The sequence below is a fragment of the Callospermophilus lateralis genome, chromosome 2 (genome assembly GCF_048772815.1).
Source record: "Callospermophilus lateralis isolate mCalLat2 chromosome 2, mCalLat2.hap1, whole genome shotgun sequence".
NCBI lineage: Eukaryota > Metazoa > Chordata > Mammalia > Rodentia > Sciuridae > Callospermophilus > Callospermophilus lateralis.
In genome coordinates, this window is record NC_135306.1 from 128136134 (window position 1) to 128208222 (window position 72089).

General features: G+C 32.1%; 1 pseudogene; it reads right to left on the bottom strand.

Moving 5' to 3' along the window:
- Window positions 1-16120: 16120 nt before the first annotated feature.
- LOC143392077 (transcription initiation factor TFIID subunit 13 pseudogene) lies at window positions 16121-16494 on the bottom strand (annotated as a pseudogene).
- Window positions 16495-72089: the final 55595 nt, after the last annotated feature.

Here is a 72089-nt window from a genome sequence, read left to right on the forward strand (position 1 = left end):
AAAGGTTGTTTCTGTATTAATTAGATCATGGTTATCAAAATTATTTTATTACTGGAATGATTAGAATTCAGTTAGTAAATGAGAATGTTGTGTAGTTGAATGTACCATCAGGATGCCAGTTGCATCTAAACTGCCAAAACCTGTTTATGAAGTATGAAATATTGGAAAATAAAATTAATGTGCCATGCAGCAATTTTTTTTTTTTTTTTTTTTTTTTAGATTATGGGGGTGGAAACAAATTTGAATACAATTTTGTCTTCAGGGAAGGTATGCATTTAGTCATAGATACATTGTGATTTTTGATACCATTACTAAAGTCATTCATCCCAGTTTTTGAATGGTATAGTCATAACAAGAATTTTAAATTACTTTTTTCGATTATTTTGTTTATTAACTGGCAAATTAAGTTAGAGTCATCAGAAAGACAGTTATGTTCATTCTTTGGAACAAAAGTATTAAATCAAAGTCATGATTTCAATATATTTAATACTAACAGCTGCAAAGTAAATAAGAAAATCACCATACATATTAAATTTCATAATTAACTACTAATTTTGGACACAGAACAGCATGGTGAATCTTAAGGAACGGGACCACTGAAGGAAACTTACAAAATTGTTTCAAAAAGAGCCGTGTCTACACGATAGACACATAGTCAACTATTTTACTAAAATATTGGATCTTGGTCTTAAGTAAAATATTGCCAGATTTTCTTTATTGTCTTAGAGGAAAAAAAAATGCTTTAATTTCAAATCTAAGAATCTAAAACTGCAAATTCTTGTTACTCTAAAGAAACTGCCTTTCCAGTTTGACTCCAGCCCTATGTCTGTGGTGTGATTTCCCTGAGGCTTTCCTTTCCTCTTGGGTGACACCACCGATCCTCAGCTGCTCACTCAGCAGATGTTGTTCCCCAATGGGAATGTGATTATTTTCTTCTGAGTGTAAATGTTCCCATGTGTGTACCTCCCTTTCTGATCAGCTCCTGTGTTGTACAAACAACAGATTGTGTATTTTTTGATTTTTAATACAGACTTTTAGAGATTTCCATGGGTGTATTTTTTTCTAAAAGTCTTCAGTAATTAAGACAAGATCTACTTTATTATTCTCCAATGTTCTCATACTATCTATTAAATCTGCTGTAAAAATCATTTGGTTTTTTCATTGATGTTTTGCATTAACTTTATCTAATTACATCATCCAACCTTTGTATGTTTTTTAATGGTTTTATGTGTTTATAATAGAGTAACTGATTTTTTTTCAAATTCTCAGATGCTGACACATTTATCTTAATTTTGATTGAAATGATAGAAAAATAATAGAATGGGAAAGAGAACTTTTGAATTCAGTTATTTGACTTCTCATGTGTTATCCTCCTTTCAAAATCTTTCCCTCAAAATTGTAAAGAATAAATTTTGCTCCTAATCACCTGAAAATTGAAATTGAAGAATCCTATTCTATAATTTTCTATCTCTGAAGTTTATTGGGACACCCATGCTCAATCATCAGGTTTTGATATTGGTGGTAGTGAGAGTTTTACTGCTTTTTCCTACACAAATAAAAGTGAGCTCCCACCCTCACCCTACATCTCAAAAAACCAAAAATAATTAAAAATAAATAAATAATGACTGGGATATAGCTCAGTTGGTAGAGTGCTTGGCTTGCATGCACAAGGTCCTATGTTCAATCCCTAGCACCAATAATAATAATCAAATAAATAAATAAATAAATAAATATAAAACTTAATTCCCTTTTAAAACCAAGGGAAGAAGCCAAAATACTGGGTATACATTATTTCTTGCCAGCACATTTCCACTTATCTAAAAAATGTGTTAAAATAACAAATAAATCATTATAGCTATAAAAGTCATCTTTTTCATATTTTACAAATGAGAAGACTGTGTCCCAAAGAGGAAATGAAGATTTCTGATAATTACATATTGCTTAACAGTAGAATATTTTCAGACTTTGTCAAATTAACTATTTTTGTTTGTACATTTACTCTCAAGTCAAGGAAAATTACTTATAAAAGTCAATGAGTTAAACTGTCCATTTTCAAGTGCATTTTCTCTAGTAGTTTCCTCAAAACCTAGTTTTAGATACAATTTGTGATCACGGATATTCTAATAGTGCAAACTTATTCCATGTGCACTTATGAGTATATACCAGCAAATGAAGATATTGACATGTTGTTATATATCTTTAAGCCACATCACCATATGGGAGAGTGACTATTTTCTTCCAGTGGTGCAATATTAAATGTGTTAGAAGACAGACTTTGAATCGCTTCTTCATAAATAATACTTAAGGTTTGATTTTGTTTCTCTGTGTCTATAGTTACATATTCCATTCATTACAGTCTTCGACTGATTTGAAACATGAAGTATCCTTCTAAATGATATAATATTAAGAAAATAAACAAGATAGTATGACATCTTAATGGCACAAATAGTTTTGTTTCTTAGGAAGAGTTTCGAGTTTCTCTAGTTGGAGAATTCAGGCTGAACCTTACATTTAAAAATTCATAAGAGAATAGAACTTACCTTTATGTACTACCTTGAGTTGGTGTTTGATACAAACTGAACTTTCAGCATAGCTGTCAATGTTGCTGCCAATAGGAATCAGAAGGATAAACTTGGTAGGCAAAGATCATGACCTGGAAATAACTTGCACCTTGCTTTCTACTCACATTTTCTTACTTCCATTTTGCTTTTATTTTGGTTCATATTGTTAAATGGAAATGTTCCAGGAAACACAAACTCCATTTTATTGTTTCTTAAATTTTTGTTTGTGTTATATCTGGGTTGTTTTGTGATCATTAATCCAAAATCTTGTCATACACTATTATAGCTAATATGGCTTTCACATAATTTAGTACCACCTAGACAAGTGGAATCAGCACTCCATATGTGTCTTCCAGAAGGCGTTTTATCTTTATAGGATAACTTAAGAGGGTTTGATTCCTAGCCTTAAAAGAAAATTCCAGACAACATATTCTTTCAATTAGTTTTACTTTTCCAAAATAGTACACTCAATCATATAATAAATGATGAGACAAATTGTAAATTTTCTTTCATGATTTTCCACTAAATATGCCAGGTTTGTACTAAATGATGAAGATGAAATGATACTTCACACAGATATTATCTGTACTTGAGTAAGTTACTTTTTCCAGCTGTTGTTATTCTCATGATTCAATCACATGTAAGAACTACATTTAATATTTGAAACTATATGAAACATGGGGGTTTCATCCCAGATTGGTTCAACATATGCAAATCAACAGATGTAACTCACCATATAGGTAGAATTAAGAACAAGAATCATATGATTATTTCAATAGATGCAGAAAAAGTATATACAAATACAATATCCATTCATGTTTAAAGCACTATAAAAACTTGGTATAGAAGAAACTTACCTTTACATTGTAGGGGCTCTGCATGACAAACCCAAGGCCAATATTACCATAAATGGGGAAAAAAACCCTGAAAACATTTACTCTAAAAAGAGAACAAGACAAAGATGCTCATTTTCACTACTTGTATTCAATAAGCTTGGAAACTCTACCCAGAGCAATCAGGCAAGAGAAGGAAATTAAAGGGATACAAATAAGAAAATAAGTTAAAATTATCTCTGTTTGCTGATGACATGATCCTATATCTAGATGTACCACAGAATTCCACCAGAAGACTTCTACAGCTGACAAATGAATTCAGTAAAGTAGCAGGATAGAAGATCAAAATACAAAAATCATTAGCTTTCATATACTCTGACAGTGCTTCCACTAAGAAAGAAATTAGGAAAACAATCCCATTTACAATAACCTAAAAAATGGTAATGAAATTAATCAAGAAGGTTAAAGATCTTTACAATAAAAATATATAACACTAAATAAAAAAATAAAGAAGATCTTAGTAGATGGAAAGACCTCCCATGTTCTTAGATAGGCAGAATATTGTCAAAATTGCCATATACAAAAAGCACTATACAGATTCAATGCATTGCCCACCAAAATACAATGAGATTCTCTATAGCATTAGAAAATAAAACCAGTTTCAAAATTCATTTTAAAGAATAAGAGGGCTGGGGATGTGGCTCAAGTGGTAGCTCCCTCGCCTGGCATGCTTGCGGCCCTGGTTCGATCCTCAGCACCACATACAAACAAAGATGTTGTGTCCGCCGATAACTAAAAAATAAATATTAAAATTCTCTCTCTCTCTCTCTCTCTCTCTCTCTCTCTCTCTCTCTCTCAAAAAAAAAAAAAAAAAAAAAAAAGAATAAGAGACCCCAGAATAACCACAGCAATCCTAAGCAAGAAGAACAATAGAGGAAGAATCACAATACCTGATCTTAAATCATACTACAGAGCATTAGAAAAAAAAAAAAATAGCATGATATTGACTTCATGTAGTAGACATAAAGATCAATAAATAGAAGACAGAAAAACAAATTTCTTACAGAAAGACAATATACAGTCATCTGCTACTTGGTAAAAGTTCCAAAAATTATATTTTGGAGAAAAGATAGCGTTTTAAGCAAATTCTCTTGGGAAAATGAAAGAATGCATAGAAGAATGAAACTAAATCCCTGCACAAAAATCAAAATAAAGGTAGATCCAAAATTTAGAAATTAGATCAGAAACTTTGCAACTGCTAGAAGAAAACAGAGACTCAACACTCCAACTTATTGGTTCAGGCACCAATTTCCTTTGCAAGACCCCTAAAGCTCAAGAAATAAATCCAGACATCAAAAAGTGGAATGCCATCAATATAAAAATATTTTGGCACAGCAAAGGAAACAATTAAAAGTGTGAATAGGGAGCCTACAGAATGGGAGAAAATATTTTGTCAGCTACTCCTTTGGTAAGAGATTAATATCCAGAACATAAAGTTCTCAAAAAGCTTAACACTAAAAAGAAGAAGAAGAAGAAAAAAAAGACAACAAAAAACCTCAAATAATTCAATCAATAAATGAGCAAAAGAAAAAAACAGACATTTCTAGAAGGAATAAATGCAAATGGACAAAAAAACACATGTGAAAAGAAGTATTCAACATCTCTAGCAATCAGGGAAATGCAGATCAAAACTACATGAAGATTTTATCTCACTCCTGTCAGAATAGAGATTATCCAGAGTACAAATAATAGTCAATGCTGATGATGATGTGAGGAAAAATCCCACTCATACATTGTTATTGGGACTGAAAATTAGGATAACCACTATGGAGAGCAGTGTTAAGATTCCTCAATGACTAAACTACCCCACTCCAGAAGAACTAAAATGAGCATACTATAATGATACAACCATTCAATGTTTATAGAAGAATAACTCACTATAGCCAATTTATGGAATTAGCCCAGATGTTTGTCAATGGATGAATGGATTAAAGATGTATTATGTAAACCAGGCACTGTGATGCATGGCTATAATCCCAGCACCTGGGCAGGCTGAGGCAGGAAGATCAAAGTCAGCCTCAGCAACTTAGTGAGGCCCTAAGCAACTTAGCAAGACACTGATACAAATAAATAAATTTAAAAAATAAAATAAAATTTTATATGTATGCTCAATGTACTATGGAGTTTTACCCAATTATATATGGAGAGGGAGGAGAATAGGGAAATTATGGGAATGGGGACTTAAATGGAGTTAATTATATTCTATGCATGTATGATTTTGTCAACATGAACCCAACTATTATGTATAACTAAAATACACTAAATAAAATGCATCAATAAAAGAAAAATGAAGAATAGCTGCAACCAATATTAACGTGTTAAGTAATTTGAAATCTTTGCGTTCATAGAGATTGATTTTGTCAAATATTTTAAAATGCACTGGTAATTTTTGAAATAAACAAGTAAATAAAATCTCCCATTACAAGAATTTGTATGCATATTGAAATTACAAGAGTATCTGTTCTGTTAAACTAAATGACACTTTACAAAACCATGGAGAAACCCAACCAGAAAGCCACATCTGTCTCAGTTCCTTTTTTAATTTTTTCTCCACCTATCTTTGTAACATTTAATTTATGATTTCTAAGGGCTTTACAAACTTTGTAATAACAATAATAATATCCATTCTGAGTTTTATACTGGACAGAAAGGATAGCAAGAGAATCAAATAAGTTCATGTTTTTGCTTGAATACTTACTAACATAAACTTCCTATGTGTTAAATTCTATCCCAGTGTTTATTCTGGTTATCAGCAGCCCTGCCAGGCTTCTTTTACAATGTCCCCTAAAAGTTATCAGATTGTAACAGACAGATCAAACACAAACCCTTAAACTTTGCTTCATTTGGAAACTTGGTTCCCAGAATCATATGAAATGAAAAGCAGGCACTATTTCTGAATATTTTAAAGAATTAACTTTTCTTTTGAAATAAGACTAATAATTTCTATCTGCTAAAGTAATCAGAAAATTAAATAACAAATTTAGAAAAAATAAAGCATGATGCCTGGCATATAAGACTACTTTATTTACTAAGGAATAATTTATACATAAAACATACACATTCTAAGTTTACAGTCTACATGTTTTGACAATTTTATATGCCTCTGTCGACACTTCCCCATAAAGATCTAGAATATTACTAATATCACAAAAACTATATTTGTACTCATTTGCAGTAAAAAAAAAACTCACTAATTCCAGGAACAGATATCCACTAATGTTATTCATCATTTTAGAATCATTTCTATAATTGATATGATATCAGATATATGAGTATTTTGGTTTTGTGAATTCTTAGCTTCAAAAGAATATTTTTAACTGATCTTAAAATAAGCAAGTATAAATGTTCCCATTTTATTTTGGAGTGATATGTCTTTATATGCTGATACTCTATTTTGTTTACCCATTTATGTATGGTTGAACATTTAAGGCTTTCAGCATAAGGCTACATGGTTCATATTACATATGTTAATATGTATATAAATAAAGGTATATAAACCTAATATAGCATCTTATTCTCACAATCCTCTTAAAGAATCAGCTTGTTTGGATTGCTTTTTCTCTATTTATTTATTTGTATTTTATAAATTTGCTCTAGTATTTATTATTTATTTCTATTTTTAATTTAACTTATTATACCTTTTAAAGTGTAAATATAATTACTAATTATAAACTTTCAATATTTCAATTTAAATAATTTAAGCTATACTTTTTTCTAAATATTACTTTTGGTCATATAACACTTTTTGATCTGTTCTTTTTGTTACATTCTGGTTAAAATGTTGTGAAATTTATTTTGGTATTTATTTTTATTATATATCACTTAAATTTTTTTTGTAAGTATTTAGAAGATGTTCTAGTTTCACATTTTTATTGGTGTTTGGGCCTAACTCCATGTATTTAGAGAATATGCTATATAAAATTTAATCTTTTTTCATTGTTTTTAAAAGCTTATTTTCCAGTTCAATATGTGGTCTGTCTTAAAGCATGTTGACTGTTACTAGAGATTGAGGTAGTTAGGGAGATATAGGGGTGAAGAGAAATTTGGCAAATGATATGTACAAGTACAGTTAGGACAAATAAGTTCATAAGATGTGTGGTTTGGCATAGTGACAATAGTTATAATGATAAATCATATTCTTCAAAATGCAAAGATGAACATTAAGTGACCTCACTACCAAAATGGTAATTATGTGAAGTAACACATTTTTAAAATTAGATTTAATTAAATGACATAAATATAAATTAGTATACATATTTCATATATACATACTTCAAAACATAATGTTATATATGATAAATATATAAATATGTAAATAATATTATACATGATAAATATATTATCTTTCAATATAAAGATAGATTTACAAATGTTCACTGAAAAAAATTATATATTTTGCTGGTATTGAGTAGAATATTATGCAAATGCACTGGGTGTAAAATTTGATGATGCTAAACTGGTATTTTATGTCCTCACTGATTTTCTTTCTGCTTGTTCAAGCCATTACAGGATTAAAATTTCTGACTTTAACTGTGGAATTTTCTATTTCTTCCTTTAGCTTAGACATTTTTTGCTTCTTATATTCAGTTATTTTTAGGTAAAAATTTATTTTATACATGTTTGTTATCTGAATGACTTGATAATTTCAATATTATGAAATGTTCTTCCTTATCTCTGCTCAAATTCTTTTTTCTGCAATTTATTTTCTGCAGTATTAATAATAGCATCATAGGTTTCCTTATGCATATTGTTCACATATAAATAATTTTCCATTTAAATGTTTTTTTTTCTTTTCTATATCTATAGATTTCAAATGTGATTCTTTAAAGAACATGGAGTTATGCCTTTGAAAACAATTATTCAGTCTTGATGTCTCTGCCTTGGGAATATTTACTCTACTTATAAGTAACATACCTATTAGCTTCAAAGGATTTCATTCTATAATTTCACAATTCCTGCCTATAAGTTGTTCCATTTTCATTCATTCCTTTCTTTCATTTTGATGAGCAGGCTATGGTATTCTATTTTATCTTTACTCTTTATATTTTTATATATTTGTTTGTTATTTTATATATTTGTTATTTATTTATTTATTTACTAACTTATTTTCAAACAGGTTCTCAATGTGTTGCTGAGGTTCTTGCTAAATTGCTAAGGCTGATCTTAAACTTGTCATCCTCCTGCCTCAGCCTCTTAAACAGGTGAGATTACTGTCATATGCAAAATACTCTTGGTATTTTATTCAAGCCTCTTTATTTACTTTTAAGGACTGAGCTATTCATCTTTAACTTACAACCTATGTGTATAAGAATGTACAAGAATATAATTTCATTTATATTTCTTGTTCTTTTAGATAGTATGTTTATGTATTTTCTAAATATTTACTTCGTTTCATATAATATTTTGTTCTAAACTATCAATTACTGGGTATATTCATAAGATGACAATTGTATTTTTATTTATCCAACAATTTATGATTTCTTGTTTGTATATTTCTTGTGTGGTTTCTGTTTTCTAATATGCTACTCTTTTTGTATGATATATCTCCTTTAAGATACTTTAATGCAGATAAGCTAAAGATGAATTCTTTTAGTTGAGTATATCAGAAGTCATCTTCTTCTTTTATGTTCTACAGGTACATTGATCCTTTCTTCTCAATTATTTAAATTTCTCTCATTTTATTTTAGGGAACTTAGACTGTTATTATAAACAAGTGCTTCCACTTTAATAATGAGTTAGAACTAAAGCCTGCAGTTTGTTTCCTCAGATCCTTCAGATAGGTTTCTGAGCAGTTTAAAGGAAGCCTCTACAATGACCTTTATCATTCTTGAATGGCTTATGAAAAATTTAACATCTTTCCTTCAAAAATTTCTATATATTCTCTGATTTTATCTTTCATTATATTTTTTTACAATTCTAGAATGAATTTCCTCTTTATTTTAGAATAAATTATCATGCTTTTCCTAAGAAACAACAAATATGAATCTCATCCAAAATACTAAAGTACTTATATTAATTATAATTATAACAAAGTAATTGATTTGTATTTCACTGCAAAAACTGAAAGGTAATTATGAACTAACTACCATACACAACAAATTTTTGAATCAAAATAAAAGATTATGTATAGAAATAACATTTTCATATTTATTCTCATTACCTCTTTTCCATGTAATACCAACAAAAATTAACATCAAAATTAACATGACTCAGAGATATGACAGGTGAAATTAAGAAGGAAAGAAATGTAAATTAAAATTTTGCTTAGTAATCAGTTTCATCATTCCATTTTTCTTATAAATTATTTGGGCATCTAACAATTAGCCACTAATTAACTCACCATAATATTATGCTAATGTTTTATCACTTAAATTACCTAAATATCTTGAGGATTATGTTCAAATTTACAAAATATTAAACATAATTTTACTATAAGTTTTTACACAAATTGTCTAAACAAGTCCATCACAAATTTATAACCTCACATTCTTACATGTTACATAAGTATAACATTAACTTTCATGAATAAACAAATGTAAGATATTTAAGAGGTTCAATTAATTAGGAGAATAGCCTAGTTTCATTATATTTGTTAGGTTAGTTCATCTAGGTTGAATCTTCAAAACCACTAAAATATAATTTTTAGACGATCAGGTCATGCCTTTTTTCCAAATTGTAAATGCCATTTGTCAATTTTTATTCAACACATTAATTAATAAAAAAAGAAGTAAGATATTAATACTGATTCAAAAATACTTGAAAGTTTAAATAAATGAATATAGAAAGTTTAAGGATGGTAAACTAAGTTAGATTGTTGGATTAATTTCAAAACTGACTTATTTCCTACTGAGCAATAATCTCCAACATTTAAATTCAACATTTTAATTAAGGATGAATTATTTCCATTTCAACCTGAACTCTCCTATAACATGTTACCTTAATATAATCTAGAAACTTCACTCAAAGCTACCCAGTGAATGAAACAAACACAATCCTAAGAAAGATGTCCATATTTGCTTGTGTCTTTAAAAAAAGGGAAATATTAGAGATATTTCCAATAGCCCAACTGCTAATCTCACAACTATGTTCTGGAGTAAGATTGTTCATGGCTTAGACACTGTTTTCCTTAGAATGCACATGGCTGACAACTACTTGACTATAACTCTGTATTTATATTCATATTAATTTAAAAACTTACAGCTAGATTTTAAGAGTATGATTTAAACCAGAAGTAATTCAGACTACTAAGGAAGCCTTGGTTTGTGACAATTTTTCCCTAATCCTCTGTCCATTAGAGTTTGATTTTTACCTCGTTGAGCTCCTATAATATTCTTATTCAGAAGCAGGGTTTTTTTTTCTGATTAACTAATACAGAATAAAATTAAGATATTTATATTTCACTATATGTTATAAGCCAAATTTCATTTACCATTTTAATCCTATATTCTGTCAGTATGACTTTCACTTCTCTCTCAATATTAGAACATTGTAACTTTACTTAGAAGCAGAAAAACTCCCAATAAATAGGATTGCCATCTCTTTTTCCAATGGAAGATTATCATAAAAATAGTTAAGCAATATCAAACATGGCTAAAATTATAAAATATCTCCTAACAAATATACTTGTAATGTAATCATGAATGCTATTGGTGATAGTGTAACAATATGCTTCATATTAACATTTTTTTAAATTTAAAAATCAATTGTAAGCCTACTAAATTTTATTGTGACAAAAATCCTATGAGTTAGGTAAAATACGTATTACTCACTTTAACTTGCCAGAATGCGGTAGTATGGTGAAATCACTTTTAAGTCTATATATTCTGTTTCCAAGCTGGGTTCTTTGCCAGTTTTCTAAACTTATATGGTCTACCTAAAATGTGAAGAGATTGACTTTACAAAATAAGCATCAGATGACTCTCAAAATATTAAGGACTAATTTGAGTTAATTTGGATAATTTTCCAGCATTTGTGCAAAGTGAAAATCATATACTTTTAAAATAATTTAAATAATAATTCTATTATTTCTCTTTGAACTCCCCATATAAATGGACAATAAAAGAAATATTAACTTAAGAATTGTATGGATCTTGGGGGGGGGGGTAGGATAAGCATGAGTAGAAAAAACAGCCATTCATCATAAATAATAATAAAAGTACACTGACATCTTCAATATGAATTTCACTGGGACTTTCCCCCAATCTTTAACTCTAAACAAAACAGTGTTCCAAGAAAATTTTTTTAAAAAGTCGGAGATGGCTCTCTTAAAAGGCATATCATAGTTACTCAAAAGTTTAAGTCCGTAGTCAACAAGTTATATAGCTGATTAGCCAATACTGACTTAGACATATTAATATGTAAATATATATATTTTTAAATCTTGAGATAGGGTCTCACTAAGTTGCCCAGGATAGCCTTGAACTTGTAATCCTCCTGCCTCAGCTTCCAAAATTGCTAGGATTACAGGCATGTACCAATGCACCTGAATTCTTATTTTTTTTTAATTTACTAATACATATATAATATGAAGAAATAAGCAAAACACTTTTTAATTAAAAGTTACTTAAATTTAAAGCATTTTTTTGTGTTGCTAGTGCTTTTTCATTAGAGGCCTTAAGCCACTCAATGTATCTCTTCTCACTCTTCTATTCTATATTCATGGTACCTGAATATAATATTGGATAAGTCCTAGGATAATTGACAACTTTGCACAGCATAGTGGATTAATGCTTACTTGATAAAGGAGGAAATTCAAGCGAACACATCTCCCTGTGAAATGCATAACACACAATCAGCTTTGGTAACTTCACAACAGTAAAATTGGTATATGCTTTATGTTATTTGAGGAACTCAAGTCAGATCATGGGACTTGAATGATAAAATTACCACCTTGTCCATTGTATTGTTCTTACATTCTCAACAAAAATCGCCTCAATGATAGAAACTACCTAGGTACATAGAGCTCAAACAGGTCAGTCCCTGCAGGATAAAATCATTAACACAGTATCTTTATAGTTCACACTTTATTGAGTTTGCCTTAAACTCTGTGTCAAGGATGTGCAATTCAAATATTGTATTAGAACATTCCGTAACCCCATTTATTCACAGATTTTCTTTTTATAACAAAAAAGAAAATGCATTATTAATATCAATATCAACTTGCAATCAGCAACCTTGTAAGTCAAGGTAGAATATAATTTGAACATTTATAATGACAAAATCATTCAAGAAAATTTACAATACAACTTTTACTCTCTAAATACATTTTTGATAAAAAAAAAGAACCTCTAGAACTTTGGAATCGATTTGCAAATTGAAAATAAGAATCTCTAAAACTTTTCAATCAAGTTTCAAATTGAGCTTCAAATATGTGTCATTCATCTAGTGCAAAGAATTCAAGGAAAAAGACTAATTAAAAATACTAAACTGACAGTTTTCTAAGCACATTCCTATTTATTTAGTGTTCTCGGAAAATAAATGATCTTTGTGCTAATAAACTACAATGATATCATCCTATCAGCTTTATCTTAAAGTTGCTTTCTCAATTATCTGTGGTAGAATTTGCTCAAGTTGACCTGTAAAAAATAATAATTATAATAGACAGTTTATCAGAGTATGTATAAATAGACACAGAAAAAATTTGATTAAAAGAAACAAATGATTCAGAAAAACCTATATTCTACACTATTATTTATGGAAATATGTACCATTCAAATGAGATCAGTATAGATCATGGCATAGAATGGTCATAACTCATCTTTAATAAGACAATTCTGATCTTTTCTGTATAATTGCCATGACCTATAATCGTTTTTCTTTTTTATGGACTGAAACGTAAAAACAAAACTTGTGCATATTAATGGAGTATCATGTGATGTTTAAATACAGATATACATCATATAATAAGGTCAAACATATATATCTCAAACATTTATCACTTTCTTTTGGCAAAATTATTCAAAGGTGGGGCTGGGATTGTGGCTCAGCAGTAGAGTGCTCGCCTAGCATGGGCGGGGCCCGGATTCCATCCTCAGCACCAAATAAAAATAAAGGATGGAGATTCCTTGGAAAGCTTGGAATGGAACCACCATTTGATCTAGTTATTCCCCTTCTCAGATTATATCCAAAAGACCTAAAAAGAGCATACTACAGGGACACAGCTATATCAATGTTCATAGCAGCACAATTCACAATAGCTAGACTGTGGAACCAACCTAGATGCCCTTCAATAGATGAATGGATAAAAAATGTGGCATTTATACACAATGGAATATTACTCAGCACTAAAAAATAACAAAATCATGGCATTTGCAGGGAAATGGATGGCATTAGAGCAGATTATGCTAAGTGAAGTTAGCCAATCCCTAAAAAACAAATGATGAATGTCTTCTTTGATATAAGCCGGGGCGGGGGGGTGACTCAAAACAGAGTAGGGAGGAAGAGCATGAGAAGAAGATTATCACTAAACAGGGACGAGAGGTGGGAGGGAATGGGAGGGAGAAGGGGTATTGCATGGAAAATGTAAGGAGACCCCCATTGTTATACAAAATTACATATATGATGGTGTGAGGGGGAAGAAAAAAAAGAGAGAGAAATGTGTCACAGTAGATTGGGTAGAGAGAGGTGATAGGAGGGGAGGGGAGGGGGGATAGGAAGAGCAGCAGAATACAACAGACACTAGTATTGCTGTATGTATAAACGTGGCTGTATAACCAATGTGATCCTGCAATCTGTACACGTGGAAAAATAAGAATTCATACCCCATTTGAATCAAATGTATGATATTTCAAGATCATTGTATTGTCTTGAGCAACTAATAAAAAAATAAAAATAAATAAAGGTATTGTGTTGTTCCATCTACACCTAAAAAATAAAAAAAATGTATTTTGCCCAACTACAACTAAAATATATAATTTTAAAAAATATTCAAAGGCTATTTCTAATTTTTTGAAATGTATAGTTCACACTTACTATTGTCACTCTGTTCTGCAAATAGCACACTAGAACTTCTTACTCCTAACTGTAACTTTGTATCCATTCATCAACCTTTTCCCATTGTTCCTGCCCAATGATCTCTGATTTTTTTTATATAAATGGCATTAACAAATCTAAATTATCAGTGAAATGGAAGTGTAACCATCAATTAATAGTCATAGATTGTTTCCTTCAGGTGTTATCTATGAGGTTAATGTAATATTAGCACATAGATTTTACTTGGAACTAAAAGAAAGGATTAAATTATCCCTGGGTTTCCTTATTTTTTTTCTCTTAAAATAATATGCTTTTAAATTTAAAGGAAGGCATTTATTTGGTTGGTTATTTGCTTTCTTTATTAATAACAAAAATCAAGTTATTCACAGAACTTTCACTTCCTTTTATGAAGTTTGTCAATTGGCCATAATAGTGCCTGAACAGTCTTCTGCCAGTCATGATTCCTGTGTATTCTACGTGAAAAATTGTTTAAAAACAATTTTGGGTGTCTACAATTGACATAAAACTCTATACATATTCAGCATAGATAATTTGTTGATTTGAAGATAAATGCATATCTGTGAAATTATCAGTATAATCCACCTGCAAAAAATTTACCTTCCCATTTTATTTATGATTATAATTTTTTTTTCTGTTTAATTTTTTATACTTTCTTCCTTGTATCAATAGGCTAAGAGAGTAAAAATTTTCCAGATACTGATTTATAGATACTATTTATAAGTAGAATCAAAAAGTTCAGTTTCACAAACAGTAACATTCAGTGATCTCTTTAAATGCAATTTTAATCCTTATTTTAAGCTAAGGGCAATAGTTTAATGCAGTAAAATAAATTCACACAAAACCTGTATACTCTGAACTAGAAAACTGGTTTTTGTTGCTACATATGATTTTAGTCAACTACACATTTCCACAAGTACTTACAAATATGTTAAAAAAAACACTATCCCAAATGCTTATCCTACCATTACTCATTAAACATTGCCATTCCTGCTACTGAAAGTAGATGATTGGAAAATTGAGTTCTAAAACTTAAAATGTAACCTAAGTCCCAAAAGGTTTTAAATCAAAAAATCTTTCAACATGGAAGCATAACATGAAATTTTAAGTTCCTAAAAAATAAAAATTAAAAAACCACACTTTAGAAAATATTAAGACACATAAACATTCTTACAAAAACTTGTAGTTTCAAATATCATCTCCTTAAAAGAAAAACCAGTTCACTATCTTTAATAACATCTCAGACCACTGTTGTCTAAAAACTTCAGAATATGTAAGGCATATGTCTCAGCTGTCATAGTCAAAATGACATTTAGATTTCACATATTAAACAGCTCTAGTATAACTTATAATGGCACAAATGTACCTAATACATAAATAGTACTTCATCCTTTAGAAAGTCAAAAGTCAGAAAGAACTGCATAATTTGTAAGGTACTTTAACTTACGTGTAGTCATTAAAACTCAGTAAGTAATTCAAGTATAGTCATATAAAGGCAGGCAATTAAAGGCTCAAGGATCACTCTAAAATCAAAGACATGAAAATAAAGGCTGAAAACTTTTGTTTCTCCATCTTTCATTTACATGCCTAGATATTAGGACATTAATGAACAAAATACACAATTATTATATATGATTTCCACAGATGACAGTGAAATTTCATGAAGTACAAAAATTATCAAGATTCGTAGTTTGCTTCATCAAATACTTTCCTTGCTCCTTTCAATTCTTAATTCATGGTAAGCAAGTCTTTAACCCTAGCAAACTTCCTTGGGTCCTTTCAAATCAAGAAGACAATATCTTCAACTTGTACTGGACCTTGTCTTCCAATTGGCATTGCCTTGTGAGTCATAAGTGATGAACTCTATGACAAGGTCTTCAAGAATATCCACTGACTCAGTGTAAGTATTCTTGTCATCCCCAAACCCATACATCATACATTGTAATTCTTTAGAAAAAAAGTCTCTTTCTTTTACCCTGTCTGCCTTCTGCACCTCCTCCAATTTCTTCAATTTCTTTCTCAAAGGTCGGGTCTTCTTCCTCATCTGCCATCCCACTAGCCCACCAGCCCACAGTGCCTCACCGGCTCTGATTATAATTATTATTATGAATTTTGAATATGTGAGAACATTTAACATAAGATTCATCCAATAAGCACTTTTACATATACAATATACCATTGTTAATATAATCATTCTGTTCTGCAATACATCTCTAGGACTTCTTATTTTTGCATAACTGAAAGTTTAGAACCTTTAACAATTGCATTCCTATTTCCCTTTCTCTCCCCTGACAACCAGCATTCTTTTCTCTGCTTCTGAGTTTTGCTGGTGTAGATATATATTTGAGATATGTGATATTGTGTAGTATTTGTCCTTTTCTGGCTGTCTTCTTTCACTTAGCATGATGTCCTCCAATTTGATCCACATTATCACAAATTAGGAGATTTCTTTCTTTTCTTTTTTTTTTTTTTAAATTGTATTGGAGATTGAACCCAGATGTACTTTATCACTGAGCTACATTGCCAGCCCTTTTCTCCATCTCTTAGTTTGAGATGGCATCTCACTAAGATGTCCAGAATGACCTTGAAATTGCCATCCTCTTAACGGAGCCTCACATGCTGCTAGGACACAGGTGTGCACCACTGTACCCAGTGGGATTTCATTCCTTTTAAGACTGAATAATATTCTATTAAATAAACCATAGACAGTTAGGTCATTTCCATATCTTGGAGTTTGTGAATAATGATGAAATAAATATATTTCTTTAATATCTTACTGAATTTATAAGAATATGTATCCAGAAGTGTGATTTTTGGATCATGTTGTAGTTCTGTTTGTAATTTTCTGATGAATCTCCATAAATTTATTTTATGTGATTCTTATATTTTTAATTTAAACTAAATATCACAGCATCAATATATTTATAGGGAAATATAAAAATGTTCAACAATGCTGTTGTCACATATAACTTCCAAGGGCAAAAATCCTGGTGTCATTTGTTCTAATAGTTGATATTTATGTGAAGTATAAATGGAACACAATATATAAATTAAATGTGAAAACTTTTCATAAACATCCATATTCAAAACATATATCAATATGAATTTTCCAGATAGCTTCCTCATTATTCTATTAACATCAATGTCTTTCCCAAATTGACCAAACTTCTAATTTATAACACTATAGAACAGTTTAACCGCCCTCAAACTTTATAAATAACAATACATTATATTTATCACACTTTATCAGAATCTGCACTTTATTTTTTGTAGGAAATTTATCCATGTTATGTTTTATTGTAATTTTTTTATTTTTCACATCTATAAAGTTGTCCATATTATTAATATGCCAAAATACATTTGTTCATTCAGCAATGAATAGACATACACTTGTTTCTAGTTGTGATTCTTTTAAACAATGCTATTATGTACATGATAATTATATGTTTTGGTGAACAAATATGCACATAACTTTTAGTACTTATAGATCTAGACATGAAATTGATGGATCATGGATATATGTGTGGTTAATCGCAGCAGATAACAGCCAAATCATTCTTGGTACATGTACATATTCATGAGGGTATGACCACAGAATTGGTTTCACATCTTTGTAAAACTTATGATGTTCAGTTTTGTTTTTGTTTCTTCCGTTCAAATTATCTCTAGTGTTGATAGTTATATAATGTCATTGCTTTAATTGGAAGCTCCCCTGAAGAGTAATGGACATGAGGGTTTTCCCAAACAACTTAGATACCTTTTTCTGACAAATGCCATTTGAGTTCTAGAGACTTTTTAAAGTATTGAATTATTTGATTTGTACCAGTTGTTTGTAAATTTTGGATTTAATCCTTTGTCATATAAATAAATGTATATCAAATACCTTCTCTCCTTTCATGTTGACTTCTCACTCACTTAATGATATCTTTTGATGAATAGAAGTTATTGATGTTTGAAGATCTACAGATTTATATTTTATTAGTTATTAGTTTATTTGTCCTACATAAATTCCTAATCTACTACAAATGATGAAGAAATTTAATTATATTTCTTTAGAAGTGTAATTGTTTTACTCTTTTTATTAATTCTATACTCTTTCTGTAACTGGTATATGAAAATGAAGGAAAGGTGCCCCAATTTTTTATCTGTGTAAATATCCAATTGGATAGCACCATTGTTTGCAAAGATTATTCTTGTCCCTGATGCACTGAGCTATCACATATGCCATGTGTTAGATGACAATTTTTTTTGTGGGGGGGGAACTATCCATTCTTCTCTGCTGAACTATATATCTATTCTTCTACCAAGAGAAAACTGGAAGGTCTTGCTCTGATAAAACTTATAGATCATTGTAGGTAATTCAATAGTTGGAAATTTTTAGACTTTATAAATTTAGCCACTCACATTCAGTCACTGTGGAATTTCACTGAGTTTTTAGTTTTATTTTTGCATTAGAGTAATTATATTTAAAACACATTATGTCATTACCATTTTGTGTTTTTTTTTCAGTTTAATGAGGTATATTTGACAAATAAAAATTGCATGTATATAAAGCATCACTGGATGCTTTAATTATATACATATGTTATCAGATGATAACCACAGTCAAGTCAAAAATCATATCTGTCACCTTACATAGTTATGATTTATTTTTGTGTGAGTCAACAGAACCCAGAATCAACTTTCTTAACAAATTTCTAAAGTATGTATAATACAGTACTGTGAACTGTATGCACCATGTTGTGCATTTACTCTTCCAAACTTAGTAATTATGCATAATTGAAACTTTGCACACATTGACCAGAATTTTCCTAATTGCCTCATGCTCTGTCCCTAGAAACCACCATTCCATTCTGCTTTTATGAGATCAAGTTTTTAAAAAATCACAGTTAATAAAATTATGCAGTCTCTATGTCTTACTTACTTCAACTAGCATAATGCCTTCTAGATTCACCCAATTTATTTTGCAAAGAGCAATATGTCTTTCTTTTGTTAGGTGTAATAATATTCCATTACTTGTGCACATGTATATACATATGTGTGGGTGTGTGAGTGTATGAGTTTCACATTTTTTAAAAAAAAAAATTGTGTTTGTTCTTTTTAGAATGCACATGAGAGTAGAGTATATTTTGACATATTTATACAAATGGGAAGTATATCTTATTCTAATAAGAATACCAGTATCATGGTTGTGCATGATGCAGAGATTTCTTTGTTAAATATTAATATATGTTCATAGGAAAGTTGTGTCAGATTCGTTCCATTGTCTTTTCCTATTCTGATCCCCCATTCCTTTCCTTCATTCCCCTTTTTCTAGTCCATTGAATTTTTATCACCCCTCAATTGTGAATTAGCATCTGCATATCAAAGAAAATATTCAGATTTTTGTTTTGGGGGGATTGGCTTATTTCACTTAGTATGATAGACTCCAGTTCCATCCATTTACCAGCAAATGGCATAATTTCATTCTTCTTTGTGGCTTAATAATATCCCATTGTGTATATATACCACATTTTCTTTATTCATTTATCTCTTGAAGTTTACCTAGGTTGGTTCCATTGCTATTGTGAATTGTGCTGCTGTAAACATTGATGTGGCTATGCCACTGTAGCATGCTGATTTTAAGTCCTTTGGTATATAATAAAGAGTGCAATCACTGGGTCAAATGGTGTTTTCATTCCAAATTTTCTAAGGTATGTTCATATTGCTTTCCAAAGTGGTTGCACCAATATGCAGTCCCACCAGCAATGTATGAGTGTAACTTTTCTCCCACATCCTCACCAACTCTATTGTATTCTTGATAATTGTCATTCTGACTGGAGTGAGATAGAATCTCCATGTAGTTTTAATTTGCATTTCTCTAATCCTAGAAATGTTGTACATTTTTCATATATTTGTTGCCCATTCATATTTCTATTTCTGTGAAGTATATATTAAGTTCCTTTGCCCACTTATTGATTGGGTTATTTGGTTTGGGGTTTTAAGTTTTTTGAGTTCTTTATATATCCTGGAGATTAATATTCTATCGGAGGTGCAGATGACAAAGATTTTCTCCCATTCTGTAGGGTATCTCTTCACTTTCTTTATTGTTTCCTTTACTGTAAAGAAGGCTTTTCTTCAATCCTACTTATTGCATCTTGATTTTACTTCTTGTACTTTAGGAGTCTTGTTGAGTAATTTGTTTCCTAAGCTTATGTGATAGAGTGTTTGGCCTATACTTTCTTCTAAAGGCACAAATTTCTGATCAAATGTGTAAGTCTTTGACCCACTTTGAGTTGAATTGTGTAGTGTGAGAGATAGAGGTTAAATTTCAATCTGCTATGTATGGATTTCCAGTTTTCCCAGTAGATTTGTTGAAGAGGCTATCTTTTCTCCAATGTATGTGTATGGCTCCTTTGTCTAGAATGAGATAGCTGCATTTATGTGGGTATTTCTCTGTGTCTTTTGTTCCATTGGTCTCCATGTCAGTTTTGGTGCCAATACCATGCTATTCTTGTTAGGATAACTCTGTTGTATAGAATTACGAATTAAATTTATTGATTTTCATATGTTTAACCAAACTTGCATTCCTGGGATAAAATATACTTGATCATGGTGCACTATCTTTTTTATACACTATTGCATGTGATTTGCCATTATTTCATTAGGAATTTTTGCATCTATCTTCATCAGAGATATTGGTCTGAAATTTTCCTTCTTTGATGTGTCTGTTTTGATACCAGGGTGATACTAGCATCATAGAATGAGTTTGGTCATAGAAAGACCTCCATTTCTGTTTCATGGAATAATTTGAGGAGACGTGGTATTAGTTCTTCTTCAATGGTCTAATAGAACTTGGCTTAGAATTCATCTGGTCCTGGACTTTTTGCTGGTAGGCTTTTGATTGCATATTCAATTGCATTGCTTGTAATTGATGTATTTAAATTTTCTGTATCCTTCTGTAGATCATATATCTCTAGAAATTTGTTAATGTCTTTGATATTTTATATTTTATTGCCATATAAATTTTTAAAATAGCTTCCGATTATCTCCTGTACTTCAGTAGTGTCTGTGGTGATATTTTTTTTCACCACAAATTTTAGTAATTTGAGTTTTTTCCTTCTTTCTCTTTGTTAAGTTGGGTAAGGGTTTATAGATTTTATTTATTTTTTTCAAAGATCCACCTTTTTTCCATTAATATTTTGAATTATTGTTATTGTTGTTTCAACTTCATTGATTTTGGCTCTGATTTTAATTATTTGGTCTTCTACTGCTTTTGGTGCTGATTTGTCCTTCTTTTTCTAAGGACTTGAAATGTAATATTAGATTTTTTATTTGATGCTTTCTGTTCTTCTAAAGAATGAGCTCAATGCTATAATCTTTCCTTTTAGAATTGCCTTCATAGTATCCCATATATTTTGATATGTTGTCTTACTATTCTTATTTATCTCTTATGTATTTTTTTAAAATTTCATCCCTGCTATCTATTGGTCATTTGATAGTGTATTATTCAGTCTTCAGGTGTTAGAGTACCTTCTATTTTTAAATTTATTCTTGATTTCTAATTTCATTGTATTATGACTTGATAGAATGGAAGGTATTATCTCTCTCTCTCTCTCTCTCTCTCTCTCTTTAAATTCATATTATTTGCCTTGTGGCCTAAGATATATTCTATTTATAGAAAGTGATCCTTGTCTGCTGACAACAATGTGTATCCATCCACTGATGAATGAAATATTCTATGTATGTCTGTTAAGTCAAACTTATATATTTTTCTAGTTCTATAGCTTCTTTATTTAGTTTTGTTTGTAAGGTCTATCCATTGATGGAATAGGTATGTTAAAGTTGCCCAGTATTATTGTGCTGTGGTCTTTTTAATTTTTAAAATGAGAAGTATTTGTTGGATATATGTAGCTGTTCTATTGTTTGGGGCATAAATATTTATGGTTGTTAGTTCTTACTGATTCCCTAAATCAATTTAAAATGTTCTTCTTTCTCCCTTCTGAATTATTTTGCCTTGAAGTCCATTTTATCTGATGAGAATAGTAACCCCTGCTTGTTGACAAAATCCATGTGAATAATATAAGTTTTCCCATCCTTTTATTTTGAGTCTGCAGATGTCTTTGCCTATGAGGTGAGTTCTTGGAGACAACATATTATGGTGTCTTAATCTAATCTGCCAGTCTATGTCTTTTGATTGATGAGTTTATGCCATATATATTTCATGTTATTATTGAGAAGTAAATTTTTATTTACTTCTCAATAATTTAAAAAAATTTTTTTAAATTTTTATTTAAAAAAAATTTTTAAATTTTTATTCCCTTTGATTTTGTTTTACATCTAGATTTTAATTTGCATCAGTTTCTCCTTTTATTGACTATTCTAGTATAGTTCCTCTCTTTTCTGGTTTTCAATTTTAATTTTTGTTTCTTTTTCATGAAATATTTTAAAGAGTATGTTTTGTACTATAAGTTTTCTAGTTGTGAATTCTTTTAACTTTTTTTTTAATCAGGGAAGTTTTTTATTTCATCATGAAATCTGAAGCTTGATTTTGCTGGGTATAGTGTTTTTGGTTGACATCTATTTCCTTTCAGAGATTGGTTTATATTATTCCAAGACCTCCTAGCTTTTAGGAGCTGGCTTGAGAAATTAGTTGAAATTTGGATTGCTTTCCCACTGAATGTGACTTGTCATTTTTCTTTAGTAGGCTTTAAAATTCTATTCTGATTCTGTTAGGCATTTTAATAATAATAATATGTCGTGTGTGGGTCCATTGTAGTTTTGTATATTTAGAGTCCTGTTTACCTCCTATACTTGATTTTTCATTTTCTTATTTGGGTTTGGAAAATTTCTGATATTTTTTCATTTAAAAGATTGTACTTTTGGCTTGTATTTCTGATTGTTTATCTATCCCAATATATCTTACATTTGGTCTTTTCATGTTATTTCATACTTTATGAAATTTCTATTTATGTTCTCTTAGCATCTTTTCTCTTTGGTCAACTTTATTTTTAAAATTATGTATATTCCCTGTGTTGCCTAAACTCTGTCTTCCAAGTGGTCTAGTCTATTGCTAATGCTTTTGATTGAATTTTTGAATTCATTTATTGATTTCTTCATTTTGAAGATTTCTGTTTGATTTTTTTTTTCAGAATCATTCTCTTATTGAGGTGATCTTTTACTTCCTGCATTTTCTTATAATATATACAATGTTAATTGTCACAATAAACAGAAATGATGCATTTTCTTATAATATATACAATGTTAATTGTCACAATAAACAGAAATGATGTCCCTATAGTAAAAATAGTATGTTTGAAAAAGGATTTGCAATTCTGAAAAGTGAACAACAAAAAGCAGAAGAGATGTAAGATGTGATAATTATGAGGGAGGAGGAGAGAAAATAGAAGGCAAAAATTAAAGGAAGCTTGAGAGAATAAAGTATAAAATTTGGCTGTTAGCAGAAAAAAAGAGAGAAAGAGAATCAAGAGAAACAAATAAGTGAGACAGAAAAAGATAAAACATACAAACAAAACTAAACATATTAATCAAATTTTCTAGCCCTCAAAAGACTGAGCCAAGAAAAATAACTGCCTTCAAAAAAATGCTAGAAATGAGAAAAAAGAGATAAATATGTGCATATGTAAGTGTCCATGATCAATTCGAAGAGGAAAGAAAAAAAAAGATTTAAACTGCTCAAGTAACAGTTACTAATATGGCATTATGTAAAAATGTGGATGTGTAACCGATGTGATTGTGCAATCTGTATACGGGGTAAAAATGGGAGTTCATAACCCACTTGAATCTAAAGTATGAAATATGATATGTCAAGAGCTTTGTAATGTTTTGAACAACCAATTAAAAAAAAAGAAAAAAAAATTTTTTTCTGTTAAAGTGGTCAAAAATTTTCAATGAGGTTACACATTTGCAGTTTGGGCATGATGGAACACACCTGTAATCCCAGTGGCTATAGAAGATGAGACAGGAACATCATGAGTTCAAAACCAGCCTCAGAAATGGTAGATCTTTAAGCAACTCAGTGAAACCCTGTCTATAGATAAAATACATGATAGAGGTGGGGATGTGGCTCAGTGGTCAAGTGTCCCTGAGCTCAATCCCTGGTATATATACACACACTTGCTATCTATTCTCAAATTTCTTTCTTCTCCTTTTTTCTTGGTGCATTTGAGAGTATTAGCCACAGGCTGTCAAAATCTTCCTTTTGAGTTGTTCATCACATGCCAATTAGAATTCAGAAATTATCAACTTCCCTTCCCAGCAGAGTTAAGTAGAGTGGGCTGGAGTTTGATATCTGCTCCACCCTCAGGGTGGGGTTGCTGTAGTGTTATATAAGAGGAGTTTCCTTAGGCAAAGTCTCTGAAGGTGGTATTTAGGTCTCTGTAGGCTCCTGGACAGTAATTGATCTGAAGATTTTAAGTCAGTACACCTCTAGGGCCCAGGAGCTACAGGTCCCTGCTGGGAGATCACACCTCAGGAATCTCCCTTGAGTTCCTCTTGTGTGGTAAATAAGCCAATCCTCTGCCTGCTCTGTTACCAGTGGACCCTGCCTTTCCTGGACTCTTGATCTCAATTTCCATACTTAGCCATTCTTGCCTCATCGCTTTCAAATTTCTGACTGGGTGTAGCCCTGCCTGATGGTCCTGCAAGCTGCCAGACTCAAGGCAGGGGTGATAGGCACATATATTCGTTCCATAAGTTTACTTTTGTAGATTGTGCTGCTATAAATATTGAAGTGGCTGTATTTTTGTATTATGCTGATTTTGGATCTTGAATATATACCAAGGAACGGGACAGTGTATAAACATTTTTTTCCATGCCATTGCCAGGAACTACCATCATTTGTGTTCTTAATAATTGTCAGTCTGGCTAGAATGAGATAAAATCTGTTTAGTTTTAACTTTTATTTCTCTAATTTCTTTACATTAAAGAATTTAATGTCATATATTAAAAATGTATGGTCATGTTTTATGGGAAGGAGATAGGAGAAAAAACCCTGAACATATGGGATATGTTCATTCTTTATTGCATTCTTTCTCTGAACCATTTGTATTTTGTCAGGTTTTCTTCATGGGTTACAGGTAAAATGCTCAGATATTTATGAAGTTTGTTGTTGTTATGAAGCTAAAGCTTGTAATAAGTTGTTCTCTAAGTTATGCCACTATGGAGGTGTTACAAAACATGGCATATTGTCACTTCAGGCAGATTCATTGAAAACTGAAAAATTAGATAGCCATACTATTCAAAGACTGAAGTTAGTTCTTAAATAATTGCAATGTCTCATAGCTTTCAGGATCTGTATTTTTGTCTTTGGGTTTTATGAGTTTCTTATGTTTGTTTAGATTTCATATAAAAGGAAAAAACACACTTACCAAAATGATTCAGGAGAAATATAAAATGCTGAGCAAGCTTAGTAGTATTCAAAAACAATAGGTAAGGGCTAGGGATATAGTTCAGTGGTAGAGCATTTGCCTAGCATGTGTGAGGCCCACAAAAGAAACAAATCAATTAAATAAAATCTTAGTGTAATTTTGACTTGCATTTCCCTACTAGCTAGAGATGTTGAACATTTTTTCAAATATTTGTTGAAAACTTGTATTTCTTCTTTATTCCTTCTGCCTATATAATGATTTGGGTTTTTTTTTTTTTCATGGTGTTTACTTTTATGAGTCTTTTTTTATTCTGGATATTAATGCCCTGAGGAACATTTGGCAAAGATCTTTTCCTTCTGTAGGCTCTCTAAGTTCTAAATTGTTTCTTTTGCATGCAGAAGTTTTTATTTTGATATCATCCTATTTATTGATCTTTGGTTTTATTTGCTGTACTTTATAAGTATTGTTAAGAAAGTCAGTTCTTGTGTCAATGCTGTGACCTGCACAGCCTTTAATTCAGAAGCTGGCAAAGACCAATGGGGTATAAGAAAAAACCAATAAATATTTATATAGAGAAAGCTAGGACCAGGTAGGACATCATCCTGTGATGGAGGTAAGAATGACCCAGAGCTATCTCAGCACGTTTATTATATAGGTTTTATCATCAAAAGTATTTTCTGTGAGAAAGTTTCTCCAAAACAGGTATGTTAAAGATCAAATAACTTGTAACCAATTATAATTATCAATTTGCACTTATAAGTCTCTAACTCTGGTCACTGGTTTCTGAACTCAGGGTCAAAACTGACAGTCCTGTACCTTGCATAGAATCTCTTTAAGGAAGGTGTCACCATAGCAACTGGGCAATCTGGATCTGCACATTTGCATAGGTAGTTTTCAGTGCAGGTGTATCCTCCTGTTGGTGAGACAGTTAGACAGACTTTCTCTGATCCAAGTCATGGCTCCCCATATGTCAATATGTTGAAATGTTGGACATACATTTTCTATTTAAACTAGCAAAGTTTCTGGTCTAATTTCTAGATTTTTGATCTATTTTTAGTTGATTTTTCTGTGGGGTGAGAAATAAGGGTTATAATTCTACGTATGAATATCCAGTTTTCCCAATATTATTTGTTTCAAAGGCTGGCTTTTCTTCAATGTATGTTTTTGGCACTTTTGTCTAAAAACAGATGATTTTATCTATGTGAGTTTTCTCTATTCTATTACATTGATCTTCATGTTTGTTTCAGTGCCAGTACCATGTTATTTTTCTTACGATAGCTCTGTAGTATAATTTGAAATCTGATATTGTGATGCCTTCAACATTGATCTTTTTTCTCAAATTGTTTTAGCTATTCTTAGTATCTTATATTTCCAAGTAAAATTTTAAAACAGTTTTTTATGGTTCTAGAAGAATGTCTTTGGTATTTCAATATAGATTGCATTAAACTTGTATAATGCTTTGGTAGTATGACAATTTTGACAATATTAATTCTGCCTACCCAAGAATATTGGAGGTCTTTCCATCCTCTAAGTTCTCCTATAATTTCTTTCTTCAGTATTCTATAATTTTCATTGTAAAGGTCATTCACCTCCTTCATTAGATTAATTCCCAAGTACTTTATTGAGGTTAGGTGAATGAATAATTTTTCTAATCGATTTTTCAGTATATTCATTATCAGAGTGTAGAAAAGTGATTGATTTGTGTATGTTGATCTTTACTAAATGTGTTTATCAGCTCTAGAGGTATTCTGATGGAGTTTATTGTGGTCTTCTAAATATAAGTTCATTTCATCAACAAAGAGATACTTTGAACTCTTCCTATCTGTATCCCTTTAATTTCCTTCTCTTTCCTGATTGCTCTTGTTATATTTTTCAAAGACTATGTTGAATAGAACTGGTGACAGTGGTCATCCTTGTCTTATTCCTGTTAATACAGGAAATGCTTTCAGTTTTTCTCTATTCAGTATGATGTTTACTATGGATTTGTTATGCATAGCCTTTACAATGTTGAGATAATCTCCTTTTATCTCTAGTTTCTCAAATGTTTTAAACATAAATGGGTCCTGTATTTTATCAAATGGTTTTTCTGCATTAATTGAAGTAATCATGTGATTTTTATCCTTAACTCTATATGGTGAATTATATTTATTGATTTGTGCATATTAAACCAAACTTGCATCACTACAAACCCACTTGATCATAGTGCACTATATTTTTAATGTGTTTTTGTTTTGCCAATATTTTGTCAATAATTTTTGCATCTATGTTCTTTAAGAATATTGGCCTGGTGTTTTCTTTCCTTGATGTGTCTTTTTCTGGTTTTGGTATCAGGATGATACTGGCTTACTAGAATATGTTTGACAGTTTTTTTCTCTCTCTATTTTATTCCCATGAATAATTTGAGAAGGATTGGTATTATTTCTTCTTTATAGATCTGATAGACCTCAACTGAGAATCTATACAGTCCTGGGCTGTTTTTTATTGTTATTGTTATTGCTTTGATAGATGCTTCAATTTTGTTCTTTTAGCTCATTGAACATTTTAGCTATGAGCTTTCTACTTTCTCTGACATTTCCTCCATGGTAGTGTTAATGGAGTCATTTGTTGAAATGCTATTGTTTGTTGTTTGTTCCCTTGCTTTTTTGTATCACTTGTGTGTCTCTCCACCTATTAAGTAAGGTACTCTTCCATGAGTTTTCTTCTCTTAAGATCCTTGAGCTGGGTGAAATAAATATTGATAATTTAACACAATGTGTAGCCTCTGTTGTTCCAAGTGTCAGCACCAATTTGAGAGAAGTCACTGGACCCTATTATTATAATTACTTCAAAGCAAAGCCACATACTATTCAAGCTTATGAAAAACACAGTATTTGTAGATACGATTCTCCACATTTCCTCTAACCAAGGTATAAACTTGTAGTAAATTCTATAAAAGGTCAAAAAATTAGTTATTAAATATGGTAAATTGATATAATATTATATAGATGTTGAAAGTGAGAAAAGTAGGACAAAAGATTGAGAAAGAAAAAAAGAAGAAATGATAGGAAAATATGACATATACTACAGTAAGAGGGAGGAAAAGCTAGATAGAGATTACAGTCAGTAGCAGATAATGTAAGAGGGAAGAGAGGGACTAAGAGAGCAAATATAAACCAGGGTTATGAAAACTAAGAATGATTCCAATGAATGCTATAAACCATTAGAAGAAATAAAATAAAATTGGTTGAGGGCATAATGTTGGTTATTAGGTAACAACTATCAAATCAAGATAAGAAATGATACATATTATCAAAATCGATGTTACAGTTATTTATAGTAAATCATATCAAGGTGAAGAACATTCTTATTAGGTCTTCATTTGAAATGGATTAGAATTTGGGACATTTAGAAGATGTCTGTCATTCTTTGACTTTGGATCCCTCCAGAGATGCTGTGGCACAGGAGCCACTCCCCTAGTTGCTATATTCCTCCCACCAGTTGGATCTAATTTGTCAGTTTAGGGGCCTGTGGCTGTTGGCCATTTTTATCATGTACAGGAATTCAGGATTCAGGGCTCTGGGATGTCACTGAAATTTCTGCGGATCACCAGGTACATATCCTCCTCTACAGAATCCTTTTTAAAGTAGCATAGAGCTTGGTGGCTCTTCACAAGCATAGCTCCTATGAATATTGATTCTTCATCAGTCATCTGTGGTGCAGAGCATTACCCTGCATGATGCAGCTAACCAGGGTACTATTCTTACAACTGAAAAAAAGATACTCAGCTGATCTGCCTGGGTTCTGGCTTCCACTGCCCCAGCTTGTGAATGGTGGGTGCGGCTTTCCTTTGCTGACTGTGACTGAAGCAATATCCAGCCAGTGTGCAAACAATCACTGGCTGTGGCCACAGGACAGTCTGGGTACTGTTTGTCTCCACTTCCTTGGACCCAGGCAGTTTTCCACCTTACCTAACCTCCACTGACAATGTTCACAGTACAGGCCCCATCCCTTTAGGCTTACTGGGACTCAGGCAACTTCCCATCATGACTGGCTTCCCACTGTCTGCAGCCACAATCAGGAACCATCCTTTTATGATTCTGGGGATTTAGGAAGCTTTCCACTGTGACGTTTCCCATGAAGGCTGTGGTCATGATCAAAGGGGGTCAACTTGTCCTCTAGGATTTCTGGAACTTAGGTAATTTCCCACGATGATATGCCTCCTTTTGGCTATGGCTGAGAGCTGAGGTGTCACTTACGCTGCTCGGGATACAGTCAGCTTCTTGCCATGACATACCTTCCATCAGCGGCAGCAATGATCCTGATGTTTTCTCTTTCCTCTGCCTGGGACCAAAATTGCCTTCCTGTTTAGATCAGAGCTGTTACTTCCCATCCGGATAAATTGTGGACTTCTGCTCTGTCTCTGCCTGGGCTCCCAGGGAGACTATAAATAACAAAATAACACTGGGTTAAACTAGCAGTAGCACTAGCACTGGGGGGGGGGGGGGGTCTGCTTCACCCCCTCCCCTTGCTTCTGATGAGGGGGAGGGATTTTCTTGGCTAGTAACTATCCTTCTACAAGTTTTCTATAGATGGATTCTTAAGAGCTCCCACTGTAGGTGAACTCCCTCTGTTTTAATTTGTTATTATTGGGAGGTGGAGAGATACAGTGTTGATTTAAAGAGTGACTGGTCAACTGTGGGGTCCACAATATGATTGCACAGCTTGATATGTTTTTCCATTTATAATTTATCTATTTTTTTAAACTTCTTGATCTGCTCCAATGATTCCACTGCTCCTGTCATGTTTTAATTAGGTTCACTTTTCTTTCCAGTTGTTGTTAAGTATGGGAGCTTATGTGCTTTTCTTCTTCCTCTTCCCTAAAACTAAAAAATAAATATAAGAAACAGTAATGGCAATCTCAAAGAATCTAGCTTTGCACATTAAGGAATAATAAAAAAGTAAAACTAAAAAAGAAGAAAATAATAAAATTAAAACAGAAATAAATGTTCTATTCTAGGAACAGAAAAGGTATACAAATTTTTATTTATTTCTAGGAATAGAATAATAGCAAAAAAGAAAATCAGCAAAATTAGAAGTTGGTTTCTTTCTGTGAAAAAAAAAGTCAAAAAATTCTTAGACTAAAAAAAAAAAGAAAACATGCTGAAAAAGAAGAAAAAAAATATGCTTAAATAAAATCAGAATTGAGAAAAAATGCTTTATACTAGAAGCCTCAGAAATAAAACAATCAACAGAAACTATTGTGAGAAAATAATATGCCCACAAATTTGATAACCTAGAAGAAATTAATAAATTTCTCAAAGTGTGCAAGCTGCCAAAACTGAATCTTGAAGAAAGAGAAAGCCTGAAATAGTCAATAATGAATAAGAATAATCAATTAGAAATCAAAAAGTTCCCAAGAAAGAAAACAAGGACCAAATGGTTTCAGAAATGAATTTTACCCAGCTTTCCAGGAAGAATTAGTAAAATTTCGTCCTAAACTTTTTCAAGGAATAACAGTGGAAACCCTTCCAAACTTATTTGATGAAAACAGCATAATCCTGCTAATGCCAGAAAGATAGCCCAGGAGGAGAAACCTATAATCCAATATTCCCGATTAAATACACTTCCACTGTCTTTGCATCACGTCTGTTTAAATAGTTTGCCAATTTTTTAAAAATTGGGTGCTTCTCTTATTACTTTTAGCTTATCTATAACTTTATATTTTTGTGATGCCATACTGTATCTTTATGTTCTTAGTCTTTAATACATCTTTATGTTACTGTATTCAGCTTCCAAGTATTTTTATGCTACTTCACTTGTATTAAAAAAATCCCATGGCAATAACATTCTGCTCCTTTCCCTAGTCTCTGTGCTATTATTGTCCCACATTTTACTTTCATATTAAAATAATATTGTTATTATTTTTCTTAAATAAGCATTTATCTTTTATAGGGGCTATTAAAAACAATAAAGCATTTCTTCTTTATTCACATACTTGAAAGAATATGATACTGCATATTTGATTATTATAATTTATTAGCAAACAGGCTTATCTTTTGGTCTTTTACTGCCCATTTAACAAAATGTAATTTTTATTTCATTGGCTCTGATGAATTGGTTTTACTACCAGGATACTAAGATTCCAAGCATGTTGTGTATATTAAGCATGTAACATAAATAAAGCTAGCCTTATTTTCTTTAGCTGGATAATGAGAAGTATGGAAGAGGTATAGTAATGAACACACACACATATATGTACATTATTAAATTTGGTATTTATGAAAAACAAAACAAAGTTTGAAATTATTTTTCCCAGGTTTGTGTCTCTCTCTCTCTCTCTCTCTCTCTCTCTCTCTGTGTGTGTGTGTGTGTGTGTGTGTGTGTGTGTGTATTTTTTCATTCATGAGTTTGGGGAAATAAAAATGATAATCTATTCGAATACCATTAAACTTCTAATATTAGAATTATTTTTTATACATCTACCTAAACAAAATTAATAGGATGACATAATATATAAAAATCATTCTCTTATTATCTGTAAAGGATAAGACTTCTTAAATTTAGCAATTGAAATGCCATATATGGGGAATTAGTGACTTTATGGCAACACAGAAATGGTTCTATAAACATTTTAAACTGATAAAAATAAGATATAATAATATTGTGAAAATATACTGAAACTAAGTTTTTTTTTTTTTCACAATAGGCAATCAAGTTCTATTTACTGCTCTGATCAATGCCCTTGAACTTTTCTTATTTAGGCTGAAGAATAGTGAAAAAAGTTTTGAACAAAAAAGTTTTCATATTGAATTCATTCTGTACAATGAGGCTAGAAATATACATGGAGTAACTCAAAAGTGTAGTGAAGAAAATCTTTAGGATGAATGCTCAAATGCAATAATAATAATAACACATCAGAATTTAAAAGGCCAAGTAAAAATTATTGTAACAGATAATATTGTAAATTATAATTATTTCTTAAATATAAATTCCAAATTAGGTTAGAAAATGTCAATGAAACATGATATTTTGAACAGTGGGTCATATCTCCTCCTGAAATAAGGAAATTAATATTATACAATGTTAGATGACATTAAACACTCTTTGGAATAAAACCTGAATATATTAAATCCTTAAGTGTGACTTCCTATGGTTCCAGAGAAGGAGACCTACCCACAGAGTCAAAGCAGTCAACTGGTTCTCAGTGACAGGTTTTTGTTATCTCACAAGAAGGATTCATACAAGTCACACATAAAGCAGGAAGGAGTTTTACTTGGGAGAAAATGAGAAAAAGCAAAATAAACATGTGGCACAGCATTAATCGACCAGAACCATCTCTGAAGACAGCAGCAATGTTCTTACTTAATCACTGGTTCTAATTTTTTTATTATTATACTTTTTAATATACAAAAACATCATACAAGGCAAAGAAATACAAAATTTGTCATGAAGTTTTGATACTTGTCTGAAGGTGCTATTTATTTGTTAAAGTTTGTTCAGAACATCATGAATATCTCTGTCTTGGTGCAAAAGAAAAACGACAATGAAATGTGCATAAATCAGGGGTTTCTAAAAGGTTTTGAGTAACTTTGTCTTTTTCTATGCTCTTGTAACCCTCCCCCAGCCAACTAAATATTTAATTCCTTCATGGTATTAGCTTTTAGTGAATTTCCCAGTAGTTGCAAAGGATGGTTGTCACATGGTTTGAAACCGTAGTTCCCATGGTATTATAAATAACTGTAGCTGAGAGATGTTCTAACAAATCAAGTCCTATTTTCCTGAAGATTATCTGCTTGGAAAAGGTTCCCCTGACAGTAAGTAATAGTGCCCTAGAGGGTTTAACATTATCCATGGGGGAGGGGAAGGTTGAACATTTTGGCTCCTATTTTCCAGGTGCTTGTCTGTCCCATGAAACTTCTTTTCTTAATGTGTGTCTGATGTATTCCCTGAATGTCACTGCCCTTCATTATCCTTCCCCTGCCAACCTGCTCTTGACTGCCTAATCTACCTAATACTATGATGATTAATTTGTGTCAACTTGACTGGCGTCAAGGTTTCCAGGTTAAATATTTGCTCTGGGTCTCTAAGAAGATTTCCAGATGACATTAGCATTTGAGTCAGTAGAAAACATAAGGTGAGTTACCTGGCCTGTGTGGGTGGTCCTTGTCTAATCCACTAAAAGGCTGCATATAACAAAAAGAATAGAAGAAAGAATTCACCTCTCTTGTTTCCTGCCTGCCTCTTTGGGCCAGGATATCTCATTTCATTTTTCCTAGTCCTTGGACTGGATTTATATCATTAGTTTCCCTGGTTCTCAGACCTACCAGTTTTCCTGGTCGGCTAGCTGCAAATAGCATATCATGGGAATGCTTGGTCTCCCTTATTGAATTAGTTCTATTTCTCTGAAAATCCCTATAAATCATGTATTACTAAACACTACTTGTTGATTATATAATCTTGCTTATCCACAATACACAAAAAATTATGGTCTATTTCTAGGAAAAAAAAAAAAAACTACAGATAAACTATGGTTAAATATATCCTAAAGTCTTAGGGAAAAAAATGTTTTTATTTGTCTTTATTGTAACTTTGTACCCTGATTAGATAAACTTTAAGCATAACTATCTTACTGATGAGTACTTCCCAGTCCCTTAACTTTTAAATCAACCAAACACCCCTCCCCGTTATTTACTGGTTTTGCTACTTCTTCTCTATGCTTACCTTTTTTTTTAGATGAGCTATACTATTGAAGCCGCGATCCATTTATTTCCATGAAGAGCCAGGTTGCCAGACATCCTGTTTGTATTGCAAATTTAGTACAGTTATCTTATTAGCAATTAAAAATTTATTAAAATACAAAGTTCCAACTCCGTAGGCAATCCAGGGTGAGTGGTATCTGTAAAATCAGGAGACTCTCCTTGGTTTTTTTTTCATCTAAGAACAGAATTTAACCACTCTACATATATATGCAAATAATTCAGCTAAAATATATTTATCATTTTCCCTGATATGTGTAAGCTTATAATCTCTAAATTATTAATTTTATTGAGTACAGATGATTAATAAATACATAATTAAATTATTTGCATATTTATGGCATAATAAATTTCACAGTATTTTGCTCCTTAGACTTGCTGAAGAACTAAATCAAATAGTGGATATAAATTGCTATGTGTTTTAGACATTCATTTTAGTTTTCTGATGTAACCCATCTTTTATCATTTATTATTTTCTATCGATATTCACTTTATATCAACTAATTGAAGAACTACAATGTTCATGATACAGTACTAGGTATTAGGGTGATTTTATCAGTCATTATGAATTTAAAGAGTGATTATGATGGTTAATCTTGATTGTTAATTTTATTGGATTGAGAGGTGCCTAGGACATTACAAATGCACACTTCTGGGTGAGTCTGTGATGGTGTTTATAAAGGTGGTTGGCACGTGGGACGACAAAGTGAAGTTCAGAGATCTATCCAAAATGAGAACTACCCAATAGTGGAGGGGTCCTGGACAGAACAAAAGTGAAAGAAGCAGCAGTGTTCCAACCTGTGTAAATTCAATTTTTCTTGAGTAGGTGCATCTTTTGCTGCTGGCACTGACTGTGGACATCAGACTTCACCTTCTCAGTCCTTCAGCGTGGACTCACAGCAGGGACTCCCAAGGGAATTTCAACCAGGACTTCAACCTCAGCTGGGACTACATCATTTGGCTCCCATCTTCTGAGGCTTCCAGCTTCCTGGATTGAGCAGATGCTTGTTTCTCTTACTCTGCAGCATGCAGGAGGATACTGTGGGACTGACTATTCAACATCTGATAATGTAAGTCAATCTAATAAGACCCCTTTTGCAGTCATATATACATTTATTCATTATAGTGTTGCTGTTCCTCTAGAGAACCCTGGCTAAAACAGTGGCTGGCAAATTGTACTGGTTTCTTATTATTTTAACTATTACAAATTTGAAAGATTCAAACAAAATAAATTATTTTCTATATTATTTGTTCTTATACTTCTAATGTCTGAAGTCTGAATGAGTTTCCCTTGGAAAAAATCAAGGTGTCAGCAGGGCTCATTCCTACAGGTTCTAGGTGAGAAATTGTTTTCTCTGGTGTTTTCTGGCTGGTGGGCCCCATCTTCCATTTACATACATAGTCAGTGGTCTAGTCTTTCTGACATCACATCACTCTGACATTACTTCCCTTGTCAAATATTCTTTGATTCCTAATGACATGTCTGCCTCCCTTTTCCACATTTTAAAACCCCTGTGATTCTACTGGTTTTATCTGAATAATCCAGGATAATCTTCTCATCTTAAAGCCAGCTGGTTAAGAACTTTAATTCCATCTGCAACATTAATTCTCTTTTGCCATTTAATAATATATTCATGAATTCAGGAGATTAGTATGTGGGCATCTTTAGGGTACCATTATTCTGCCCACTGCACATATGCTAAATCTTGATGCAACTGATGAAAATTTCAAGATTAATAGGTCAGATATTTTTTAGATAAAAGCAATTTTAATTATTTCTTTGAATCTCTATGTTCCAAAAAAGCAGATGACTAAATATATATTATATAGTTGTCTGTATATATACATATAACATTGTGTATCATATATGGGCATATATATATATCCACCTATAGATAGATAGATAAAAATTATCTTCTAAATCATTCAAATCTTAACCAAATAAGGAAGAATAATGATGGCAGAATTTAACTCCTTAAATATATGACTTAATAAATATTTCTCTACTAGTAACTTTTCTAAACTAGAAAATCTGTGTTGTGAGCCATCCATGGGCTGTGTGTGTGAGCTATGCCCATTGGAGCTATATGAGGGGACAGGTCTGGCATTGCATGCTGATTGGGCTGTGCAACACAAGCATGCCTTTCCTCTCTCTCTGCCTGTGATCCCACATAGCACCTGAGATGCTTGTGACTTATCAAGATGTCAATCAATCTGCTGACCACAAGACATCACAAAGCAAGACTCCACTTTAAAAATTTTATCCCTTGTTTACTTGGTGAAGAACATTCCATGGAAGCTCCTTTATGTGTCTCCCCTATAAAATAAAGAGATTCTAGGTTCATGCTCTCTTTCTCAGCTGACCCTTAAGGGAAGCATTGAGTTGTTATGGCCAGTCTTTACCCTTTCTGATGACCTGTAAGGACATGCTAGTTATGTTAGTTATTCTGCATACAAATGATAAATGGATAAATTGTGGTAGTCTCCACATTATTCTATGTGACAACATCTAAAAGTACAGTCTTGCTAAGTAGTATATTTTAGGTTTTTTTTTTTTTTTTTTTTTGTAATACTGATGGAACTGAGGAACACTCTACCACTGAGCTATGCCTCCAGTTCTTTCTATTATTTATTTTGAGACAGGTTCTAACTAAGTTGTTTAGGCTGGTCTACTCATGAGTTTCTGGGACTACAGGCATGTACCACCTATCTTGGCTATTCCTATTCCTAGGAATTTTTTATTATACCATTTTCTTTATTCCCTACATACTACCTAGTGGAATTTTAAATTACCACATCCATGTTATGTTTCACTCTATTGGACTATATGTTTCTTAAGGAAGGGATGGAGACAAACTGTGCTAACACCTGGAAGCCATAATTTTTTTCTCAATTTTTTTTCTTTTTTTTTGGAGGTGGAGGTAAATGATACATAAAAATGATGGAAACAAGTAGCTTTATAGTTAGACTTGTATGCTACTGTGCTTCTACTGGTCTGTTATCCCTGTGACAGTAACTGACATATAATACAAAACTGATTACTAAAGCTATTAATTCTGTTTTGAATGTGACTTTTGGAAAGTTTCTTGTGGTGGTTAATTTTCAAATTAGAAGACCCTTGTATTTATGTCTTGTTAAGGAAAATAATGTCTAGGAATCAAGGACTCTTGAGTCATTTAAAATTAAAATGTAATAATTTCTCTGATATTTATACTAAAAACAATTAATTTAACTCTTTTCTTTTAAATAAGTGAACCATTTTATGTTTTTTCATTAAGATATTTTATTGTTTATTAAAGTAAGATACAAAAATAAAATTAATGAGATAATATATTTAAAATTTAACTTTAGAAATACAAATGTCAATTATCAATTATTTAGACTACTTAGGTCTCCTTAAAGTATAGAAAATTATTTTATTGCTTTCACTGAACTTGTAAACTTGATTTGGGCTTCCTGGTTGGCTTCCTTTAGAACTATTGCTAAACTGTAAATTAATAATCTTCATCTCACTATCACAATATGACTTAATCTGCATTCTTTTGCAACAATAGATATAGTGGCTACTGAGAAGAGAATACACATCCTTGATAAATATTGTATCTTGCAATTTTAGATGAGGAACACAAAGTCTTTGATAGTTGCTTTCTTTTCATTTACTCCAGGATCTCACCTCATAATTAGTGCTTAAACATTTTGAAGAAAAACAATTAATTTAGGTAGGTGCATGTTGAAGGAAATTGCCCAGTACATAATTGCATAATGTACTGATATCAATATGCACATAAAGATCACTGTTCATTGAACTTAAAGCATAAATTTAGTTGAGTGAACATAAATGTGGTTTTTAACCCAGTTTTTTAACCACTATTCCCTTCCTTTCTCAAGTGTTCAATGAACTGGCATTAAATTGCATGACTGTGAGAAAAATTGTGAAAGGCATAATTACTGCATGCATTAATTTCATCAATATTTACTGTTCTTCATTTGGGGATGTAGGTCAGTGTATTAGCACTTGTTTGGCATGTATGACTTTCTGGGATTGATCCTCAGCACTTCAAAAAAAAATATACTGAAGGGATTGCATATTTCTAAAAGTTTTGATAATCTGGTTAAGGAATGGGAGAACACAGAATGTGAAAAATAAATTCTAGCAGCAACATTTAATATAATAATTCAGTAGTCTATAATTATTTACTTCTAAGTAAATATCAATAAAATAAATAGTCTCCAAAAGATTTATAAATTTGCTCTAGAAGAATATCTCAAAACATATCCCCCCTGTGTTATGAAGGTTAACTGTGATATTAGTATTATAGATTATTTCACTGGTACTCTTTAACATCCAATTTTTTTCATTTTAAATGAAATAAATGTGGAAGCCGGTAGATTTAATAAGGCCTAAGTCAATCAATAAACCACTTTCTCTGGCTCTTTATTCCTGTTACTTCTATTCATTAAAACAGTGGTTTGGATTTAAACCCCTGCATATTCTTTGATTTCTCATTCTTTTCCAGTGTCTATTTAAACATCAATGTCAAGTTATTTCTCTTTCCTGTTTTTGCTGCCAAGTTTAGACATTTATTTTTTGTTAAATGACTATAGTAAAATTTTCCTAGCTGGACTCCTATTTAGTATCTCCTGGCTCCCCTCTATACTAGTATAAACATCATCAGACATTAAAATTCTTAATCATGATCCTGTTTCCATGATTTCTTCATTCTAATATTATCCATGGTTTGCCAGTACTTTACAAAAAAAAATCAAATTATCTTATGCTAACTTATAAGATTAATACAATCACATACCAAAACATTTTAGAGCACAAAACAAAATTTATATAAACTTTTCTGTAGCCACAATACAGTTTGAAACCAACTTTCCACAGTTAGGCTAAATTTCACATTTAAAGGCATTGTTCTCGGCTGAGGATGTGGCTCAAGCAGTAGCATGCTTGCCTGGCATGCGCGGCGCTGAGTTTGATCCTCAGCACCACATACAAATAAAGATGTTATGTCTGCCAAAAACTAAAAAATAAATATTAAAAAATTCTCTCTCTCTCTCTCTCTCTCTCTCTCTCTCTCTCTCTCTGTCTCTCAAAAAAAAAAAAATAAAATAAATAAAGGCATTGTTCTCCATTAGTCTGCACTCACTTAAGATATTGTCCAAAAGTTGGACTTTCCCAGTTCACCTACACTTCTGACCAACTAGCAACAAAATTGTAGCTCCCCACTATTACCTTCAGTTCAATAATTTGCTAGGACATCTCAGAGAACTCATGAAAGTCATATACTTTGCATTAGGGTCTTATTACAGGAGAAAAGATAGAAATCAGAGCCACCCAAAACATGAGACACATTAGGGGAGGCCTGGGAGGTTCTCAGAGATTATTTCCATGTCCTCTCTCTGTGGCATCTATATCCATCACCATAAAAGCACACTGATGATTAGTTACAATGCACATGGAGTATTGTCAGTATAAAAGCTTATCCAAGCTTTGACCTACCATGATAAGAATGTTTATTACAATTTCATTACATAGGTATGATTAATTGAACTGTCACCTGCATAGCTCAAACCCCAGTCTTCTGCCAAAGACAAGACAAATATCACATGGCTCAAGTCCCCAAAATTTTAATCGCATGGTTGGTTTTTCTGGCATGATCCTCCTTGTCATGGGCAATGTTGTTAGCATAAATTCAGGGATGATGTAAGGTTACTGTTTTGAATAGCAAAAACACTCCCATTATTTGGGCTATTTCCAGTATGTAAAAGCCCCCTCTTGGAACCCAGAGAAAAGGCCAAACAAATACTTATTGTCATCAAACTAAACCATTTCCTTAGTCTTCTTTCCCATTTCATCTCAATCCAAAATAATCTGCTTTCATGTCTCCACCTATGGAAATTCTACCTTTCCTTCAAACTCCTCACAAACTTTGCTTCTTCAGTAGTACATGCCATGATGACTCCCACTGTAGCATTTTTTAACTCTAGATGTTTTTATTTTGTGACTCTTATTGTACTTGATGCCTATAAGTAAATATTAAAATTATATACTAATCTATGGACTACTTTATTTTTTTATAAAGAACATGCAATTCATTTTTATATTTCAATAATATTCAACAAATGATTATTCATGTAATACCTACTGAGATATTTAATGATAGTCATATCAAGTAGATCATTGCTTTATGCCAAACATTGGATAAGCAAAAAAAAAAAAAAACACTTCACACACAAGTAATAATAGGGATTTCTTATTCTCAGGTGCTCTCTCTACTAAAAAGAGGGAAGTCTCATTGATAAAGGATAATTGGACCATAGTTCTACAGAGAAATCTTACATATGCAGGAAAATAGCTTAAGTATTACTTAGGGGAAATTCTGTTTTTTTTTTTTCCTTAAATCTTTGTGGAAATTTATCATTTGAAATTCAAGTCTCCTATGTAGGTTTTGCGATAGATAGGGACAGAGTTATCGCTCCTTTTCCTTTAAAAAGCCACAGTCTAGCTCACTGGGAAACCTGCTGATAATGTATATGACAAGTTTGGTTGGTCTGCTGTAAGTCCCAGGTTGTTAGGTTGTCTCAAAGCTTAATGGTGCTTACAGCTTTATACGATTTTAGGGCTTCTGTCCAAGCAAATAATTAATTCCTTTTCAACAGATATTGTTGTTATCTTTTTAGGTGACAGAAAGTAATAATAATTTATTTCCCTCTGAAGTGCCTAGTGAGTTGAAGTCAGCTGGCTGTTTGGCATAGCTGATATCTGGCATAGTTAGGAGGACCAAGGGAATCTGAATACAGTTATTTATTGTGGTTGGTGTCAGGATCTACTTGTTCATCTTACTTAATTATGTACAAAAACCTTTCACACTTATTCTTGTGGTGCATTATACATGGAATACAGTTCTTTTCTCAATTAATGAAACTGTGTAAAATATTGTGTCTCTAAATTTCCTAATTTTGTACTTTGTATTAAAGGTGTTTTCAAATTAGAAAATACTGACAAGAACATAAACTCATGACTTTTGTTTATATGAAAGAGTTAGTGTATGTAGGAACAGGAATAAATTCCTTAAGCTTTGTGAGCCAATTTTTTTTATCTGTAAGCTTAAAATGATAAACCTTTCCACAAAGCTTTGTTGTGAATAAGAAATGTGTTCTGCATCAAAAAGACACCAAGTGAATGGTGAATATTTAGCATACAATCAAAATATCTTAGCCTCATCACAAGTTCTGAATAAGATAGGTATTAAATTCTGCTTTTTAAACATTATAATAAGTCATTGTTATTTCAGCTGAGAGTTTAAGAAATTGTAAACTTGTATGTACTTAGATACCTCCTTATTATCTTATTATTTTTCCTCAGAAGAATGTATTCTAATTATTCACAGAACCAGGTACTATTCACACATAAAAAGGACCTGACTAGGATGAATCATTACCTTAGGACTGAAAATAAAATACCTTTTTACAGAGGAAAATGTTTGCAACTGAGCAAGCTGTGCACAGCAGCTAATGGAGGTAGTATTCAGAGGAAAAGATATGTTTAAAAATAGCTTTCTAAAAAAATGGGAGAATAGAAAGAATAGAAAAATTCCCTAGGGATGCAGCAGGCAATAAAATTTGAGCCTGATAATGAGAAAGGCTATGGAAATCAGTGAATAAGAAAAGGTCCCTGATTAATGGTGTCCACATAGTTTCTCTAGATTCATATGACATTTTTCTATGTAGAGCATCCAACTTGAAATCAGGCTAGAACCATAAAATATATAGTTGTATTGTTCTTTTACTTTCTGGTTTTCATTCAATGGCATAGATAGATTTCAGAAAATGTGTGGAAAATGGAGAAAAAAAAGCACCAATAAAACTGTACGTAATTTTCTAGAGTAGTGTCAAAAATTTAGTTGCAAGGAAAAAAAAAAACAAGATTCATTTTTAAAAACCTTGTGTTTTTATCTATGAATATTTATTTTGACATCATATATCTCAAGAATATGCCATAAGAAAATTAAGGAAATACTATTATTCATTCTGTCATTTCTATCACAATAAAACAGTTTTAATACTTATAATTTTACCAAGAAAACCATTTACAAATCAAGGGGAATCCATAGCAGGGAAATTCCAGCTTTCAAGTGCATGTAGTGGGAAAAATTGGTAGTTTGTATCCAGTCTCATGGGTATTCATGACTTAAAACTTTACCTAATATTAAGATTTTAATCAAATTTAAAAATCCAAAGTAATAATGTTGTTATATCAAGTCAATCCAAAACATTATCACTATTAGTGTTTATTTATTAGAAATTTGATGTTCTCATTCACATTTCTTACATTGCAGGTACATTTGTCATATAATCTACCCCTGAGAATGTACTAGTTTGTGACTTTCTAATAATATCTTTTGTAGAGAATAAAAATTAAAAAACCTTATAGACTAATATATTTTCATCATAAGCTAGATTTCCATTTTCAGTAATTCTGAGGAAGGTTTTTCAAATTACATGCATAATCTTGTTGACTTATTTTTGGTTAAAGTTCTTAAGCATTAATCAATTTTAATACAAATATTTAAATGATATACAAGGATATGCCCTAAATAAAAAATCCCTGTAGCTTCTTTCGGACTTGTATTCAGAAAATATATTAGATGTTAAAGAATCATGAAAAGTTGAAGGGAATTTCATCATTCATACAAAAAAATGGCACTTACTAAATATTCTATATTTATACTGTTTGCAAAATGAAGAAATATAGAAAATAAACATGGTTATGTGTTTTAAATTTGAATAATATGTGTGAATTTAAAAATATTTTGGAGAATCTTGTGCATTCTCTTTTATTTCAGTCTGTATACTCTTTTTAAACCTTTATACTCTGATATCCATTATAATAATTATATTTTCTAAAAATGTCAATTTATTCAAGAATAATTATGAAAACCATATATTGTTTAATCTTAAGGGGAGAATAATTTTCCTTTTTAATGTTTTTTAGATACCCTTGCATTTGCCAACTTTAGCACAAGAGAAATATGCAGACCCATTTCTAGCAGTGACAATAAAGTGTCACAGCCCTGACTTAATCTGTTATGCTTGTAGGATGTGTTTGTTAGTGTGTAGAGGGAGATTGGAGCAGGGGGCCAGTGAAAACCTTAGGAATGGGTGTGTAGTTTTCAATTTGATACTCTTGATATTTTTTCATTTGTTTCTGTCCAAAGAAGATTAGGAACCACATGTAATGACCTTTTCAATGTTTTATATTTCAAAACTTAGAATATCAATCTGCTTCATTTTATGTTTGGAGTTTGGCCTTTTTATTTGTTTGATTTTTCAAGGAAAACTAAGATTACATATTGGCTGTAACCATGCCAAAGAGGTTGAATAATGTTAAGTGTTGGAAATTAATAATTCTAGTAACTTTTGCAGTTTGCCTGACGCTGATACTGTTGTCACAGGAGCTGCATAACTTACTCTTGACTTAATATGGCTCAGAGGTTCAGAGGAGACTAGAGGTGAAAGTGGGCAGAGTCAATAGTTCTGAGAGTTGATAGGTTTTTGTTTGTTCTTGTTTTTATGTTTGTGATGAAGGTATCTAAACCAGGGCCTTATGCGTGCTAAGGACACACATTCTATCGATGGCTACATCCCAGCCCCAGGGAGTCAATGGTTTTGAAGCTGTATGTGAATGCATTTTCATAGCAGCATTTTAATAAAATCAGATTCACAATATTGTAACTTCTCTTACAGTAATGTTAAAGAGATCCTTTGCTTTTCCTTTTATTACTTCCATGTCCTGTGATAAAAGCTAAGTGGAAACTACAACCACCCGATGCAAGTAACACTGCTAATATACCAAGACTTTCAGTAAGGAAGGTTTGAGTCACCCAATAATAAAAGGAACACAACTAGCAGAGGTAATTATTGGGAGCAAGGGGAACATACAGCAAAAGACAGAGTTATAAATCCAAATGATGACTGTATATGATAGGCAGAAGTGTAAGATAGTCCCATGGTCCAGCTCCCAGATGTCCTTGTTGAATGTAAGAGAGACTATGGATATGATGGATCTCCTTCTCATGGGTAGATTACATTATATGACAAAGGTAAAGGGATTTTGTAGAGTTCATCTAAAAGTGGATTACTCTACTACTTCTGACTGAGAATGTTCTTAGAAGGGGAGTAAACTCTTCCTTGTGAGACAGTCTTCTTCTCACTTTGAGAAGTAATGTACTGTGTTGAAAAGAGGCTACTCTGGTAAGACCTATGGGTGGTATCTAAGAGCTGAGAGTGACCCTCAAAACCAAGACATGATAAGAAAGTGGAGACCTTAGTCCTATAACTGAATGTAACCAAATACTGCCATCAGCCTCATGAACTTGAAACAAAGTATAGAGTGATAGAAAACAAGTGAAGTTTGGCTGGATCCTTGGTTTCGTCCTGTGAGATAAACTTAATGTCTGAAAGACAGAACTGTGAGATAAATGAATGCTTTAATGTTCTAATATATTAAATCTGTGGTAGCTTGTTATGTAACAATATAAAACCAATGTTCAATATGGCTGTTATGGAAATGAAAGAGGTAATAGTTGCATGCTTTCCTTGTATTTCCATGGTATATGTATATATAGAGACATACATATAATTTATATGACATATATATGTTATATGATATATGATATTTTACCCTCCTCATTCCTATTATATACCATATGTTAATATTTCATACTTACCAGGTATCAAAGACACAGTGGGTCAGTTTAACATGGAATAAACATTGCCCACTTAGGACAAAAGTAACATAAATCATCGAATATTCTCCTTGAAGAAAACATTCACATCCATTTTCCTAAACGAGATATAGTAAAGACCTGTTAGGTAGAGACATATTTTGATATTACTTCATTTTGAAGTTAACTATGACTCCAAATGAGGCATGAATGACAAACTGAAAAATGTTAGATTATAGTAAGATGTTACTAGGAACATAATGGAAACAGGGAATCATGTTTCCCACAGTCATCTTCCCAATAGCACTCTGGGATCGAGTTGGCCACAAGAGGACATTAAGTGATATACAGAAGGTAAAAATAAAGAAAAGTCACTACTTCCTTGAAGATTGTAATGATAAAATATGTGGTTAGAGAGACACAGATTAATCCATTGGTTTCAGGTCATCCTCTCTTCTCATCATACATCTTATTTTTTCAATTGTTATCTCTGCTGATAAGCAGCATCCCCAGGACTACTCCCAGATTCTTGGATGCAGAGCACAGACGTTTTGACTTTATAGAAATAGTGATTCCCTGGGCTGGGCCTAGGGCTCAGCAGTAGAGCACTTGCCTGACATGTGTGAGGCCCTGGGTTTGATCCTCAGCACCACATATAAATAAATAAAGTAAAAATATTGCGTCCACATACAACTAAATATATATACATATATATGTATGTATGTATATGTATATATAGATTTTAAAGAATGAAATAGTAATTCCCCTGCAGCTCTCTCCTTGAGCTCCTACTTAACACTCCCACTTTGGTGATCTAGCACATTTGCTAATCAGATGTTCCATGAAAGCTCAGAGTTCATTTCCTCATCCTTTTTCTGATGTGATAATATTCCTTCTATACCTTTACTTCTCCTGAGCTTTCCATGTTTGTGTAAGGTATAATAACCAAAATAAAAAAACAGTCCATAACATTCACAGGAGCTCTGCTTCTCTGACTGAGCCACAACTGAAATAGTAGCACTAAGGCTGGGGATGCAGCCCAGTGGTAGAATACTTACCTACCATGCAAGAGACCCTAGGTTTGACCACCAGCACTGCACACACACCTGCACACACACACACACACACACACACACACACACACACACACATACAGTGACACACAGAGGAACATCTTTAAGTATTTTCATTATCTCATAGTAGTGGAAACAATGAAATTGTAACCGTTGGTAGGAGCTGGACAAAAGACTTAAGGAAGCCCATATTCTACTTTACATGTATAAAGTGCTGGCCTGTACTATAAATATCCAAATTCATTGCTCTAACTCTTCAGAAAAAAATGTCACCTCCTTTATGTTTGTGGTCATTTACGAGGATAAAAGAATTTCAGTGCTAGCTTGCCAGTGAAATATGCACAGAAGGAAATAAAATGTATGAGAGAAGAAGTAAATATAGAAAATGCTGCAGAAATAGCTTCAGGTCAAAAGGAACTAGGAAAACATTAGCATCCTGCTCTTCAAAGGTCAGCTGCAGACATCCATATAGCCTCACTAGATCTTAATTCATATCACAGTTATTTGAAAATAGTTGATATCTTTCTAAGTTATTCCTTTTTTAAATGCATTCAAGTGGCTAACTACCCATCTGTCCCCTGTAACTCACACCATGTACCTTAAGCAGTGTCTTGCACATACTAATTCTAGTGGATACATGTTGCTTTTGTCTGATAACATACATCTGAGGCTGGCTACTCCTCTGATTTCTCAGGACTCTTAGTGGCCTGTCAATCACTTATGTCCTCTTTTGTGTGTTTGTGTGTGTGTGTATATGTGTGTGTGTGTGTGTAGAGAGAGAGAGAAAGAGAGAGAGAGAGAGAGAGAGAGAGAGAGAGAGACAGAGACAGAGACAGAGAGACAGAGAGAGAGAGAGAGACAGAATAAAAGTGACAGATAGAAAGAGAGAAAATGTGATACCATAATTTGGAATACTGTGCTAAAAATACTCTACCCTCAGTTTCCACATTTGTTTTGTTAATTTCATATCTTCTAACATGCACTTAAGTCCTATTCAACATGAACAGAAGTGGGGCATTATAATGATGGATCCTAAATTATTGAATTGATTGAGTGTGTAAGTGAAAAATGTGCAGTTGTAATTTGTGAAACATTTTATCAGTATTCAGAATAAACTGCCACAGAAAGTAACTATTTAGATAGCTTGTTAATAAAGTTGTCTTGAACTCTCTTGGCTACTTCTTATTGTCTTCAGTTTCTTTTAAAATTCTAAAGAGAAGGAAATAATGTGTTGCTACTTTTAAATATGGCACATTATTCCTAAAATTAAAGAACTAAAATACTAATAAGTTTAGTGTTCCCTCATAGTCTTGTAAATCTGCATTTTAAGCAGACTTCAATGTGTTGATGGGAAACAAAGTACAGAACACTAGGGCATGAAATGAACAAGGAAACACTGTAAGCTGAATTTCCACCCCAGTTTTCCTTGTTGAATTAGGAGAAATACAGGTTTGTCTTACTCTTTTAGTCCTCAGCCAGAGGAATTTTATTAGGCCGAGAGCTTTGGAGTTTACCACATGAAGTATTGCTTCTAAAAGACAGAAATATTATTGTTACTGTTCAAATTCAAGAGTTGGGCCTTTATTCAATCTCTGCCTTTGGTTGTACCTCTGAGGTAAGTAAGAACGCTGGCCAAAGACTGTTTTCAATACATATATTACTACAGCAAGCCATGTTAACAGATGATTTTTAATATTCATTTCTCAAAGCATCCTCCAAACCCAGGAGATTAAGGTAGTAGACAGAAATATCTGAAGAGCTCCCCAAAGATAAATCCAACTTTCTGCTTTTCTCAGGTCCATTCTTGGAGGGACCTAATAAATGAATAGGACCTCAATTACCTATGTTGAGAAGCCCAAGAGAGGTCACTTCAGTATCTATGAGGGAAACCCTTATTGAACCCATACAGTTTATGTTGAAAATAGTAAATGCCTTATGTTATTCTTCTTCTCTTCTAAATTATTTCATATTGATTATATATCACAGTGTAGGGTAGTTATAACTCCTCCTCAACTCTGAAGTTTCAAATTACTTGAGTTATTGAACAATCTGACAAACAGATCAGCAGAAGAAAAGGTATAAAAGTTTAAGTTGTGCTTATACATGGGAATCTCATGAAATACAGTACTCAAGAAGGAGAAGCAGCTATTAAGTTTAATGTCCTGAGCTACAGAAAGAACTAGTGGTTTGGGGCTTCTGGGAAGAGTCTCCACAGGGAATGGAGGGATGACATGAGGAACAATTGTCTGGTCCTACAGATGAGATCATCAGGTCACAGCCCTCAGAAGAAAAAGTGGTCACCTAAGTGTACATTTACTTTCTTTTCCTATGATGTGATCCTTCCTTAATATGTCTTTAGGCAGATAAAAGAAACACAAAGAAGACCTCTTCCTGCATATGCCCTTCTCTCTTATTCCTAAAACAGCATATCCAAGTATTATACTTTGGGGAATCATTTGTCAGAGTCCCCCAAATAGTAGACTTATTTATTTAGTCAGTAGACTGCAAGATTTCAAAACAGGATCACCACAGAATCAGAGATGTACCTTGAACTTACCATGTCATTGCTTATCACCATGGATTGAAGAATAATTTGGTTTCATTCTGTTGTGAAGACAAAACAATCATGTTCTCTATTCTGCACTTGACAGTTGCATTACGATAAGTGCTATATACCTATTGCTAAATGTGTGGGAATAAGGATCCTCATAAGTGATGAGCAACAAAGGGTTGTCATATTCTGCAGGTTTATCACTGAGTGTTAGAACTTCTTACCAATCCTGTGGAGAGATTATACTTAAAGACCAGGTTCTGCCAAATCTAAAAAAAGATTCCTGATTATAGTGATCTAACCCCTGAAAACAGCACTATCCAAAAGTAAATCCTCCCTTGGAAGTCTGAGAAATGAGCTAATAAAGTTTGCTTGCTAAATGTACTTTTTCCATTTTATGGTTAATGTATTATGGCATAGATAGTTCGCAAAATGGCCTTAATAAAATAGAAAAACAGTGTATCCACAGTGTGACCAGAGATAACGGACTATAGATAAGTGGTCCACTGAAATTATTTTATAATACATTACCTAGATGTGACATTGGATGGCCTACTTTTTTAGAAAGAATCATGTGCACTTTTCCTGTACTGCATAATCAGAGGCATTTTCTGAAGTAATAACTTTAGTCAGGAATCTGCAATCTCGTAGGTACTCAGAGTATACCACTACTTAATATTAATCAAATTCTCTGTGATTGGCAGTGTACTTTGTGCACTATAAAATTTACCTTTAAATTCCTAGGAATCTGATATTTTTACTGTTCTTTCTAAGCACATGAAATAGTGTCTTAAGATAGGATATATACTATTGGGAGAAAATTCCCCAGTAGGTAGGCTGTAAGGAGAAGAATTGGTACTATATGCTTAAGGATGATTGTAAAGCAAATGGCCTTAGAAGATAGAGATATCATCTCCCACCTGAGCAAAAGTCAGGTTCTTTTTAGTTGTCCACAATGATAAATATAATTTCTCCCAGTGGGGAAAGGTTGGGCAGGCTTGAGTGCAGATCATTTAAAAAATTGAGGCTCCCAAAGTTTTGCCTTTTTAGGCTCAAATGCAAATGCATGAGGTGGGATGCAGAACACAGTGAAGGTGTGAAGGGGCATGTAGCAAAGACATGAGACTTTACTGTCACTGCTCCTGGAAACATGATGTCCTCCATATCTGGTTAGAAATCTTTCTTTCTTTCTTTCTTTTTCTTTCTTCCAGCCTCTATGGAACACTGGCAGGCTTACTTGTTCATTCGGATGTTGGGTAAAATCCACAATCATAATTCTTATCAGTGTGTTTAACTCTTCCCAGAGAGAGTCAGCAGACAGCCAGGTTTTCAACCAGAAATACCTGTCTCCAGATCCCTTCTTTATTTAACAGCTGCACTTCACTGGTTCCTATAACCATCACAGAGTGTTATTATAAAAATATATTAGTTTATTAAGCTTTAACTGCATAAATAAATAATTGTATTAGAATAATGCTATTTCTATTTCTACTTGTAATTCTACCTCAGTACAAAAAGAGGAATATAAATCAAAGCTCTCAGAAAATCCTTTCATCACCTTGAAGAGAATGTGAAACAAAGATATAGCTTTAGAAAAGCAATTTATCTCTATAATAACATCTTGAGAATGCATCTATCAATTTGGAGGTTAGCTTTGTGAAGTTTAAAAAACAGAGAGACAAAGAGAGCTCTTGAGATGGAGGGTAAGTTGGGTGATTTAGTAAAATAATGAGTTTACTAAGAAAAGAAATGATATTCATAACTGAGAAGTCATAAATGGAGTGCTTGAGAAGCTTACCTCCCAGTGGCTGGAGGAGGATGAAAGATACACCTTAAACAGGCTGTATTTTGTTATTTTGACATTTGCAAATTTGTACTGCCTTATGAAACCATATAATTGTTTACAACTAATAAACTCTAAGTAAACAATTAGCCTAGGATTCCACCAGACAAGTTCACATACCAATTTGTATCAGGTTTTATTTACTAAATTTATAAAGGAGTTTTCTCTCCTCTCCCTCACTTCCACCTTTTGAGGGTAGTTCTTGCCCAGTGGTCCATATTAATCGGATTTTATGTCAGTACCCACGTGTGAAGAATATTTTGCATAATTTCTTCTGGTAATAAAAGTCTAAATTATTATCTCTGCTTTATAGAGGAAAATTGAGTACCGAGACTTGAACTAACCTAGCCAAGAGCAAAATGCTTCTAAATAAGTTTGGTTTGAACTTTAATCTTATTTGTCACAAATAATAAAAGACTTTTTGATGCCACTTAAAGGATTAACAAAGTATATTGAAATCAACTCCAAAGAAATTATAATTGACCCAAGTAATATATTTAAGTAAGCACTCTGTCTATGGTTCTAAGTAGGGGTGCGGAGGGTGGGGGGGAGGATACTGGGAGCATTTGAAGTTTCTGTCCTGGTGAAGCACATAGAATTAAATGAAAGTAAAACAAACAAAAGCATGAACAAGTAAGTGGTTTTAAAATATCAAAGTTACTGAGGAAACAGAGGAACACAGTAGATCTCTAATGGAGAGCATAAAGTGGGTTTGAGTGTTAAGAAGTTTGGTCAGGAGGGAGCACACCAGGAGTCACTGTGCTAGCATGTCCCTGAGAGGATAAAGAGTCAGCTTCCTGAGCACCTCTGAAGAGAACTCTGAGTGGAGGAGGTAAAGGTCCATAGGATTGTGACAGGTGTTCTCTGAAGGATCTGAGGGCTGCATTTCCTGGGGGATGAGATTAAGGTACCAAGGCTATATATCTCACATTAGTGAGATTTTGGAGAAACTTTCAGTACACCTAAAATGCATTCATTATGTATTTTGATAGGCAGGACATTATATTGTTTGTTTGTTTGGTACTAGGGATTAAACCCAGAGGTGCTATTTGAGACAGAGTCTTGCTCAGTTGCTTATGGCTTCAGTAAACACTAAAGATCTTCCTGCCTCAGCTTCCCCAGTCACAGTGGTGACAAGATGTGTCACTACACCTGGCATCAGGAAGTTTTAAAAGGAGAACAGTGAGCATATGTTAATTAAAAAATTGTCTCTGACTTCAATATACAGAAGGGATTTGGAAAATGGTAAAAGGGGACTACATGTATGCAGAGGTACAAATTAACAAAACAGTCATAAAATCTGATGGTTGGTGGAAATGAAAGGAAAATGAAAGAAAGATACAAGAAATATTAAAAAGAAAGGACAAACTTTGATGGCAGATTTGGCCTGAGAGAAAAAATGAAAAATAAAAAAGCAAAAATGCTACACTCCTGTTTCTCCAAATGAGCAATTGGGTAATTTTTAAGTGATTTTAGTTTCTGTTGTAGTTTATTTAATAATTTCTTTTCTAAAGAATTTTACTTAATTATTATTAAATTTCAGACAAAATATTATAAAGAAAAAACAAACATTCACCTACAGCAATCTGAAAAAATTTTTTCTAACAAAGCATCTACATAAATTACAACAAATGTGGAAATAAATGTATAAATTTCAAATAAGTAAATAAAGTTTTACAAGAAAAAGCTGCTAAGAGTGGAACACATGAAGACAATACTATTTAAAGAAGATATTGTAGTCAGGGCTTGGTGGCATATGCCTGCAATTCCAACAGTTCAGGAGGATCGCAAGTTCAAGGCCAGCCTCAGCAAAAAGTGAGGCTCTAAGCAACTCAGTGAGACCCTGACTCTAAATAAAATACAAAATATGGCTGGGGATGTGGCTCAGTGGTTGAGTGTCCTGGAGTTCAATTCCCAGAACTACCCACCCCCCAAAAAAAGAATATATCATAACCAGGTACAGTTGTACACATCTGTAATCCCAGAATCTTGGAAATCTGAGGCAGAAGGATCACAAGTTCAAGGCCAGGCCCAGCAACTTAGCCAAACTCTAAGAAACTCAGTGAGACTCTGTTTCAAAATAAAACATATAAAGGGCTAGTGAGGTGGCTCCAGTGGTTAATCATCCCTGGGCTCAATCTCTGGTACCAAGAAGAAAAAAAAGTTATTTTATATATATGTATCTGTCTACTATATATAGTAGTATCTATATATACTATATATATAAATATAAAAGGTTTCTTTATTTTTTGTTTGTTTATTTATTTTTATGTGGTGCTGAGGATAGAACCCAAGGCCTCATGCGTTCATGCATATGAGGGGAGCTCTCTATCACTGAGCTATAACCCCAGCACCTCATCAAAACACATATTTAAGGCAATACTGAAGTAAAATAATGTAACTTTCCAATCACACCATCAGGAATTAAATATAGTACTGCCACTTAACTGTTTACTTAAAACGGGGGTAAGAATAATAGTGCTTTAGAGATAAATTTATACATGTGAATATATACACATGCTTATACACACAAGGACACACACACATAAATATATTGATATAGCTATTACTATTGACTTTGTGGACTATAAAATAATAGAAGAAAATGTCCATATCACTCAGAGAAGTTCTAGCACATAGGCACTAACTTAAGTTTGTTACTTTATGACATAGAGTGTATTTTGACATTTTTATCAAATAAAATATATGTCTTATTCTAATTATGATCCAAGGCTTGTGGATGTACACAATGTTAAGATTTACTGTGGTGTGTTATATTAGTACATAGGAAAGTCAAATTGGAATCCATTTACTCTTTTTCCTATTCCTATTTCCCCTCACTTCCATTCATTTCCGTTGGTCTGATCCAATAAACTTCTGTTCTCCCCCCACCCCCACTGTGTGTCAGCATCCATATATCACAGAGAACATTCAACCTGTGGTTTTTTTGTGTGACTGTCTTATTTCACTTAGCACGATAGTCTCCAGATACATCCATTTATTGGCAAATATCATAAATTTGTTGTATAACTAAAAAGAACAATTGAAAAAGGAATATTTATAGGAGTAATTATATATTTAATCTAGGTATTTGCTTTATAAATATTCCTCCAAGTAAATAGATATATATTCTATAATATATATATTACAGAATATGTATATATACACTATACAAAACCAAATAATTTGCTATTGTACAGTGTATATTGCTTATAATATATAAAAACCATGTAAAATTTAAAACTTCAATGTGGTTATATTAATGGAAAAGCTGTATTAAAAATCTTTGAACATTCTCTCCTCTAAGAAAATGATGGAAACTCTGGAAAATATTGTCCAAACCCCAGGTAGCTACTTGAAATTCTGTACAAGAGGAGAAAAATATATGAGGAAATAATGGCTAAAATAATATCTACACATCAGAGAATTTCAATGAACTCTAAATAAATGTAATCAAAGAGCTGTGAACCTAGAAACTTAACAAATCATTGAAATAAAATGGAGAAAAATCTTACAATCAACAAAAGAGAAACAGAAAGGAAATTTAGTAGGATTAACAGCTGAGTTACTATCAAAAACATGGAGCACAGAGGGTAGTTATAATAACATTAAATGATTGGAAAAAACAGAATAGGGATCATACTTCAATATCCAAGAAAATATTATTCAAAGTAAAGTACAAATTGATTCTTACCAGTTTAATTAGAATCTACAAATTGCCTATCTCAAAAGGCAACCTTAATAGAACACAGTTTTTATAGTAACAAATGAAGCAAATATATGTACCAACCCAACTTCTACTTAACACTGAATTGAAAGACCCCGATAAGACAATAAAAGATAAAAATTAAAAATTAAATAATGATATTTAGTCATTGTAAAGAAAAATATTCAGAAATACTATGATTCTCTATACAGAAATATAAAATAATAAAGAGAAAATTATTAAATGAAATCAGTAATTTTGTTATTTATATTTTTTGAATTCTGGGAAATTATTATAGTAAATGTATTTAAAAATGCTTATGAAATTGTTCCAATGAAATGGAGATATAATGGGATAATTGTTATAAAGACCATTTTCTAAAAGTGTCAATTGTGCTTTTATTAACCTATAAATTCAGATGCTTTTACCCAGCCTTAAAATTGTCATTTCAAGTGAATCTTGACAAGCTTATCCTATTTCTTTTAAAGGAAAATCAAAGGGTCAAGGAAAGCAAAACAATTTCCCTGCAAGTGGAGCCACAAAACAACAATAATTATTTCAAAGAAAATGAATAATAATGTATACAGGTTTTATACCAAATAAGACCAATGGAAAAAAATAAACATCCCAGAACAAGTCATGTGCATACATAAAACTTGAGAGCACGGTGGTTTTATGAGAAGTCAGTGGAGAAGAATCCATAGAAGGTCTGCTATTCCATAACTATGCTGAAGCAATTGATTTTCTTTCTTTCTTTCTTTCTTTCTTTCTTTCTTTCTTTCTTTCTTTCTTTCATCCTTTCTTTCTTCCTGCCTTCCTTTCTTTCTTTTTTAATTTTTTTTATTTTTATTTTTTATTGGTTGTTCAAAACATTACATAGCTCTTGACATATCATATTTCATTCATTCTTTCTTTCCTTCCTTCCTTCCTTCCTTCCTTCCTTCCTTCCTTCCTTCCTTCCGGGGTATTAGAGATTGAACCCAGGGGCATTAAAACACTAAGTCACACACCCAGCCCTTTTATTTTTATTTTGGGACAGGGTCTTGCTAAGTTGCTTTGGGCCTTGCTTGATTGCTGAGGCTGGCTTCTAACTTATGATTCTCCTGCCTCAGCCTCCCAAGTCACTGGGATTACAGACGTGCACCACCTCACAAGCCAAGCAATTGATTTTCAAGAGGAAAAAGGAGAAATTAATTCATTTCCTCTCATCACCTAAAGTTTAAATATAAGATGATTAAATATATCATTTTCAAAGTCAAACCATTAAAAATTTCAAAAAAAAGATCCATCATTAACTTTATCACTATAGAATAAGAAATTATTTCCAAACTATAGCCCATAAATTAATGATCTACTTGACTTGATTTGAACTTTAGCCTCCATTTCCCCTCTGTCATTAGCTCATGATAGTTTCTCCTTTGTTTACTCTGCTCCACATACATTGACCCACATGGTTTTGCTCAAATACATCCACAAACATAATCATAATCAGGAACTTTGTTCTCACTCTTCCAAAAAAGGGAATATTTTTGTCCTAGTTATCTGCTTGATTGATGTTTTTTCTCTGTCTGGTCTTTTATAAAATTTCACCATTTCAACAAGACCTACATGTTACCCATTTTAAAATTAGAATTGCCCATAACCCTCATTTCAGAAATTTTGTTTTCTCTAAATAAATCTAATTTTAGATTCTTAACATATTATTTAAAGATTTATTTATTATAATCATGCCTTTTTATTTTTCAATCTGTCCCTTGTTATGATAGCACAAACTCAAAAAAAGCAAAGATCTTTGATTTTTCAGTGATGTACCCTCAAATACTAATAGTATGCATAACAAATATTAGGATCAATAAAATTTATGAAATAATCCACTAACATTTGTTACACTTATCTACCTTCATGACTTACACTTCTTTTCTTCTGTTTAATAAATATTTCCCAATCATGACAACACACAGGTAAACTTTTACATTTTTTGAAAAGCTTCATAGATTTCTTTTTCAGATTTATATGCTTAATTAAGAAGAATGCACTTTCTGTATGAAGTGAGGTAATGATGCATGTTATTTTCCATTTTCTGCACAGATGTATCAAGCACTTTCTTAGTCGTCCTTCAATGTCAACTGTCCGTTTCTCCATGGATCAAGTTTTCTTTTATGCTTTTAGTGCTTTGGAAAATGACAGTGATTCTCCACTGCTCCATAACCATTAGATATATATTTAAACTTACCTCTGTCTTACTCTCTGGAATATATAGTGAACTGTCTAATTCATTTAGTTCTGAAGTGATCCTCAGTTCTGGCCTTTTTTGAGTTTTTACCGGTCAGGCCATGAGCTAGCTAGTTTTACAGAGCACACTGAAATTAATTTATCTCATATCAAATTATCATTTCTTTCTGATTCATATTCTATCTAAAAACCTTCATTCTCTGCATAACCTAATACACATTGAGAATCTATTTAGCATTTTGTTAAATGACTATGTCAGTGAATCAAAGCTAGCTTAAGATTTGTGTGACTGCTATTCTCCTTATACAATATTAGCTTATTAAAAGTGAAAATTTACATTTCAAAATTTTCTTGATTCAGATTATGGGACTCACTTCCATATAATTTTGTTTTGAACAAGATTTTGAACAAGATTTTAGGTCTTTCCTCCACACAATGATACAAAAATCAAAGGGAAATTCATTTACGCTTGCTGTCATCTTGCTGAATCTAAGAATAGTATATTCGTGGATTCTATAGATTTTCCTAGTGGCCTTATTGGTGTGGTTTGATTTTTATCTGAAGGATAAAAATCAATATAATAATCAATATAATAAACATTTCTATAGACTTTTAAGATAAATTTTTATGAAAATAAATTTATATGATTATAATTTTATTGTTGTAGCTCCTTACAGAATAGGGCTAATGAATTGTTTGTGTACTTAGTATTTAATATGACAATAAATATGAGTGTGTAAGTAGTTCATCTAAAAGTGTAAATAATTTTTCCAATAAAGTTCACTGCTGCAAAAGTTCTAGAATCAATAGTGGCAGCATTGGCATAATAGGATTGCCATTTCAGGTGACTAGTTCAAACAGATCCACCAGTGTTTTGTTGATAAGTTCTTGTTTAAAACTTTTAAATTTAAATGTACGAATTTACACAAACAACTCAGTTCTCTCTTTCTGCCTAAGATTTTTCCACCTTTTTCATTTCAAGATGGTATTGCAATGATTTGGACCCAGGTGCCATCACCACCCAAGTTAACCAGTAAGCAAAAGACAGCTGCCACTGTGAATTAAATATGTCTTGTATCTTTCCATGCAGGAATTCTGGAAAAGCATATTCAACACAAGGTCAGCAAAACACTTCAGAGGTTCACAGTTCATTGGGGAAATCAGCAGAAGAGCTGGATGCAGCTGGAACGTATGCTAATCATCTTGGCATCACTTGCAATTTCTGCCATGAGATATCTTGGGGTTGCCATTATTAAAAACGCATCAACCTCAAGTAGTCACCTTTGAGCTCTTATATCCAAAAGACCATGCCAGCAACTGAGAGGTGTTTGATATCAAGGGTAATGAGATGGGTCAACTGGGAAGGTGTTCTTTATGACAGCCTGGCAACTAACATAGAAATAAGGTATATTTTGCTTTGGTTTTATTACTCATATTTATCAGAAGTTCCATATCTCTTATAGTAATATATCATAATGTTATGTTTATAATGTCACTTAACTATAAGTTCCCAGTGAGTAGGCTATTAACTGTGGAGAGTATCTTGAATACTGGTTGCTCAAGATATTTAGTTATTTTTTCCTTGAACTGTGTGTTATGATATGTACACAATAGCTACTATATAAATGAATTAATAATTCTTAAATATAATTGTCTTAGAAGTATTTCTACCTTCACAGTTTGCAAATGTTAACCACAAGGAATGGGATATGTAAAAGACTAGGAATAGGATGAAGTTGTATCTTTATCTTTTTAATTAGAGTAAGATAGCTTTAGAATAATAGTTGTTGAACAGAGGAGCCTGGGTTTTTATGTAAAACAATATATGTTTCCACTCATTTCATGTGCCTGAATTGCTTACTGTTTTGCTAATGAGAAAGGATGTTTTCTATAAAAATAAAAGCTACAGATTTCCACCATAGTTGAGGATTTTCCTATTAGATAAGGCTACAAAGTAAACACTAAATGTCCTGGTGAATGATGTACAAAATACCCATGTTATGATGCTGTACTTAATACATCATGTTTATATTAACACAATATAGAATGTTCCAAAACAGGTCTCTGTAGGTATTGATTTATATATGAAAAACATTACCAAATGCAGTTATAAAATTGTTTGGAGAACTCTTAGTCTTGTATGGATTCCATATTAGTTTAATGAATGAAAAAGCACTGTCTTCCCAGTATTCTTGGAGGCCAAAGTGTGTAGAGCCAGGGAAATACTTACTCATAAGTATGTGCTAATATTTAGAGCATTTTCCACCGAAAATACAAGTTTCTAGTGTGAGTGAACATATTTTCATTTATCCTCTGAAAGTTTTATTTTTCTTTCTTTCTTCTTTCCTCCCTTCCTCCCTCCTTCCCTCCCTCCCTCCCTCCCTTCCTTCCTTCTTTTCTTCCTTCCTTCCTCCTTTCTCCCTCCTCCTTCCCTCCCTTTCTTTCTATTTGGTAAATTTAAGAGCATGAAAAGGAAAGTGGAAAATGAAAATACTCCTATTTTTCTGGGGTTTTAAAGGTTTTCCTATATGTTGAACAGAGACCCCGTGTATATGTCTAGCTGTTCTGAGAACTAGAGCTCAGACCTGAGAGAGAACAGAGGGAGGAGCAGGCAGCCAGTGAATGGTTGGTGATTGTAAACTAAGTGCTGATGATACCTATAACTAACCAAAATAATTGTTGCTTATTCATATTCAATTCAGGAAATAACTGCATGAAATTATACTATTATAAAATTATTTCTCCATATAATTTTACAGTTAAATTTGTCCCTACTTCAGTGATATATTTTAATTCTCTAAATTTATCTAAATAGAAAGGCTTAAAATTTAAATTAAAAAAAATGATGCTATGATGTAATACTTCATAAGATACTTTTTAAATGGCTGTCAATTATGTCACGGACATGAAATTTGGAACTATGGGATTTTTAGAAAATGTATCACCTTGCAGTGACACAACAGGATACAGATAGGTGGCATGCTCATGTTAAAGGATAAAGATGATTTAATAGGCTATTTTTGACCAAAATTTAAAAAAAAAAGACAAAATGACTCTAGGTAAGAAGTTCACTGTCTTTATTCTGAGATTTTTTTTAAAACATATGGTCTTTCTTATGGCATTATGGTTTATTTTTGTGGTGTAAGCTTTTAACTGACTGTTATGGGTAATTTATAGCAGAATAGGAGGATCCTTAGGTCACTGAGTTTGGCTCAATTGCATCTCAAAAATAATATGCCATCTGTGCAAGTTATCTAAAATACACTGTTGCAAATTGGGTTTTTCACCTATGAAATCATGTGATTTTATATTGAGAGTGTATGCCCGTGTTTAATTTAAAATACAATAGAAGGGTTTTCTAAGATTAGTATATATATTTCTACATAGCTTTACAAGATGTATTTAAATCTCATTTGCAATAGGATTAAATATGTAATGGAGTTCAAAATATGTAAGTAGTATTATTACAAATAATAGTTCTGAGCCTCAAGTTAAGAAAAAGCGCAGTATTAAAAAGTCACTAGAGAGGGAGGTATTACACTAAAGGAAAATCTAATCAGAGGAGAAACCAAGTCACATTAAATATCAAAAATAAGCAAAAATGGCTGGTAATACAAATCATGTCTCAATAATAACCCTGAATGTTAATGGCCTAAATTCACCAATCAAAAGACATACACTAGCAGATTGGATTTTTTTTTTTTAAACAAAACGACCCAACAATATGCTGTCTTCAAGAAACTTATCTCATTGGAAAAGACATCCACAGACTGAATGTGAAGGGTTGGGGGAAGCCATACCACTCACATGGACTATGGAAGCAAGCAGGTGTTTCCATTCTTATATCAAATAAAGTAGACTTCAAGCTCAAGTCAATCAAAAGGGATAAAAAGTGACACTACATATGCTCAAGGGAATAATACACCAACAAGACTTAACAATTATAAATATACATGCCCCAAACAATGGAACATCTATGTTCATCAAACAAGCTCTTCTCAAGTTTAAGAGTCAAATAAGCCACAACACAATAATTTTGGGTGACTTTAACACACCTCTTTCATCACTAGATAGCTATTCCAAACAAAGGCTGAACGAAGAAGCTATAAAACTCCATAATACAATAAATAACTTAGACTTAACTGACATATATAGACTATTTCATCCTTCAAAGGGAGTATATTTTCTTCTCAGTAGCACATGGGTCCTTCTCTAAAACAGAGCATATATTATGCCATAAAGCAACCCTTAGCAAATAAAAAAAAAGAAATACTACCCTGCATTCTATCAGACCATGATGGAATAAAATTAGAAATCAATGATAAAATAAGAAATACAAGCTACTCCAACACCTGGACACTAAATAATATGCTACTGAATGTACAGTTGGTTGCAGAAGACATCAAGGAGGAGATTTAAAAAAAAAATAGAGGTGAATGAGAACACAGATACAACATATGGAAATCCCTGGGACACTATGAAAGCAGTTATAAGAGGAAAGCTTATTGCATGGAGTTCATTCCTCAAAAGAAGAAAACGTCAACAAATAAATGACTTAACATTACATCTCAAAGCCCTAGAAAAAGAAGAACAAATCAAAACCAAAAGCAATAGAAGACAGGAAGTAATAAAAACAGAGCTGAAATCAATGAAATTAAAACAAAAGAAACAATTGAAAAAAAATGACAAAACAAAAAGTTGGTTCTTTGAAAAAAATTAATAAAATTGACAGACGCTTAGCCATGCTAACAAAGAGAATGAGAGAGAAAACTCATATTACTAAAATACCTGATGAAAAAGAAAATAACACAATAGACACTACAGAAATACATAAGATAATTAGAAATTATTTTGAAAATATGTACTCCAATAAAATAAAAAATATTGAAGGCATTGACAAGTTTCTGGAGTCATATAATTTGCCCAAATTGAATCAGGATGATATACACAATTTAAACACATCAATTTCAAGTGATCAAATAAAAGGCGCCATCAGAATTCTACTAACCAAGAAAAGCCCAGGAATGAATGAATGGGTGCACAGCTGAGTTCTACAAGACCTGTAAAGAAGAACTAATACCAATACTCTTCAATTTATTTCAGGAAATAGAAAAAGAGAGAGCACTTGCAAACTCATTCTATGAGGCCAATATCACTCCGATTTCAAAACTTGGCAAAGACATATTAAAAAAAAAAAAAAGAAAGAAACTTCAGACCAATATATCTGATGAATATAGATGCAAAAATTCTCAATAAAATTCTGGCAAATCAAATACAAAAACATATCAAAAAGACCATGGAGCATGATCAAATGGGATTCATCCCAGGAATGAAAGGTTGGTTCAACATATGGAATTCAATAAATGTAATTCATCACATCAATAGACATAAAGATAAGAATCATATGATCATCTCAATAGACACACATACAAAAAGCATTTGACAAAATGCAGCACCCATTCATGTTGAAAACACTAGAAAATCTAGGGATAACAGGAACATATCTCAATATCATAAAGGTATCTATGCTAAGCCCCAGGCCAACATCATTCTAAATGGAGAAAAATTGAAGGCATTTTTTCTAAAAACTGGAACAAGATTGGGATGCCCTCTTTCACCAATTCTATTTAACATACTATTGAAACAATGGCCAGAACAATTAGACACACAAAAGAAATTAAAGAGATATACATAGGAAAAGAAGAAAAAATTGGCACTATTTGGTGATGATATGATTCTATACCTAGAAGAACCAAAAAGTTCCACCAGAAAACTTCAAGAACTAGTAAATGAATTCAGTACTGTAGCAGGATATAAAATCAACAACCATAAATGAAATGCATTTCTGTATGTCAGTAACAAATCCTCAGAAAGGGAAATGAGGAAAACTATCCCATTTGCAATAGCCTCAAAAAAATACTTTGAAATCAACTTAATGAAAGATCTATATAATGAAAATTACAGAACCCTAAAGAAATAAGTCAAAGAAGACATTAGAAGATGAAAAGATCTGTCTTGCTCTTAGATAGGCAGAATTAATATTGTCAAAATGACCATACTACCAAAAGCACTATACACATTTAATGCAATTTTGACATTAAATGACATCTCTCATAGACAGCAGTCATGAAATTTATCTGGAAAAATAAAAGATTCAGAATAGCTAAAGCAATCCTTAGCAGGAAGAGTAAAGCAGGTGGTATCAATATACCAGATCTTAAACTATACTGCAGAGCAATAGTAACAAAAACAGCATGATTGGCACCAAAACAGATTGGTAGATCAATGGTTCAGAATAGAGGACACAGAGACTAACCCACAAAACTACAATTATTTTATATTAGACAAAGGTGCCAAGAACATGCATTGGAGAAATTATAGCCTCTTCAACAAATGGTGCTGGGAAAATTGGAAATCCATATGCAACAAAATGAAATTAAACCACTGTCTCTCACCATGCTGAAAACTCGACTCAAAATGGATCAAAGACTTAGGAATAAAACCAGAGACTCTGCATCTAATAGAACAAAAAGTAGGCCCTAATCTCCATCATGTAGGATTAGGACCCAACTTCCTTAATAAGACTCCTTTGGTGCAAGAATTAATACCAAGAATCAATAAATGAGATGTATTCAAACTAAAAAGTTTCTTCTCAGCAAAAGAAATAATCTTTGAGGTGAATCAAGAGCCTACATCTTGGGAGCAAATCTTTACTCCTCACACATCAGATAGAGCACTAATATCTAGGGTTTATAAAGAACTCAGAAAGCTAACATAACAAAAACAAATAACCCAATCAAAAAAATGGGCAAGAACCTGAACAGACACTACTCAGAGGAGAATATATAATTAATCAACAAATATAAGAAAAAAAATGTTCATCATAGCTAGCAATTAGAGAAATACAAATCAAAACCATTCTAAGATTTCATCTCACTCTAGTCAGAATGGCAGCTAGTATGAAGACAAACAACAATTAGTGTTGGTAAGGATATGAGGAAATGGCACACTCATATGTTGCTGGTGGGACTGCAAAATGGTGCAACTATTATGGAAAGCAATATGGAGATTTCTCGGAAACTCTGAATGGAACCACCATTTGATCCAGCTATCCCACTCCTTGGTTTAAACCTAAAGGATTTAAAAAGAGCATACTACAGGGACACAGCTACATCAATGTTTATAGAGCACAATTCACAGTAGCTGGACTGTGGAACCAATCTAGATGCCCTTCAATAGATGAATGGATAAAAAAATGTGGCATATATACACAATGGAATATTACTCAGCAATAAAAGAGAATAAAATCATGGCATTTGCAGGTAAATGGATGGAGTTAGAGAAGATAATGTTAAGTGAAGTTAGCCAATCCCTCCAAAAAATGATGGTGGAATGTGATGGACATTATTATCCAAAATACATGTATGAAGACATGAATTGGTGTGAATATACATTATATACAACCAGAGATATGAAAAAAATGTGCTGTTATATGAATTGTAATGCATGTTATATTATATATAATTGTAATTTTATGTTATATAAAATATATGTTGTTATATGAATTGTAATGCATATGTTATATTAGATATAATTATAATTTCATATTTTATATGAAAAAATGTGTGTAATATGAATTGTAATGCATTCTACTATCATATATAAATAAAAAATTAATTAATTTTTAAAAAGTCACTAAACATAGAAGAATGACTTCTACAAGATTTCAGTTACTACTTTGGTTGTAGTTCCCTCAACTGATTTAGATACTGAACTAGATGTTATTTAGGATTTTTCCAACTCTAACATTTCATAATGTTTAAATAAAATAATATGTATAAATTTTCCACACAGACCATGTTATAAAAAGAAAGGTACAGTAAATGTTTATTCTCCTGACTCTTTGTTTCATTTTGGTCAGACTCTGAATATGAATTTGCCTACCAAGTTACATTCCAATATGTTTAGCAAAGCTTTATGTGTTTTTCTTATGATTGATAGTGGGGTTTGTATATAATTTTTGTTTTTTTAGAAAACATGTATTCAGATATTATATTTCTCTACACATTTTCAAAAGATAACAGTCCTTCCTTGTTTTTCTTTCTATCCTTCTATCTTTACTGCTCTTTCTTTCTATATATGTATATTTAAAAAAGAGAATACAGATTTAACTCTAGTTTTATATGATATATATATATGTATATGATATATCTATATATATATATATATATAGAGAGAGAGAGAGAGAATGTCATTATCTCATACATATTTACACATAAATACAATGCATCATTATACCATATGCATAGATATATCATTAAATTATGTAGTTAATTATATACATTTTTGTTATGTTGTTATTTAATATGTCATCAATATTCCATTAGCTATAGAATTTACATATGAGGATGCAGACATTTTATTATACCAATAAAGAAGAGTGGAGGTTCACTGGATTGGACCTGGGATTTGGGGGATGGAAGAGGGGGATGTCAATAGAAGAGACAGTAGAATGAATTGGACATAACTTTCCTATGTTCATATATGAATACATGACTAATGTAACTCCATATCATGTAAAACCACAAAAATAAGAATTTATATTTCATATATGTATGATATGTCAGAATACATTCTGTTGTCATGTATGCAAAAGTAACTAAAAAGAATAAAAATATTTAAAAATAAATAAAACCAGAAAAAAAAGATATTTGACTTTTTTTTTCCTCTTAGAAATCTTAGAACTTTGCTGGCATCAACAAAAATTTCCTAAGTTAAATTTATCCAAATCATTGGAAAAAAACTTTTTCTGACAACAAATGAAAACTTATTATTTGATGGCATCTAAATCCAATCCATCTCATGCCAACTGCAAGTATCAGTCTTCTCAAAACATAATTGAAGTGATAGAATGTCTTATGCTTATTTTTTTTAATATAGCTTATTATTAAAGGAGCTAGCAAACCTGCAGACTAGCCTGGAGTGATATGGTGAGATGTGCTGTGCTTTGAGGTATAAAAAGCAGATGTCTAAATGAACTTGTCTGCTTCAGGGACCCAACAGAAAAGCTCTCAAAACAGGATGGCAGAAACATGGTCAAGGGAAATAGAGGGAAGGTCACAAACTCCATGCCATGCCAAGAAAGCATTGATTTCCAAATAAATGTGACAGCATCCCAAAATATGTATGATATCAACATACATTTAATATCAACATTAAAATACTTTTCAAGTGACTTGAAAAGTCAAAATACGGGAAAACATTAAGTTTTTGTTGTTGTTGTTGTTTTTTCCCCCAGTGATTTGCCTTCTCACTTTCATCCAGTCCTCTCAACAGAGACTGGTAGCCAAGATTCCCCTTGAAAATTGATTTCACCTTAATGAACAGAGATTCTGGAAGTATTTGAAGTAGGAAGCAGATGTTAAAAATATTCTGTCTACTTTCAACTTATAAAATATGCCACAGCAAGATGTCCATGTAGCTACAGAGCATGGACACATCAGTACAGAAAAGTTGTTCATTGTAAGAACTCAAATGGGAAATATTACTGTAGGAAGTATGTAGTAAGTATTCACTTTAGAAATAATTTGTATCTCATCTACATAATTTGAAGAAAACTAAAATAGTTTTTAAAGTCTCAAATTATTAATGCAATTCTTTTCAATTTTTTTCTTTTCATATTTTAAAATAAAGGAATCATTTGTGTCATATTTCTCTTTCATTTTTAACATATTGTAAGTATGCACTTTTGAAACAACTTTTATGTTTGGTGTATGTAGCTCTTTTACTTCACTATATGTCCACGTCTATACAAAAACTAATATTTGTTAAACAGATTTGTCCTTGCACTTAAACTTCCAGAGTTTGTATTCTTGTTATTATTTATTTATTTATTTATTTATTTATTTATTTATTATTATTGCATGACTTTGAGCAAGAAATTTCACCTCCCAAGGCTTCATTTTCCTTAGTTTTAAAAAGAAAATATCTCCTGTACTTGTTATAATAACTTAATAAAATGTGAATAAATTTTCTTATATAGAGTCCAGTGACTATTAAGCATTCATAAAATTGACTACTATTAATAGTAAGAGTACTAATACATATGAACTTCAGATTAATGGTTTTTAAAAACATTTTGCAAAAGTAGAAATGACTTAAAGTCAATTATTTTTATCTTGGAAAATACTACTCTCAAAAAAAAGGAAAATTCTACTATTATATAAACAGCATTATATGATGTTTACTTATTATTCTGTGTGAATGTAAATAAATGTGATAGAAGCTATTAAACTAATTGTTCTACATTAGGACATTTAAACACTTGGAAATCACTTAATGATTATTTTGATAAAACAATTGTTTCAAAAACACTCCACAAATCCAGTCTATCACCCTGTTAAGCTTATGAAACATACACTATTAAGCTAAGCAACCCAAATATTAGATATAAGAGAGCAAAAAAGAATCATGTAACTGGCTAAAAGTTTTATAGGCATTGAGAATATTCTTAGATATTTTAACCATTCAGCTATTGGACTTCAGGAAAATATTGTAACTTTTATACATCTTTTTGTCTTTAAAAAATTATGATTGTAATACTGAATTATTGTAAAGTTTGTAGAAAATAATATTGTATAAGAATTTTTCTAGTCTTAAACTTGCTTTTTAAAAATTTCACATTCCTTATGCCATTTGGAATGTTTCACTAAAGTAAAACTAAAAAATAAACTTTGTGAAAACTTTATTGAAAGGAATGACTGAAAGAATAAGGGAGAAAGGAGTCTTACAACTTTTTGGGATAAAATTATTGGAAACATCAAAAGGTCAGGTAAAGGAACGTTACAAGGGTACATTCAGTGTTCTGCTACATATATAATTGCACATCTTGGATATGTCTCTCAATTCCTCTAATCTTCAATTGTCTTGTGGAAAATATTCTGTGACCAATCTTTTGTATATCAAATAATTTCTTTCCAGTTTATGGTTGTACTTTCCTGAGTGAGAGTTTTGAGGGAAACCATTCTTCCTTCATGAGATAAACATATTTGGAATGAACTTCTGTTAAATTAGGAATAGTAATAGGAACAGAGTTATAGAAGTACACAACACTACCCAAAGGGAAACCAGGGTTAAAAATGCACATCTATAAAATTCAACTTTGATATTATGGCTAAAAATCTAATGCTGTTGTGTTAAACATACCACCACAACAGAACATTCAGACTATGCAGGAGAAATTGAAAGGCTTCATAGAGAGAGGCAGTCAGATTCGAATTGGAGAAATGGGTCAAAATGACACTTTTCTTAAATCTCTACTCAATCATCAAAACCTTAAATTACAAAATACAATTTAAGTGATACTGAATTAACCTTGATGAAATTGAACTGCCCAGAATAATTATAGATGAAAAAAATTGCAAATATGTCTCAAAAGGTAAAATTTTTGCTCAATAGATATTCTTTTCCTGAGAGTATAAATATTGTCTTTTCTCTTGGTATTGTTGTCTTTTATTTAAAACACACAGATATTCAGCTGACCATTGTTATAGGTGATTGACTATAACCATAACTGAAGTAAAAAAATTTCAAGTGGAAATAGAGAGACACTATAAACTGAAAAGGGGAAAAAAAGAGTAATTTTTGTTAAAGTGTTTACTTTTGCAGTATAGATTTTTCTGGGACTTATATACTGGCAATTCAAAACATCTGCAGGGACCTAAAATCAGAGCTCACATTGTCATTATAAAACAAGCATTCTTGACTTAGTGTCAACCTTTGTTAGGGAAACACTATTTTCTCAGAGACAGGGAAATATGTTTGTAGGGCAGAGGCTTATAAGATTTTCTCTTCTGGACCCCTGAGTAATGATATAAGACATTCTCACTGTTTGTCTCCTAGTACATTTTCCCACATTATTGAAAGGTAATATATAGTTGCTTCTGAGACTCTATGACTTAGAAAGCACTAACTACCAAATTGCATGTTTTCATCACTCTCAACTGGTAAAGCAAAATCTGCTATCTACCATGACCCCAGGAGTAAAATGTTCCAGTTAATCAGATAGGCTTATGCTCTACTACTTCTTTCACTTTTCAAACCAATCTCTCAGAAACACTATGATCTCCATAGATGCCCATACCCTGTATTTCCAGATGCTGGGTAGTTAACATGAGAAAATCAGGTTTGCATTTTCTTGTATTCATTCATTGACCCTAGGACTCAGACATGGACTTTTGGTTTATTTGAATAATGAGGAGAGAAATTATATCTGGCTACCTTATCTGATAAATATATAGAATCTTGTTTTAGTTAGCTTTTTATCATGTAGGAAAAAAATGTGACAAGAAAAACAGAGGAGAAAAGATTATTTTGGCTATTGTTTCAGAGATCTCAATCCATCCACAAGTGACTTCATTCTTCTGGGTCTGAAGCAAGGTAGAACCTCATGGAGGAAGGGTATGGTGAGGAAGCAACTAAAGACAGGAGTCAGAAGAAGATAGAAATCTTGATCACCAGGAACAAAATATAAACCCCAAAGTCATACACCTAGGGAATCACCTCCTCCATCCACACCTTACCTGCCTATAGTTACCACCCAGTTAATTCATATAAGGGAATTAATCCACAGGTGAGGTCATGGTTCTCATAATCCAATCATTGCACCTCTGAAAATTCTTGCATTGTTTCACACATGAGCTTTGGGGGGATGTCTTTTATTTAAAACATAACAAATATTATTGATATTGAAGAAGTCTCCTTTCAGTAGTTACTATTCCAAGAAATAACTGGTATGTCAATCTTTATCAAATATGCTAATTTTCCTTGTTTTTAAATTCCAAATCAAGTGTAAGATTATATGGTGAGCTTTTTGTTGCTGGCTTCTATGAGTAAATATTATGATTGAAATATTCATTTGGTGATGAGTTTAACAGTAAGGAGTTCATAGGATATAATTTTCTTTAATGAAAATGTAGGGTATTTCCAGTCATGGACTGCTATGAATAATGAGTAATGCCATTATGTATATTACAGACCTTTTGGTGTATTTATGTTTCATGCATAACTAGAGGAACAATTATTGAATGATGGGGCTGGCATATGCTCAGGTTTAGAAGACAATACAAAAAATAGTGTATAGTAGATAAGTTCTACTATTATTTATATATTTTTTTTCAAATTTGGGCATGGTTGTCCTTTTTTTAATTTGTAGATATTCTTTATTCCATGTGTGAGACCTTTTTTCTGCTTTATGTATTGCAATGTCTTTTCTGAATATTTACCTTGCTTTTTTACTCCTTTGCTAATTTGTTATAAGAACTATGCCCAATCACTAGCAATTAGAAAAATGCAAATCAAAACCACTCTAAGATTTCATCTCACTCCAGTGAGAATGGCAAGTATTATGCATACAAACAATAATAAGTATTGGCGAGGATGTGGGGAGAAAGGTACACTCATACATTGCTAGTGGGACTGCAAATTGGTGCAGCCAATGTGGAAAGCAGTATGGAGATTTCTTGGAAAATTGGGAATTAAACCCACCAATTGACCCAGCTATTCCTCTGCTTGTTCTATATCCAAAGGACTTAAAAACAGCATACTACAGGGACACAGCCACTCCAATGTTTATCCCAGCACAATGCACAATAGCTAAACTGTGGAACCAAGCAATATGTCCTTCAGTAGATGAATGGATTTTAAAAATGTGGCATATATACACAATGGAATATTACTCAGAAATAAAAGAGAATAAAATCATGATCTTTGCAGGTAAATGGATGGAGTTAGAGAAGATAATGCTAAGTGAAGTTAGCCAATCCCTCCAAAAAACAAATGCCAAATGTGTTCTTTGATATAAGGAGGCTAATTCATAGAGGGAGAGGGAGAGAGAGGAATGGATGAACTCTTGATAGGGCAGAGGGGTTGGAGAGGAAGGGAGAGGCATGGGTTAGAAATGATGGTGGAATGTGATGGACATTATTATCCAAAGTACATATATGAAGACATGAATTGGTGTAAATATACTTTGTATACAACCAGAGATATGAAAAATTGTGCTCTATATGTGTAATAAGAATTGTAATGTATTCCACTGTCATATATAAATAAAAAAGAAGTATGCCCTGAATATAATAAAGTATGTTAATACTTTGGTTCCATTGAAAGATATTACATCTCCTTCCACTCTACTTCATGATAAATCAGGAGTTCTTTTACAGAAACTTTAAAAAAACTATTTTCACTTTTCTGTATGTCTATAGTCCATGTGGTATCTATTTCTGTATGTTGAATATGTGCTTTATTTTTCCATATAGATATCCAGTTCATCTAGATATATAAGACTAATGTTTTCTCCTTAATTATTTCCATTAATAAAGTTCTTGCCCCTGAGTTTGAGGGAAGGTTCTTAATAAAAATCTAAATTTTTTCCTGTAGCATTTCTTTTTACATTGGTTTTTATGTTATTTTTTTTCTAATATAATTTTTACTTTATGTTATTTTCTTTGTTTTTATGATGATATTCACTTGTTCCTTTAGGCTTGCTTTTTTACTGTCTATAGTGACGTATTTAATATTCATTATACCAGCAGAGATTTGTATTCTATGAATCAGGAAAGAAAATAAAGATAGAATGAAAAATATGTAAATTGTATTCAAAGATGAGAATTAATTTATGATATGGTGAAGGACATTAGGGACCTTAGACAAAAGTGGTTTAGACATAACTTTGGAGACAAATATTTTTATGAGATAATAGAAGGTGTTAATGCTGAGAAAAATAATACAGATAATTTATTATAAAGATTTTGATGTTGGTGTGGTATTCTAATTGAGTTGTAGCTGGCATATATGTTGTTAAGGGAGAATATTTATTAACAGGTAATATTTACATCAACAAGTTTATTATGGATGTCACCATATGATCCTATCCCAATATGATTTTAAAGACAGAGAATTCCAATCCTACAGAATTTGAAATTCAATGCAAAGTACAGGGAATTTCCTTATTACAAATTGTTGTGGGAGGATTTTTGTCTGCTCAAAAGATGTCCTAAGTCATAGATGTACCTGGTACCTGGGAATATTAACTTAGTTAGAAATAAGGTCTTCAAATTATTCCCCATTTTCTATTCTGCTAATTTTATGTTCTCCCCCTTCCCCTTGTAGTGTGTTAGCATCCACTTATCAGAACATTGGACCCTTAGTTTTTTGGCTTATTGGCTTATTTGACTTAGCTTGATAGTCTCCAGATTCATCCATTTACTGGCAAAGGAAGGGAGGGGTTGTGGGAATAAGAAAGAGTAAAATGAATTAGACGTAACTTTTCTATATTCATATATGAATATGCCACCAATGAAATTCCACATCATGTACAATCACAAGAATGGGATCCTAACTGG